Raw genomic sequence first — 72,089 nt, 5'->3', positions numbered from 1 at the left:
CTGTTGAAGAGAGGTGAGTTTGGGGGTAAAGGGTGAATTCCATTTTGGATATGTTTTATTTGAGAGAGCTATGGAATATTCATGTTCAAAATGTCTGATAAGCAGTTAATGATGCAAGGCTATTACTCAGAAGAGAGACTAGGTCTGGAAATATAGATTTGGGAATTGTCTGCTTTAATGATATTTAAACCCATGGGAGTAGATGAGCTTATTAAAAGAGATGGTGTAGAGAGACAGTAGAAGTAGTCCCAGTACAGAACACCCACAATTTAAAGGCAGACTATGGATGATGTCCCAGCAAAGACAACTGAGCAGTAATCACATATGTATGAGGAGAACAAAATCATGGGTTCCAATGGCAAGAAATACACGGAAGCTGGTGGTGAAATCTAGTGGCAGGTTTAACCTCAATGACTTCGGGGAAGCGCTGAGCATTTAAGATATCTGCCACTACCTACAGACACTTCTGCTAAACCACACACCAAGCAAATGCCTTTCCCATCATACACACAATTCTTACAGTGGGTCACTTACCCCTTAGACAACTTTTCTCAGAGCCTCTAGGACAGGAGTTTTTAACTTGGAGTACACGGATAGACTTCAGAGCGTCTATGAACTTGGACTGATGGGAAAAAAATCTTTGTTTTCATGAACCTCTAACTGATTTTTTAAAAAGTATTTTCCTTAAATATGAATGTAGGCAACAGATCATAGCCAAATAAGCAGTACCTATGTTGTCGTTATTGTTGTCCTTCATTCTTGAAGAGGACCATTAGGGAGGTGATGCCATGACATGCAAGTGAATTGGATTTAAATGAGGGAGGGCTGTGCAAAGTCATCAGCCTCACTTTCTCCTCCAGAGCCACCTATGACTTTGTCATCAATAGAAATCACACATATTTTCATATATGTGCAAATTATTATTGCACATATTTTGCTTATTGCAAATATCTTGAAACATCATTTACACTCATTAATACTTTGAAAGTGCTGTCATTATTAGAGCTATTGTTAGCTCACAACATGATTGCTGTCTTCCAGGCTACATATGCTCACAGGTCATGATGGGACAATTATCAGCTTACTGTGCCATCAAAGAATGAAGTTGCATTTTCTCATATTGGTCATCCAGATATCTATATTATTTTCTAGTGTTCCCCATCTACAATAGCTTGTCATTTGATACATGGAAGGAGGTGAGTCATTTTCATTGTTTATTATAGTTTTGCAAAAATGGGCAGTTGAGATGAGAATTCTTAAACCTCCATAAGCTCACAAGCCTTCCCCCACCCCTTTTTAAAACAGAGATAGCCAGTATAGATCAAGCAAGTTCCAACACATCTGACAGTTGAGATAACTATTTCATTTGAAGTAACTTCTCATTATTGCCAACAGATTTCTCAGTGATGTGGGTCCTACACAGTGTTCTAAGTTCTGTAAGTAAAGGGTTTCTTTATTTTATTTTATTTTTCTCTTTGTAGTCTCATTTTGTATATTTCTTGTTTTATGAAGTAAAGGTATGCATATATTAGAGGTTATATAAGTGATATTCCTGTATTATTATTCTATGAAAATATCATGTATTTAAAAAAATACCATCATGAGAAAACTGCAAATGAGATTAGAAATGAGAACTATTATTTTTAGGAGGCCACAGAAAGTCATGCAACAACACGTGAAACGATAGCTAAATTTCAGGAAGGACATGACTCATGAGTTACTTCTCTAATCCATATATCTAATCCGTATGTAGAGGGCTAATAGCCATTAAAAGTGTTATGACTTTGGATAAATTATAAAAACTGTCTAATTTTACTACTTGTCATATAAATTCCTTGAATACCTTAGACTTTAATTAGCATATAAATTACTTATTTCTGTGCAGAATTATCAAATAAAAAATAATACACAAACATTAGATTTCAAAATATTAATAAATCAAATATTTTATTTTAGGTTTATTCACTTAATATTTTTGACAGACACAATTTAAGTTGAAATGTTGAAGAAAGAAAAATGTTATGAATAATATATATTATGTGGTTTCACTTGCATTAAAGAACATATGACGTGAAAGCCACAGTGAGGTTTTTTTTTTTGTACGTGCAGAAAAATTCTTGCAAACAGGAGAATGAAGCCAGCAAAACTAAAAGCCATCATATATATGTCCATCCTGCAAATGAATCTAAAGATAAAGGTTATTTTCATATGAAGAAAATTCAATTTTTAAAAAGCTGAGAAAATTCCAATATTTGGATTTGGCATTTCACAAAGACCCCTTTTTGAAGTGTCTTATTATAATACTTTAAAATTGCTGTAGTTATTAGAGCCATTGTTAGATCCTTTGAGATTGGTGTCTCCCAGTCTACATGTGATCATAGGTTGTGGCAGACCAATTATCAGCTCACCAACTATCAGTTTATGGAATTACCAAACAAAAGAAGTCGCAAACTATCGGAGAAATTCTAGTAAAGCCATATGCATTGGAAATGATTAAGCCTGTTTGTGGACTGGATGAGAGGAAAAAACTGGAAGTGGTTCCATTGTCAAATGTTGTGATACATTCTAGAGTCTTTGTTATTTCTTTTGACATTTTGAAGCAGGTCATTGGGGAATTGGAAGCCTTTCTATGTTCCTCTTCAGTATGTAACTGGATTAAACTACAGACGTATCTCAATGTATGTAGCTCGTTGTTTTTGTTTGCTATGTGCCTTCTGGTGCCATCAAAGATAAATTCTTATTTAAGGAATCCCTCTTGGAAATTACAGAGGCCATCAACATTTTTAAAAGGGTTGATTTTTGTTTGTTTGCTTGTTTGTTTTTTGTGAAACAAAACTTTGACTGAAATGAAAAATATCATACTCTTTGCATTGATGGAGCTCCTCTCATGCTTGGTGATACATCTGGTTTTGCTCCTTTAATGAAAAAGGAAACTTCTCACATCATTGTCATTCAATGATTTTTACATGTGGACTGGCAACAAAGACACCCAATAACCCTGAAAGAAGTTTTGTCAAGAGTCATAAAAGTCATCAACTCTATCAGAAGCAGGTCTCTGAATCCTCACATTTTAAAAAGAAATGGGAGTTGAATATGAATTGCTTCTCTACCTCACAAGAGGACACATCTTAAAGCACTTGCTCAAACTAAGGGAAAAAGTTATACTTTTTTCTAAAAGAAAAAGAAACCTCACTCCTAGAACACTTAAAAGAAAAGGTTTTATTCATTGGTTGGCTTTCCTAGAAGATAATGTCCACCATCTAAGTGTCAAGGTCCTGAAGTCACCTTTATGGATACTACTGAAAAAAAATTACAAGGTTTCATGCCTAAACCGCTGATATGCAAGGAGATAGTAGAGGCCAACATACTTGCAAACTTTCCAGTGCTGGAGGAAGTACTTTACCAATACAGAATTGGAATGCACAATTCTTTGTCAATTTCTCTGAAAGGAGAAATCTGCGGATACCTCTAGACATTTCAGAACTATCAAAAGTTTTTTCTATCTTGATGGCATTAAATTTGAACTATGGATTCATAATCCTTTTCTTACTAATATAAACTATATTGAAGGTGTTGACCTAGCCAAAGATGAACTCATTCATTGTAGGACAAAAATATTACAATTGAAGTTTAACTCAAAAAGCCTTGTAGAATCCTTGTAAAGCAAGCTATGGAAGTTTTAATTCCATTTTTAATAACATATCTTTGCAAATTAGGATTCTTAACATTTTAACATATAAACAAAAAACTGAAATTGATCTGATATCCAACATGATATGTATGCTGACTTGTTAAAGACCATCCCAGTTTAATCTTCTTATTTAGTCTAAGCAAAAAAACAGCTTTCATCCTGAAATGTTTTTTTAAATTAACTTCAACCTGCCTATATTTAAATGTATTCTCTTGTTATTTAATACATTCATAAAGAAATCAAAGCTATCTCTAGTCATATGAGAAAATGCTCTTAATCACTATTTATTAGAGAAATGCAAATTAAAGCAACTCTGAGGTACCACCTCATACCTTTCAGATTGGCTAATATGACAGAAAAGAAAAATGATAAATGTTTGAGGGGATGTAGGAAAATAGAGACACTAATGCACTGTTGGTGGAGTTGTAAGATGATGTAACCATTCTGGAGAGCAATTTGGAACTATGCAAACAAGGGCTATAAAACTGTGTACACTCTTTGATCTAGCAATATCACTACTAGGTCTGTATCCCAAAGAGATTTTGTTTGAAGGGAAAAGAACCTCCTTGAACAAAAATATTTATAGCAGCTCTTTTTGTGGTGCAAAAGAATTGGAAATTAAGGGTATGCCCATCAATTGGGGAATGGTTGAACAAGTTGTGATATATGAATGTAATGGAATACCATTGTGCTATAAGAAATGCTGAGCAGGTAGATTTCAGAAAAACCTGGACATATGTAGACTGATACAAAGTGAAGTGAGCAGAACCAGGAGAATACTGTACGCAGTAACAACAACATTGTATAATGATCAACTATGAATGACTTAGGTATTCTCAACCATACAATGATCTAGGACAATTCCAAAAGACTCATGATGAAAAATGCCATCCACAACCAGAGAAAGAACTGATGGAGTCTAAATGCAAATCAAAGCATATTATTTTGCCTTTCTTTATTATTTTCATAGTTTTTTTCTTTTGGTCTGTTTCTTCTTTCACATTACTAATATAGAAATATGTTTTACATGATTGCCCATAAATAACCTATATCAAATTGTTTACTGTCTTAGAGAAGGGGACGCGAGGGAAGGAGGGAAAAAAGTCAGAATTCAAAATATTAAAAAAATGAATTTTAAATTTGTCTTTACATGTAATTGGGGAAAATACAGTACTATTTTATAGAGAAAGAAAAAATACATTCATAAAGAAGTATATATATATATGTTACTATATCACAGAATTTTACAAAATATTTTAATAACTATATTTCAATTTAATTGGTTTCCTTTGTGAACTTAAGTATTTTATGTATTTAAAAACATTATTCTGAGAAGGGATCCATAAGTTTCATCAGACTGACAAAAGGGTCCATGGCACAAAAAAAAAAAATGTTTAGAACTGATGCTATAGGGTTACTAGTGGGGGATTCTGAGACCTCTGAAACTAACATATATTAGGGAAGAGGGAAAGTCTTAGATGCCACTGTCAGGATAAGGGATATTGTTAGCTCTGTGGCAAAGATTGATCGCTGCCAATTTCTTTGGTGTTCTCTGTGTTTCAGATCTCAGAAAGCTTGGCAGCACAGCCCACACTCAAGACTCCTCTAGGGAGTATATAAAGCAGAAGGAACCACAGCTAGTGATGCATAGAAAAAGATAGCTAGGAATATATGAACTCTGCAGTCTTTCTCCTCTTCTGTAGTGAGGTCCTTCCTGGTCCTTCGCTCCATCTTCTAACACTATGATGTTCTATACAGGCGTTAGCATTGACTAGTCTCAAACACCAGCAGTGAATCCTGAATTTGTGTGCTCCTTCAGGCCATACCCCCTTCTGAACCCCAATACAGGGAAGAAATGGTTTCTTTCCTCAGGATTCAAACAGTCTAGTAGCTCTTCTGAAATACTCCTCCTAGAGAGTGATTACTACTAAATGTCTCCAAAAGTAGCCTGTGGGGCCAACCTTGTAAAATTAGAGCTTATGATCTCCCATTGGTGTGCTTCCCATTAATAATCAAATTTTCTAAGAAAACACAGTAAAAGCAATAGCTACAAAGCATTTTTCCTCTTCCCCTCATGAGCCCAGGGAACCCTCTCCCACAAATACATCAGGTGTATACAGGAAGGATGGATTCACATGTACAATCCAATGTGGCCCATACATGGGATACACATGAGGCAATGGAAATCTTCTTCTCTTATAGAGTCTTCAAACAACTCTCCCTGGGTCTACCATTTCTGCTGGATTTTTCTCAGTTGAGTTCACAGGGTGGGTTCATCTCCTCAGTTCAACTGTCTTTGCCACCACTCCTCAAAGCTGTTTCCTCCCTTGACTGATTGCCTCTCTGTATTCATTTTGGTTTGGAGTTTGTCCCTGCTCCCTTAATTGTGCCTTAAACTCTCTGAAACATATAAACTCTTTGCTGGACTCGTTGGAAGGAATATTTGTCTCTGGGATCATCAATCCTCCTCTGCCCGGTTTAGATAAGGGTATAGCTACAGCCATGTTTGTATACTCTTTTTCTGACACATTCCAAGTACAAGAAATGGCAAGTTCTTTCCTTTGAAAAAAAATTAGAAAATGATTTTTAAGAAAATAATTTCTTTTCTCTTATATTTTCTTTACTCTTAATTCAAACAAAACAGCAGCATAAAACCACACTAAGATATGTTTGTCTTTCTTTACTCATTTTGTCATTCTTAAAGATGGTGGGATTCTGGACCCTTGTCTCTTATCCCTCTATTGGAATACAAGCACTCCATCATAACATTTTCAAATTGATTTGCCTTTCTAGGCTGCTTTTGTCTCCTGTGATTGCATTTCAAATATTTAACCTCTTTCTGATCTTTTCATCAGCAATGCTTAAAAATCCTACTTTCTAGTAAAGGTTTATCCTTCTCCCTCTCCCAGGATTATATTCGCTTTTTTAGACTAAGTTATTCTTGGTTATGAGCCTTTTTTTTCCTTTGGTCTCCTGATAAAAGTTGGTTAATTTCAAGTTTCCTAGAAGAGGAGGGTTTTTTGTTTGTTTTGTTTTTTCTTATTTTCACTTTGCCCTCTGGCTCTAATAGTTCTGGGAAGTTTTCTTTTATGGTTTCTTGAAATATGGTTTTTTGTGGTTTCTTGAAACAGGTTCTTTGTTTGGCTATGACTTTAAAGGAATCCAGTACTTTTAAAATGATTTCTCTTCCAAAGGTTTTCCAGCTCTGATTTTTCTTTATGTCCCTCATGTTACAATTTTTCAGTCTTTTGACTTTGTTCTAGAATTTCTTGTCATCTCACTGAGTATTGAGTTCTGTTTGTGCCATTCTGTTTTTCAGGGAGTCTACCACTTATGTTCTTGCCTATCTTCTGTTCTCAGTTGTTTTTTTTTTCCTTCCAGTTTTTTTCCTCAAAAACTTTCATTTGCATTTCACAAAATAAAACCCTCTTTATATATTCTACCTACCCTTGGAATAGTTGGGGGTCAAGCTATTCTTCTTCCCCCCACTGAGGCTTTACTTGTACTCATTTCTGGCTTTACCTGTCAAGTTTCTCTTAATCTATAGTATTTATTTTATTAAGATTCCTTTAATTAACTCATGTTTTCTAGTCTTATATCCTGCATTTAGACTTTTGTGCCAGGGCCAGGTTCTATCCTATTTAGTATTCTTGGAAGGGTTAATTGGGCCCTGGTCTTGTCCCTTTCATAGTTTGGATGCCACTGTCACTGTCATAGTCACTTTCCTGCTATAATTCTAGATGATGTGACTTGTTCAAAGTCCCCCTCTTTCATAACCCTCATCTGGGACAGGGAGGTAGCCCAGAAGTGGGAATAGGCCTCGTCCCTCCTTTAATCCCTGGCATCTGTCTCTGTCTTCTTATGGCTCACGTCTTCTATTGACCTCAGGCCTACGGTCCTTTCCTTCTCCTTGAACAGTAACCAACCAGGAGTCAGCTTTTCACCCTGCTACAATGCCTGCATGCTTCTAGTCAACTTTTTGTGTAGTCCTGGACAGAGTGGAGGAGTTTACTGATGTTTTCTTTTGGTTTTCCTGATCATTGCTTTATCTTGCACCCATGACCTTGTATCAGAGATCATACTGGTTTCAGGCCTCCTAGAAAACCTGTTGGTATGGGTTGCCTGAGTAGGCCTACCACATCTCCATCTCCTTGATTCCCTGAGATAGTCACCAAATATTACAGATCATGTTGCCTTCAGGACTCCTAGGCAACTCCCCCAACTCAGATTGTTCAGGTTATTCTGCCCTGCCTCTGGGGCCTTGGGCAGTCACATAAGGAGGTAGCTTTATCTCCTATTATAACTCCAACAGGCTAGGGTTGAGATCCCTTTGGCTTAGATCCCTCCTACTATGTACCTGACCAGGGTACCTGCATCCTTCTAATTATCTTTTTTGCAGTCCTAGACTGGATAAAAGAGCTTATTAAGGTTCTCCTTTGATTTTCTTGATCATTTGGTCTTATAATATTTTTTCATTGTTGTTGGGGAATTTTTGGGGGACCTCATCTTGACTGTAACCTTTCTTGTCACCATCTTTATTGTAAGTCAGTCTGACCTTGTTAAAAAAAAACTTGATAAAATTTGCTATGCTTATAGAGTTTTAGAAGACATTTATTTCATCTTCTATGGTTTTTCTTATAGGCTTTTATGTTGGAGTGCACAGAATGATCCCCATCTACCTGATGTCTCTAATAGTCTAAAGGTTTGATAGTCATTAGGTCCCCTCTGCATCCTTCTGAATGGTAGATTGCTGTGATATAAATGGCAATGGATACCCAACTCTACCCTAGGAATGGGAACAGGGGATAGGTTCTACTGGTATCATTCAAATAAACAGTACTAGGCTAGAGTTTACTCTATGGCATCATTGGCAGCATAAGGTATGATATGGATCAGCACAAACACCCGTTAATCATAATGATGGCATAAAGAGGGAAGACCTAAGATTAAACACCATAAGCATCACCACTTTATTATGTCTCCCTCAAATATACCCTTTTCTACTTTGACTTTGACTCCCTACAACATCTATGAACTTTCATCTGAAGTAGAGATCAGTATCCATGTACCATCAAACTATCCAGTTCCCATAATCCAACAATTTTTCTAATCTCCTGAAGATGAAGAGGAGTGGTGTGTTCCTGGTTCCCAAGCAAACCTCTTAAAGCTAGAGGTTGGTTGGAACAGTTTCAAGGGAAAAGATTCCTTAAGTAGGGGTCCCTTGATTAGAATTGCATTAAAGCTATGATGCAAGAAAACCTGTTTCTTTTGCCACCTGGGAAACCTCTAGCATGTGCCCCTCTTCTGCGGTAGTATGGTACCCAACACAAGAATATCTCTGATGGGAGTGGGGGAAGGGAAAAGGAAGGGACAAAGCTTCTACTATGTGCCAGGCATTGTGCAAAGAGCTTTACAAATATTATCTCATTTGATCCTCTCAACAACCCTGCAAAGTAGGTGCTGTTATTATGATCCTTGTTTTGCAGCTGAGGAAACTGAGGTAGACTGATTTGCCCAGGGTCACACAGCTACTAAGTGTCTGAGACCAGATTTCAACTTGGTTTTTCCTGACTCCAGGCCCAGCACTCTATCCACTGCACCACCGAGCTGCCTCAAGATGGAACTTGGCTTGGCTAGTGCGGCCGAAGGAGCCTCAATGAGAATGCTGGACATTACTTGCCAAGATCCTCAAATAAATACAGGAGAAAACTGAAGAAGGAGTGATGCTGGACGCCACCTGCTGGGAGATGTAGAAGTAACTGTGACAGGACATTTGCACCTCTTGCTGGAAGCCTCGCAGAAGGAGTGATCTGCAGTGGAACTGGGACCCCCACCTGGGAATGGAGGTTTACTCTGGAGAGATTTGCCCACTGGAGGGTGTCTTCTGGGTAATCCATCTCTTGAGCATTACCAAAAGGCTTGGCCATGAGCTATAAGATGCTGAGGATGGCAGCTCTCTGTGGGCAGATGGTCTTCTTTTAAGCTCACACTAGAGCTCTAGACCCACGTTGTCCCCTACAAAGCACAATTTCTTCCCCTAAAGAAGCCGCGGTTGCATATATTAATCTCTTCCGTTATTCTTTGTGTACTGAAATGTTCAAGTTTGTTTGTTATTAAGTTCATAGTTGAAAAGAAAATTCAAATAAAAAAAATCTAGTGACATTGTTCTTGAGCAGTAGAGGGGAAAAAAAAAAACTTTTTTCTCTTTCAAATATTATTTTTTATTTTGAACTTAAAACAAACATGGACACTTCAGTACACCAAGAGTAGTAAGAAAGAGGACTAGTGTCTAAAAAGTGAATTTGTGTTAAGGAAAAAAAGCATACTTTGTAGCCCAAAGGGGGCTTAGGGCTCTGGGTGATGGAGATCATCATGACCACAAGTAAGGGCTCCCTAACATACCATATTTCAAATGACAATCTTTTGAAAATTTTGTATTATAAAAAGAAGCATAAGAAAATAGTTCTGGGGCAGCTAGGTGGCGCAGTGGATAGAACACCAGCCCTGAAGTCAGTAGGACATGAGTTCAAATCCAGCCTTAGACCAAACACTTGACATTAGCCGTGTGACCCTGGACAAGTCACTTAACCCCAATTGCCTAAAAAAAAAAGAAAGAAAAGAAAATAGTTCTACTAAATAAGTTCTACTAAAAAGGGGGGAGGGAAATAACCATAACTAAAAGGAAAATTAAAGTAATTGGGTTAAAATTAAACATATTTCTTTTTTTTTTTTTAGCTATCTCTACCTAAAATTCATCATCTCACACAGAAGAATCCTGAATGGTGTAGAGTAAGGGAGAGGTGAACCCAATTTGTTCTAACTCAGCCTTTAAAAGAAAGAGTGGCAAAGCTTTTTCCAACATGGCTTTTCTATAGATATCACAATAATATATAACTAATCTATTTTTTCCTGAATGTTTGTATACATGTATGTATGTATACACACACATCCACACACATCAGCTACAACTCTAACAAAAGACACTTCATTTTTAATGGTCTCTAGTAGGACATATGGCTGAGTATTTAGTCGTTTTGCATTTAATGATAGGGCCTTCAAAAAGCATAAGTGGACATATGTGGTTAAATTCAAATTTAGGAGAATATTTGAGCAACTACTTTGGGTGGAGCATTACCTCATTTAGTAAGATTTCCAAGCTCTGGAGTGCTTTCTTCTGGATACTTACTTCTGGCCAATAGCTGAGCCAACATTGTGCAATTTTAAAGGCTTCTTTGGGGGCCTGGAAAAGCTGACTCAAAAATATGCATTGAAAGTATGGGACTGGGAATTCAGATTGATGGAACTGACAACTATTATTAATTAACATATCTTTCCAATTCTCCTTCCCCCCTTCCCCCAATTATTAGCCTCCCCTCCTTTTTTTTTTTTTTTCTATAAATGACTTCCTATTTCCTTATCTATATACTTGCTGTATCTTCTCTGTGGTAGGACAAGGTTCTCCATTTTCCACCAATAGGAATTAGCTTTCCTTAAAAGGCAGCAAAACTTATCTCTGGGACTTAACTGGCTTCTATTTCCTTTGATGCACCTTCCTAGTTAGCTAAAAAAGTCTCACCATGTGGAGTTTGGGCATTTTAGACTTGGTAGGTGCCTGAGACCATGAGACTCACTGTACCCTGCCTTGCTGACCTGAAGACCAGATGGTTTTCTACAGTGTTTACCAAAGCTACCGTGGCCTTGTTTTATGTCCTTAAGGCAAAGTGAACTTTTTTGTTAATTGTTCAATGACTTATGAGTACTTCATCCCAAAAGAGATGTGGCCTTCAGAGCAAATACACACACACACACACACACACACACACACACAGAGTTTATTTTTATTTTCCAGGTCATTTCCCAACATTGATTGTTATTGAGAGAACTACAGTAGAGAAAGAGAATGGGTGCTATGACGGTGGTGGAAGTAGGCCACAGTCTTGCCGGTTGGGTAGAGGGTGGTCCCAAAGAGAGCTTTGAATGTGGCTACCCAAACACAGGATTGGTAAGAGAGCAACTGATGCCCAGCCCATGGAGGTGCTAGTAAAACTTTATAGGGAAATTCAGTATCAGGGCACAAAGGGCCCTTCAGCCTTACCCAAGCCTGAGACATACTCTATAAAGACCCTGAACCACTTGGATCATTCAGGGGAAGCCGTAGAGGGCAGCCCATGGAAGGAGGGGTATTATGAATTCAGAATCTATGCAGGCCCTTTCAGCAACCTCTATGAATATTACTGTGGGAAGGGCCAAATGGAAACTCTTAGAGTTATCTGAACCATCACTATCAGTTCCTGGGGTGGGAGTAGGGAAGGAAGGTAAAAGATATTTAGTCCAGAATAAGCTACTGACACATTTGCCTTCCCATATTTTAAGAAGGAAGCTTAGAAAATCTTTGGACTCTTCAGGTTTAGGAGAACCCATATTCCCAACCTGGTTATCTTGAAGGCCCCCCATTTACCAATCACCCATAAGTCTACTTCTTTCAAGTGGAGTCTAGAACAGGTTATGGCCCTGGGAGATATAAAGCAGGTTCTTCAGCAGTCTCTCCCTTGGGCCCTTATGACCCTAAAGGACTCAGGTTTCTGGAACTTTCTCTCCGTAAAGACCAGGCTGAATGGAACCTTTGGAGGGCACCAGGAGGTGGCCAAAAGAAGTGACTGTCAGGCTTCTGGAGTTCCGAGTTCCTCAAAGCAGTAACTCACTGTGCCCACTTTTAGAAAGCAGTTGGTTTACTATTACTGGGCTAAATGGAAATGGTACATTAAAAATTATGCTTACCTGTTTTCCTCCATTGTTAGTGTCCTAAGCAAACAGGTGGTAACTATGCCAGAGACTGAGACTTCAAGTCCAGACTCTAGAAGGCCTCCTCCTCCACTGGCCCAATGGACCCCCAACTCTCCTGACTCCAAAGGAACACCATTTTGTCTGATTTACCAATGGCTCCACCCCCTATAGGAAAGGCATGCACAACTAGACTTTAGTAGTCATTAATTTGTTAATAAGTAGTCCTAGGGCATGGGGATCCTGGCAAGTCTTTCCAATGGGTTGAGCTCCAGGCTGCATAGCTAGAATTTGAGAAAACCTTAAGGAATGAGGAAAAGAGTATCTTTATCTATACTAATTTCCAGACATTGGTAATGAGTATTACCAAGTGGTCAAAAACCTAGAGAGCACAGGACAAGACAATCAAAGGTTCTCCATCTGGAAGGTCAAGACCAATGGAGAACATTTTCTAATGCTTCCCATACCATATAGTTGTTTCTGGGGCATACCAACACCCTTAAGAAAAATCATACACTTCACAACCAGGTTGGAGCCATTACAAGTGTAGCAAAGGTTGGGGATGGGTCCACTGCCAATATGGACATTGGGGTGGTTAATGCCATCTTGTTTTGGATACATGACTATATAATCCCCCTAAGGGCAAGGCAATTATTCCCACCCAGCTCAGGAGAAATAACTCAAATCATTTCACATAACCCACTCCTCCACCCCATCTCAGCTATATAGAGGTGGTCACACCCTTGATGCTGTCATTACCCACAAATGTGGGGGCCATCTCCTGTGGTCCCGATCTATATCTTGCCACTGGACTCAGATGGCTCCAGAGGACAAAGTGAGGCTGGTGACTTTGCACAACCCTCCCTCACTTAAATCCAATTCACTTGCAAGTCATGGCATCATCTTCCTGATGTTATGGTCTTCTTTGAGAACCAAGGACAAACAACAACAACCCCAAAATGCAGCACTTTTATGTTTATGAACTCTGAAATGCCCTTATCTGTTCATTATATATTGTCATTTTATCTCTCCCTCTGCCTTGTAACCCCAAGTCCTGTTCTTTGGCCAAACAGGGATCTCTTTTCTCAGGCCATCAACTCTACAGTACCTCTACTCTCCTTTCTCCATCTTGACCCTTGGTTGAATGCTTTCAAATCTACACCATCCTTTTCTCTTGAGTCCCTTGCCCCCTTCTCATACCACTTATCTAGTTCTTCCAAGCTTCAGCCTTGCATCAATTCCACCACCCACTGCCTTCACTTCTGCATGTGTTGCTAAACAAAACTGGAGAAAAATCATGAAACCATACTGATTCCGTCTACTATAAATTTATATCACATAACTGGGCCTTCATTGCTGCAAGGCAATCCTTCTGCTTCTCCCCTATTAACTCACTTATCTCACATACCACAAGTCTTTCAAACTTTTTCATCCCTCCTTAGATTTCCCATGGCTTTCACACCCTGCTCTCTCGGCAGAGAGCCTTGCCTTATATTCTGCTGAAAAAAATAATGCCATTTTCCATGAGCTCTCTCTTCTCCCCTCCTCCTCATCACACATCCAGCTGACTATTGTCCCATATCTCTCCTGTCTTTTGTGGCTAAACTTGAGAAGGAAGTGCCATCACTTCCTTTCCTCTCACTCTGCTTAATTCTCTACAGCCTGGCTTCTGATCTCAACATTCAACCAAGATTACTCTCTCCAAAGTCATGAATGATTTCTTAACTGTCAAATCTAATTTTGTTGTTGTTTAGTCGTTTTTTTAGTCACATCCACTTCTTTGTGACCCCATTTGGGGTTTTCTTGAGAAAGATACTGGAGTAGTTTGCTATTTCCTTCTCCAGCTCATTTCATAGATGAGGAAACCGAGGCCAACAGGGTTAAGTGACTTGCCCAGGGTCACACAGCTAGTAAGTGTCTGAGGCCGGATTTGAACTCAGGAAGAGGAATCCTCCTGATTCAAGGCCCAGCACTCTATGCACTGAGCTACCTAGCTGCCTGTCAAATCTAATGGCCTTTTTTCAATCCTCATCCTTCTTGTCCTTTCTGCAACCTTTGACATTGCTGCTCACCCTCTTCTCCTTGATACTTTCTTCTCTCTGTGTTTTCATCCCACTACTCTCTACTAATTCTCCTAGCTATCCATCTGTTCCTTCTCAGTCTCCTCTGTTGGATCTCATCCAAGTCACACTTGCTAACCATGGGTGGCCTGCAGCGTTCTGTCATGGGCTCTCTTCTCTTCTCCCTCTACAGGACTTGGTGATCTTATGAGCTCTCTGTCCATGGATTCAATTATCATCTTTATATTGATGATTCAATTTTTATTCAATTATTTTAGCCCTAACCTCTGCGGATCTCCAGTCTCATATCTCCAATAGCCTATTAGACATCTTAAATTCATCACTCCCAAACTGATCTCATTATCTTTCTTCCTAATCCTTCTCCCCTTCCAAATTTCCCTAATACTATCAAGGTTACCACCATCCTCTCAGTCACTCAGGCTCACAACCTCAATTCCTCCCTATCCAATTTGCTTCCAAGGCCTGTTGATGATATCTTTGAAGTATCTCTCACATACACCTCCTTCTCTCCTATGACATTGATAACCTTAGTGCAGGCCCTCATCACCTCACACCTAGAACTACTGCAAGAGCCTGAGGGTTGGTCTGCCTGCCACAAGTCTCTCCCCACTCCAGTCTATCCTCCACCCAACTGTCAAAGTGATCTTCCTAAAACCCAGGTCTGACCACGTTGCCTCCCTACTCAATGCACTCCAGTAACTTCCTACTACCTCCAGATCAATAGGAAATCTTCTGTTTGGTGTTTAAAGTCCTTCATGACCTACCCCCCACCTACCTTTCCAGTCTTCTTACACCTTCTATCCACCCCCATACACTTTGTGACTCAGTGACACTGATCTCCTTGCTATTCTTCGAACAAGACAGTCCATCTTTTGACTCTAGTATTTTCTTTAGCTGTCCCCCATGCCTGGAATGCTCTCTCTTTTCATCGCTACTTTTTGGCTTCCTTCAAGCTCCAGCCAAAATCCCCCTTTCTGCTGGATGCCCCTCCTAACCCCTCTTAATTCTAGTTGATTATTTCCTATTGACCCCTCATATAGTTTGTTTGTACAAATCTGTTTGCATGTTGTCTCCTCTATTAGATTGTGAGCTCCTCGAGGGCAGGAACTGTCTTGCCTTCCTTTATATCCCCAGCACTTAGAACAGTGCCTGGCACATAGGAAGCACTTAATAAATGTTAATTGGTCATCCACAGGATAACCCCTAGAATCCAAAGCATCAGACACTCCTTAGGACCCCACCTGCTAGCCTGACTATGAGTTGTGGGAATGAACCTAGAGAGTATATACTACATTTAAAAGAGAAACTTTAGTCTCAGAGAGAAATCTGAAGTCATTAAATGAACACAAAGTTTTTTACCACTATTATGGAGAAGATTCCGTTTAAAGACCAAGTCAAAGAGGGATTCTTCATAGACATTGAGGTCCTCTAGGTATTTATTTTTTCAGATGATAATATGCTAATGGCATCAAACTCAAACATTGCAAAACTTCCTGTCTTAAGCTCCATCGCCCACTCAAAATAGTCTGACCTAACTATCCACCTAGGAAAAAACAAGATGAAGAATGCTTATTGTCCAGTCAATAATAAATAGGGGGATGAGCAACCTCTTTAACTAGTGATGTTGTGTACACACATACACGTGTACATACACATATGTATTTTCCTCTTCATATTTGCATGCGTATTGTGCACATACGTGTAAATGTATACAAGTATTATATATTTTTACAAAGACAGAGAGATATCTTGGACAGACACTGTAAACTGATGAGCTGGGTTCAGAATTGAGCTGGAGGAGAGCCTGGATTTCCTTTGAGAAATTGCAAAATTCTTTGAATGACCCTCAAAATTAGAGGTGATCATGGATCAAAATCCCTGATTGATGAGGGTTACGGAAAACAAAACAAGTTGACTGTCAGAAAGACTAAGAGTGAAAATGTGTTCTAGGAAATTTACTTTTTATTTATTTATGGAATGTTATTTTTCTTTTTTGATGCTCCCTTTTGTCATAGCAAAGGTCCTGCTTCTTTTGCAAATCTGACCTCAAAGATCCAATTCCAAATACATCCAATCCTGCTAATCCAAGAACTGTCACAGTGTGCTAGTTTTTTTGGACTGAAAAATATTTTGAAAGCTGTGTATGGGGGTAAAAAAAAGACATGTACTACAGGGAATGGGCTGCTGGCAGCAGTTCTATCTCCTGACATAGACAGGGCTGACTATGCTGGCCATGTGTTTGCTTTGTGATCCCCAGAGAAAGTGTTTTCAGTTATCTAAAAATTAGCCAGAAAAGAAAAAAAAAAGTCACAGAAGTTTTCCAGGTTATCTGCCAACAGGTTTTGGATAGGCTATGATAAGCTACGTGGTTCAGAGAAATTTTATTCTAACTTTAAGCATTTGTGTCCTATTGAAGGTTTTTTCCTTTATCCCCATCATTCAATTTGTGAATGATTTTCTCCTTTGCTTAATAGTAGTGTGCTTACTGAACTGAGCTGTGTGCAGCTTTATTTTTTTTCTTCATTACAAAATAGTTGGTTGAAATTATTACTAAACTTGTCTTTTGCTTCTTTCTTAAAAATTAATCATTTTTCTACTGGTCTGGGATTTCATGGTTCCAGAAACAGAAAATGGCTTTTTATTCCTCCTTTTTGACTATAGGCCATAAAATCCTTTGGGTTTTTTTTTTTAATTACTTTAATTTTTATTTTTTTGTTGACAACTTAACAATCAGCAAAATGCAAACATTTCATTATTTCAATATGTAAGAAAGAAAAAAGAATGCATGGATTGTATGAGAAACTGGGCTCTTCAGTTACATAGTTTGATATATATGTAATACACATACATGTGTATATGTATATACATCAAACATATATCTCATAATGTATAACTACATGTATTTACCAAGGTAGTAAAAAAAAAATAGCTCTATTTCTTTGTGTCCCATTCTGTACTTTTTGTTTTTTCTCTCTGCATTTCACAGCGTTTTATTGATGCTCTATCACAACCCACCTCCACAAACGGTTGCCCTTCCCGAGTAGAAGTGCTCCTTGTAATCAATATGTATAGTCAAGCAAAACAAATCAACATATTAGCCATGTCTGAGAATGCCTATCTTATTATCTGCTTCTAGTCCATGATTTCTTTGCCATGAGTTCTTTGTTGCTTTGATCAGAGTTTTGAGTTATTTTAATTGTTTTTTTCTTTGCATTATTTCTTTTTTACATTGTTGTCATCATGAAAACTGGTCTCTTGGTTCTGCTCATTTCATAGTACATTGATGTTCATATAACCTTTCCATGTTTCTGTAAATCTATGACATTCATAACTTCTTATGGCATAATAATATTCCATTATTTTCACATACTATCTTTTTTTTTCAGCCATTGTCCAATTAATTGAGACCTGTTTTGTTTTTAGGTTTTACAGCAACAACAAAATGTTTCTATAAATATTGTTGTACCTATAAATTCTTTCCCTCTGTCTATGACCTCTTTGGTGTACATGCTTAATAGTAGTTTCACTGGGTGAAAGGGTATATTCACTTTAGTGACTTTTTGGCTGTTATTCCAAATTGCTTTCCAGAATGGCCGCACCAATTCACAGCTCCACCAAATGAACATTAGATAGCCCACAACACTTCCAACAGTGGCTATTTTCTCCTTTTATCATTCTTGCCAATCTTATGGGTATGAGGAAGAACTTGAGTTGTTATAATTTGCATTTCTCTTACTATTAATTATTTGGAGCTTTTTTTTTTCCATATGGTAGTTGAAAATTTTCATTTCTTTATTTGAGAATACTCTAGTAATATCCTTTGACCACTTATCTACTGGGAAATGGTTCTGGTTTGTATATATTTGTATCAATTCTCATTTGCCTAATTTGTTCCATTGATGAACTTTTCTGTATTTTAATCAGTACCAAAAAGTTTTGACATATACTGCCTTGTAGTACACTTTGAGATCTGGTACTGCTAAAACTCTTCATTTCTAGATTTTTTATTATTTCCCTTGAGATTATTGATATTCTGTTGAATGAGTTTTATTATTATTTTGTCTAGTTCCACAAAGTTACCCAAGTAAACTACAAATATCATATGATGGAGATGGAAATAAATCTGTACTTAATTTATGTAGCATATTTTTATTATATTAAACTGACCCAAACATGAGGAATTAATCTCTCTTCAATTATTTAAGTTTTCCTTTATTTTTGTAAATAATATTTTTAATTCTATTGCTATTAGTTTTCAATGTGTCTTGATAATTGTATTTCCAGATATTTTGTACACTCTGTAATTATTTTTTAATAGAATTCTTTTTCTAATTCTTTCTGATGTATTTTATTTTTAGTATGCAAAAAGGCTAAAGATTTATGAGTGTTTATAAATATCTTGACTTCTTCAAGTAAATCATTGGTAAATAGAAACATTTTGGTTTCCTCTTGGATTATTTTTATTATTCCTTCAATTTATTTGTTCTTGTCTTATTGCTATACTTAGCATTTCTGGAAACATAATAAATAATGATGGACTGGTTTTATCTCTGATCTTATTGAAAGGGCCTCTAATGGTTCTCTAGTACAGATAATACTAATTCTTGGTTTTTAAAAGATTCTTTTTAGCATTTTAAGGAAAGAACCATTTATTCCTATGCTAACTTGTATTTATTATAAATTAATGCTGCATTTTAAAAGTCTGAATCTATTGAAATAACCATATGATTTTTATTGTTTTTGTTATACTGTCTTATTTATAGCTTTCCTAATATTGAAACAACTCTGAAATCCTGGCATAAATCCAACTCAGCAATAGTGAATAATCTTTTGAATATGATCCCATATCCTCTTTGCTAAAATTTTATTCATTTGTTGCATCAGTTTTTATTAGAAATTATAGTCTACAGATTTCTTTCTCTGTTTTATCTTTCCCTAGTTTAGTTATTAGAACCAAATTTGTTTTACAGAGTTTCATAAGAAATAATTTGTTTCATAACAGTTTGTTAGAATGTCTCTTTCCATATTTTTGCAAACAATTTTAAAATTTAAAAAATATGGCCTTAATTATTTTCTGAACTTTCTATGGAATTCACTTACTTTTTTAAAATCCATTTTGTTTTTTTAAGTTCATCTATTTCTTTTTTTAAGTTCATCTATTTCTTATTTTTTAAGTTCATCTATTTCTTTTATCAATTTTGTTGGCATATAATTCAATAAAATAGTTTATAATAATTCCTTTTATTTCGTTTTTATCTGGTTTGATTTCCTTTCCCTTTTTTCTGTGAGTTATTTGTTTCCTTTATTTTAAAATCAAATTAGATAATAGTCTATCTGTTTTATTAATCTTTTTCAAAAAATTCCACTGTTAGTTATATTTGTTAATTCAATGGTTTTTTGGCTTTTAATTTCATTGATCTCTTGAGTTTTAGAATTTCTATTTTTGTGGTTAGGTGAGGTTTTAATTTGTTGCTTTTCTAGTGTTGTGTGTGTGTGTGTTTTACTTTTGTTTGTTTTGTAGTTTCATGCCCAATTCATTAATTTCTTCTTTCCTTTTTTTTTTTTTTTAAGGCAATTGGGGTTAAGTGACTTGCCCAGGGTGACACAGCTAGTAAGTGTCGAGTGTTTGGTTTGAGGCCAGATTTGAACTCAGGTCCTCCTGACTTCAGGGCTAGTGCTCTATCCACTGTACCACTTAGCTGCTGGCTTCTTTCCTTTTTTGATGAAAGTGTTACAGATATGTTTTCTCTAATGGTTCCTTTGACTAAATTATACAAGATTAGATATGTTGTCCCATTTTATAATTTTCTTGAATAAAATTATTTTATTATTTGTTTTTTAACCCACACATTTTTTAGGATTATATTCCTTAATATATATTAAGTCCAAACATTTTCTTCAAATTATCTTTATTACTATTACGGTCACTAAAGAACATATTTAATAATCTGTGTTTCTGTATTTGGTATGAGTTTTTAATGCCATTACTCATGGTCAATTTTTGTAAAGGTGCGATACATAGATAAGAAATGTATATATTCTTCATCTTCCCATTAAGTAGGCCCCCGAGATATATCGTTTAACTTTTCTAAAATTCTTTTGATTCTTTTTGATTCTTTTCTTTCTCATTTATCTTCTTATTTGGATTTACCTAAGTCAGAAAGGCATTTATTAAAGACCAAAACAATGATTATTTTGTTGTCTATTCCTCCTTAAATTGGCCATTGATTTTTGTGTTTATGTACTTTCCCATTTTATGCATTTTTCTGCAGTTCGACTGTCAGGTCAGGTGAAGTAGTCACAGAAGACTTATAATGTAGGACACAGTGTTAAGTATTAAAACTGTAAAAGTATCTATGTCCTGATCAATTTTAAAATTGTGAACATGTCTCTAATTGAAGGAATAGCCATGATAAAACAACATGAATGAATTGGCCCTGAATGAATTTTAGCAGTTTGAGAATAAGAGAGATTCAAACCAGGAGCAGCCCATGGAAGACACCTCTAAAAGAAGGACAGAGTAAATTTTTCTCTCTTCCCTTTACCTTTAATGTAGCTTCGAAGGGAAGTTACTAGATGAGAATGAAACACTTCATCCAGCAGTGAACAGAGGCACGCACTGCATAGAGTCATGGACCCAAGAGACAATCATCCAAGGGAAGAAGCAATTTTGAAAGGCTAGCACTGGGGAGAAACAACTTCTGGGAGCCCAGCTGAGTGGTTTTCCAAAATGTACCCAAGGGAAGCTCTCTAAGGACTCTATGAAAGGAGAAACAATTTTCAGGTGTCAAGATTGAAATTAAGGTAAACTGAGAGACAAAGAGTATGATCAACTTATTAGTTAGGCTAGCAATAACTAATAAATTGAGTCTATGACTCCTTAATAACTAAAGACCTTGAATAAGGGCTGACAAATTTGTTTGTTTGTTTTGTAACAAATAGCAAGGTGAGGAGCAACATAGGTGTGTCTGATTAGCTATCATGGACATAGGTGAATTGAGATTAAATCATTTAGACCTCCCCTTCTGAAATCCCTTTAACCACAGCCAAGACAAAATGTGATTTCAGTAACAAGACAAAGGTTCTAAGGCAATGGGAGCTGCCACAATAGTTTAGATTGATGAGATTTGACCTTTTAGGTATAATCAAGTTTCTCTGGAAAGTAGGTGATGGATGGAGTTACAAAAGTGGAGGTAATTATAAGACAAAAACTTGACCTTTAGGGATGGGAGTGGTAGATAAAATTTATAAGAAGAAGGAACCCCCTGGGAAAGGGAATATTAAATCTAGTTTGAGTACTATGTTAGCAAAATAGAATTAAATCAATTTTCAATTTTACACAGGTCTTATATTACTAGAAGTTATGAGTTGCTTTTTCTGCATGCCCATCAAACACATATGCATCAGTACTACTGCAGTTCCAGTTTGAATACACATAGATAATATGTATGTTTGTGGGGGAATATACTCCGCATGGGGGAGGAGTGGATTTTTCATTAACTTCTATTCTTGCTATGCCATCTGAGTAAATGTCTTTGATAATTGAATCTATTGCCTGATTATTAATGAGAAGCATATTGATGGGGGCTCGTTACATAAGTTGTTAGAAATGCAGACCCAGGGGGGTGGAGCCAAGATGGTGGAGTAAAGGCAAGGACTCCTCTGAGCTCTCCCCCAAACCTCTCAAAATACCTTTTAAAAATGACTCTAAAATTCTAGAGCAGCAGAACCCACAAAAAGATGGAGTGAAACAGGCCAAGCTAAATTTCCAGCCCAAGACAACCTGGAAGTCGACAGGAAAGATCTGTTGTGCCAGGCTGAGAGAGGAGCACGGTCCAACGCAGGCCACACCAGCACAGATCGGGCCAAGCAAACCTGGAGCAGGCCTCAGGGGACTGAATCACTGGCAGCTGTGGAGATTTACAGACTTCCCAGCCCACAAATGCCAAAGACAACTTAGACAGTCAGACCTGTGTGAGAGAATCCACCCTAGTCCCAGCACAGCCCCAGTCACAGAAAACCAAGAGCAGGCCTTGGGAGTGACTAAATCAGAAGTGGCAGCAGCAGCGGCTGCTTCCGGAGCTCTCAGCCCACAGACAGTAAGAGGATCAAACGACTGATCAGAAGGAGATTACAGGGGTCTCTTTGCTAGCACTGAGGCAGAACTCTGTTGCTTTGCCCATACTTGGATCTGGGTCACAGTCCTGGGTGGCAGTCCTAGGGTGAGGAGGAGCACTAGCATAGCAGAGTTTGTGGCAGTAGTAGGGAGGAAATCCTCCTCAAAGTTCCAGGGCAGAATAGAGTGCTTGTGGTCAACTCCTAGATCAGAGCACAGGCCAGGAGAGGAATAAACACCTCACCTTAGATCATACCACCTTGGAAAAATTGAAAACTTACAGGTCCCTAGAAGTATTTCTGAGAATTGCTGCACAAAATTCCTGAAGCTTGGGACAGTTTGCCCTCCACACTGGAAGCAGAGTCCTACTTTAACAAAGAGTTAAAAAGTCTAGTAACAGGCTGGGAAAATGAGCAAACTAACAGGGAAAAAAACAAAACAAAACTCTGACTATAGAAACTTACTTTGGTGACAAGGAAAATCAAAACATACAAGCAGAAGAAGACAACAAAATCAAAGCTCCTACATCTAAAGCCTCCAAGAAAAATATGAATTGATCTCAGGCCATGGAAAAGCTCAAAAAGGATTTTGAAAATCAAGCAGAAGTAGAGAAAAAATTGGGAAGAAAAATGAGAGTGATGCAAGAAAATCATGAAAAATGAGTCAACAGTTTGATAAAGGAGACCCAAAAAAATACTGAAGAAAATAACACCTGAAAAAATAGACTAGATGAAATGGCAAAAGAGGGATAAAAAGCCAATAAGGAGAAGATCTTAAAAAGCAGAATCGGACAAATGGAAAAGGAGGTCCAAAAGCTCAATGAAGAAAATAATTCCTTAAAAATTAGAATGGAGCAAATGGAAGCTAATGACTCTATGAGAAATCAAGAAATTATAATACAAAACCAAAAGAACAAAAAAAAGGAGGACAATGTGAAATATCTCATTGGAAAAACAACTGACCTGGAAAATAGATCCAGGAGAGAGAATGTAAAATTATTGGATTACCTGGAAGCCATGATCAAAAAAAGAGCCTAGACATCATCTCTCAAGAAATTATCAAGCAAAACTGCCCTGATATTCTAGAACTAGAAGATAAAACAAAAATTGAAAAAATCCACTGATCACCTCCTGAAAGAGATCCCAAAAGGAAAACTCCCAGGAATATTGTAGCCAAATTCCAGAGTTCCCAGATCAAAGAGGAAATATTGCAAGTAGACAGAAAGAAACAATTCAAGTATTGTGGAACCACAATCAGGATAACACAAGACTTAGCAGCTTCTGCATTAAAAGATCTGAGGGCTTGAAATATGATATTACGGAGGTCAAAAAAGCTAGAATTAAAACCAAGAATCACCTACCCAACAAAACTGAGTATAATCAATGAGGAGAAAAAACAGATATTCGATGAGACAGAGGAATTTAATGCATTGAGAAAAGACCAGAATTGAATACAAAATCTGACTTTCAAATACAAGACTTGAGAAGCATGAAAAGGTAAACAGGAAAGAGAAATCATAAGGGACTTAAGTTAAACTGTTTACATTCCTACATGGAAAGATGATATTTGTAACTCACGAGACCTTTCTCATTACTAGGGTAGGTAGGAGTATATATAGACAGAGGGCCCAGGATAAGCTGAATATGAACATCCCCTTCATAGGGATGATATCTAAAGAATAAAATTAAGGGGTGAGAGAGGAATGTACTGGGAGAAAGAGAAAGGGAGAGGTAGAATGGAATAAGTTATCTTACATAAAAGAGGCAAGAAAAACAGTAAGAAAATGCTTTTACAATGGCAGGGAAGAGGGTGGAGGTGAGAGGGAATGAGTGAACCTTACTCTCATCAGAATTGGGTTTAAAGAGGGAATAACACACACACTCAGTGGGGTATAGAAATTTATCTTACCCTACAGGTACGTAACGGGGAAGGCGACAAGAGAAGGGAGGTGGAGTGAAAGAAGGGAGGGCAGATTGGGGGAAGGAATAATCAGAAGCAAACACTTTTTGAGGAGGGACAGGGTGAAAGGAGAGAATAAAATAAATGGGGGGTGGGATAGGATGGAGGGAAATATAGTTAGTCTTTTACAACATTATTATTATGGAAGTGTTTTGCATGACTACTCATGTGTAACCTATATCGAATTTCTTGCCTTCTCAATATGCGGGGTGGGGTGGGGAGGAAGGAAGGGAGAGAATTTAGAACTCAAAGTTTTAAAAACCAATGTTAAAAATTCTTTTTACATGTAACTGGGAAAAAATAAAATATCCCACAAAATGTCATACACCAAGGAAGACAAAAGATTTAAAAATATAATACACACACACACACACACACAAATAAATAAATAAATAAAATGCAGACCCACAGAGTTACTCCTAAAATCCAAAGTACCAGCCAACATTTTGGGAACCTAATCCCTCAGTGTGAGTACAAGTTTATAGAAAATGGATCAAAGTGGATGTTACACACACACACACACACACACACATACACATGCACACACACACTTACAAATGATACTTTATTATTGGCGGTACCTTTAAGAATAATGTTTCTTTATCTCATAAAATTATTGGATCATAGATTTAGAGCTAGAAAGGACTTTAATTTAATCATATTTATTTTTATTACTGCCTGGACTGAGCACATGAATCCCATTCCTGCTTTTTTGAATTCACCTGAAGCATAAAAATTCTGCTCCAGCTCCTCATTTTAACTGTGTAAATTTTAATGTTTCAAATGCATTTTCTTTGTAAATAACATATTATTAGATTCTTCTTACCAATTCATTCTACAACTCTTCCCTGTTTTATATGTGAATCATCCTTTTCAATTTATAGTTAATGATTGTTAGGTACATTTCTCTCTTCATCATATCCTATCAATAATGTTACTTCTCTTTGCCTCCTACCCCTCTTTTGAAAAAAAAAATAGAAAGAAAGGAAATGGGGTCAATGTTAGTAATTTGTAATTGGAATATCAGCTCTTACTATTTCACCCTTCCTCTCTTCACTCAGTGCAGACCTAGGTAACTGGGATTCACTTTTTTTTCCTATTCTCCTCATTGAATCTCACTTTATAATCCATCCTACATATTATGAAACTTGTTTCACTTGTGACTATTCTCTCCCCAATTTGACCCTTTCTCTTAAATCTCCCTCCTTTCCTCTGCCCATCCTTACTTAGTTTCCCTGTTAATTTTTAATGAATTTCTACATTAAATGGTACACCCTAGCATGCGTGTGTGTGTGTGTGTGTGTGTGTGTGTGTGTGTGTGTGTAACCTTCCTTCTCCTACTTTGGATAAAAAAAAGTGAGGCTCCTGAGATGACCGACCTCCTTGCTTGAAAACTGTTCTTTTGTCACACTTCATTTAAGGCAGAAGAGAAGCAATGTTAAAAGAACACATAAGTATAGATAAGACAAAGTAACTGACCTGAAAGAGGATTGGAAAGAGATGACTTAAAGATCATGTCTCCCAGAATAACATTAAAAATCTAGAAGCCCAAATTCTGTAGTACAAGAAATAATATAAGAAAGCTGACTAGAACATCTAAATCTATACAACAAAGGATTGATTGAAAGAATCCACAGATTACCAAGTGGAAAAAGAAACAACAACAAACAATCCTACACTTCAACCTAGAAGATTTAGAGTATTTAAATTTAATGATTCTTCCTTGGCAAAAAAAAAAAAAATTCAAGTGACCAGGAGAAAGACCTTTAACTATGAAAGAAAGACAACTCAAATAGTATTCTGGAGTTATACAAAATTGGAGAAGGCAATGTGATAATATATTCTAAAAAGCAATGGGATTCAAGCTTCAACCCAAAATGTCACATCCTATAAACCAGAACAAAATCATCAATAAAAAAAATTAGATGTTCAACAAAAAAGAGTTACTTAAGACATTTCAGCAAAAAAGAGCAGGGTTGGGTAGGTTATTTGACTTGCAAACGCTCTGAACCAAAGCATTAAAAACGTAAATTAGCATAATTAATACAAAGAAGACTAAGTAATGAAATGAATTATCTCATGTTTACAGGTTATTGTTTTATGGGGAGTAAAAGAGAAAGACTGATCGATGGGATTGAAATAAAAACCAGAGACCTTCAAAGAATAAAAAAAGGCCTAGAAGATTAAAGATTTCAGGTGAACTAAAGCTTGAGAGAAACAAAGGAGTAAGTGTTGATGTCCCTTCCTTCCTCCCCCAATCAATGTCTTTTGTGGGAGTAAATTGTGGAATGGAAGATTGCATGGTGGGAAGGTAAAAAAAAAAGGGGGTGGAGTAGAATGACTAATATTGCCCTACAAAGTCCAAGATTGAATTACGAAAGGATGTGATTTCTATTGTGTACCTGCAAGGGGGAGAGCTGTGCAGGAAGGGAGGCTGCTGGACTGGGAGGGGACTGTGTTTGGACCCAAAGTGGAGAAACGTTGTGCCAGCCAGTGAAGATCACTCTTATAGAGGAGAAGGCAGACAGAGACCTAGTGAAAGACTTAGTTTAAGAAAAGTTAGTACAATGGAAGCTTATCTTTTTTGAGACATTGCTGTAACTACCGGGGAAAATTTTGTACTGCAGGAGAAGGGACATATGAGTTCCTAGGGGGCACCTGAATGTGTGAAAAATGATTATTAATAACCAATATCTTGGATATTCAGAGCTTCCCCCAGCATTCTTCTTTCAGAGCCCTGACTTTAAGTTCAGTTTTTCTACAGAAGGACACTTCTAATAATGAGATTACATGGACTCTCCCTATCCTGGTCAAACCCCAACCCAAGCTTGCAAATAATTTAATCTAAAGTACCAGAAATCCCATTGTGTTCTGTTTAACTTTGGGTAGAGACAGATTCTTCTGTCTAGACAGCCCAAGGCTGAGAATGGTCTGGTATGATTGGGGGTGGGGAGGAATCGGTCTGATAGAAGAGGTATTTCCTCTGACAGGAGATAAATTGATGATGAAACATCAGCTCCTATTGGAAGGGTTTAAAAACAGTGCATCCCAACTCCAAAGGGAACCCAGTTCCAGACTGGCTCCTATGCATGCATGTCGCCAGCTTTGAGAGAAATAAAATGATGGACATAACCTAATCATTTGTCTTTCTTAGACCAAACTCTGAGGTTGACACATGAAAAGCAGAAGCAGTGGTGGGACACATAAATGTAAAAATGTGTTAAGTACCGAACAGATCCTTTGCAGAAAATAATGTAATAAAATAGTAATCAATACACAGAACACAAACTAAAAAGTTCTAAATGGAGATTTAATCAAGATACCTTGAACAATAAATGGGCTCACAAAATTCTGAAGATAAAAGAGGGGAGGAGAAGAGTCTAAAAAGACTGATGTGAATTCAGGGCACTCATCAACCACCTTAGATTTTTTTTTTTTGGTTAGGCAATGGGGTTAAGTGACTTGCCCAGAGTCACATAGCTAGTAAGTGTTATGTGTCTGAGGCCAGATTTGAACTCAGGTCCTCCTGAATCCAGGGCTGGTGCTCTATCCACTGTACCACCTAGCTGCCCCCAACCACCTTAGATTTTAAGAGACTTGTATAAAAGTTGGAAATAAGATCAAGAAATGTAAGAGAAATGAAAAAATATGCAGTGTCAGGAGTGTTTAAGTTAAGTCAAGAAGCATTTATTAACTACAAAGGACATATGAAAGAAGATGCTTTTTGCATCCAGAGAAAGAACTGATAAATAAAAGTATGTATAGAATGGTTTTACACACACACACACACACACACACACACACACACATATTTGGGTCTAATGGTAGCCATCTCTAGGGGTGGGGAGGAGGAAAAATACATTTTATAACTTTATTATATTTCTAAAAGGAATAGCAAGTTGTACATAATAGATTTACAGTTTCATGTATGATTATCTTTTTTTCTTTTCTGCTGTTATAGAAATGCTTGTTTTATTTCTTAAGTTCAGAACAAAATAAATAAAATTTTAAAAAAGAAACATTTGCCAAGTGTCTAATATGTCCCAGGCATTATGCTAAATGCTGGGGACACAAAATACTAACAAAACAAAACAAAACAAAAAACAGTCCTTGCTCTCAAGGAGCTCACGGTCTAATGGAGAAGGCAGCATGCAAATACTGATGTACCAGCAGGATAAATTGAAAATAATAGGAAAAGGATGGCATTAAGACTCAAGACTTGCAGATGGTGGGATGTTAGCTGAGACTTGAAGAAAGCCAGGGAAGCCAGGAGGCAGAGATGTGAGAGACTGCCAGTGAAGATGCCCAGTGTTGGGACATGAGAGTGTCTTGTGTGAGGAATATTGAGGCAGCCAATGTCACTGGATCACAGAGTAAGCTGAGGGAGAGGAAGGTGTAAGAAGACAGGAAGGTATTTATAAATTGAGGCTGTAAAGAAAAGTTAAGAAAAAAAAATGTTGTTGCTTTTTAGCTACATTGGGGGGAAAGGATGATAAAAAGGAAGACCAGTATTCAAGTGGATGGGATGGTGATCAACAGAAGACAGAAGGAAGGTTGTTCAATTGTTCATTTGTTTGTTTTCTTTGCCAAAAAGAATGATCATCCACATCCTGCCCCCAAAGTGTGGCTGTTTCTAAAGGCTCTGTCCTGGGCTCTTTTTTCTTTTTTCTCTCTGCATTCTATCTTGCTGATTTCATTATATCATCTATCTCTAAGCGGATGGCTCCCAAGGTCCGATCCTGTTTGCCAGTTGCCTGCTGGAGAGATTCACCTGGGGGTCCCATCAGCATCTCAAGCTCAATGTTTCTTACATTGAACTCATCTTCCTCCTTACATCTGTTCTTCCTCTAGACTTCTCTATTTTTTTTTTTAAGGTAATTGGGGTTAAGTGACTTGCTGGACTTCCCTATTTTTATGGAAGGTGGCAGGGTCATCCTTAAGTATTCATTCTTTCTCACTGCTCCCCAAACATATGAAATAAGTTGCCAAGTCTTGGTGATTCTATCTCTATAACATTTCTCATATCCATCCTCTCTTCTTAGGCACAGCTAGATGGCATAGTGGATTGAGCTCTGGGCCTGGAATCAGGATAGACGCGAGCTCAAATCTGGTCTTAGATACTTAATAGCTTATATGACCTTGCACAAATCACCTAATCCCTATCTGCCTCAGGTTCCTCACCTGTAAAATGAGGATTTTAATAGCACCTATCCCTTAGTGTTCTGGTGTGGATAAAATGAAATATTTATAAAACACTTTGCAAATCTTGAAGTACTACATAAATGATAGCTGCTCTCCATTCACACAACCAACTCCTTAGATTAGATCCAACTTCCCTCAGCTGAAGTAACTTGAAGCCTCCCCAGTGCCTCTCTTTGTTGAATATCCTTCTTCATTGGCTAAGTAAATCTCCTTTTGTTAAGTGTTGAATGACCTAGGGATGCCTCGTTTTGTTCTTATATCCAACCTAAAGTACCAGAAAACTGTCCTGAGTCAGCCTCAAACACCTTTCACACACTTTGTACTCCAGCTAAACTCATCCATTTTGTGTTCCCCAAACACTCTTCTGTGACTGTACTTCCATGTTTGGAAAACACTCCAGAGAGTACTTCCAATGTGTGAAGTCCAGAGCTGCAGTGACCTCCCAGGTTGGAGAGGTTTCTGGGGTATTGTAAAGAAAATCTAGGAGAGTCAGGATTGCAGTCTGGGGGATGTGATTGTTCAGATCACATGATCTTAGAAAGATTAGCGAGAACTTATCTATGTAGGATCCCAGTCCTATGCTTCGTTGCTCTCATTAGAGAGATGATAAACTACAGGTGCTGAATGAGGACTAGCTTGTTCAATGCAGCTAACATATGTGTTGGTTTTGCTTAATTACACTTCTGTATTGTAAGGGAAGGTACATAGGAGAGGGAGTTATTAGAAAGTGACAGAGATATATTTTGAAAGCTTTAATTAAAAAAAGGATAGTGGAGGAGAAAGGTACTCCAGAATTAAAGAAGGGTAGATGTCCTAATTGTCAGAAAAAGAGAAAAGAATGGGCATCTATAAACTGTAGGTCAATAAGCTTGCCTCTAATCCCCAGTGAATTCTAGAAGGTAGTGTTAAAGGGATGGTCAGGGAACATCTAAAGGAGGAGGCAATGATCAAAAAAACCAATTCAGTTTCATGAATAACTTTACCTTTTAAAAATTTTAAATTTTTTAAAATGAAATTAAAATTTAAAAATTAAAAAAATTATTTTTGATAGTGTTATTAGCCTGGCAAATCAGATACACTTTACCTAAATTTTAGGAAAGCATTTAATTCTTTGATACCATTCTTCTGGAACAGATGGATAGATAATAGCTGATGTTTGCATAATTTCATGGGTTGAATGGCTACACCCAATGTGTACTAATTAGCTCAGTTTCATCTTGTAAAGAGATCTCCATTACTAGGCTAGGAATCTCTCCTTGGGTTTGTGATGTTTAACACTTTTGTGAGTGACTTGGATAAAGGCACAGACAGCATGCTAATCAAATTTTCTGAGACACAAAGTTGGGAGGGATTGCTAACATGAAGGTTGGAAAAAAAAATACAGACCTTGTCAGGTCAGAGTATTGGGCCAAACTTAATAAAATGAGGTTCAACAAGACTTGGTGATTGATTCATCGTGGGGATGAGTGAGAGTGAAGAGGATTACTCAAGTAGGTTGTGAACCTTGGTAAAGGGCTATTCCTTCAACCAAAGCAGGGAAGTCTGGAGGAAGGGTGGCTTTATAGGCAAAGATAAGTTCTATTTCGGACATGTTGAGTTTCAGATACCTATGAGATGGAGATGTCCAGCAGGCACCTCTTATTTGAAAGATGAGTAAATCTCTTGAGTTAGAGAAGTAACTTTTTTAAGGTTATGTGTAAAACCCAAGTCTTCCAACTTTAAATCGAGTGTGCTTTCAATCATGTTATAAAGTATCTGATAAGGCATCCCACATACAACCCCAAGAGAACATAGAAGGCCTCAGAGTATGTGTTGTCAAGGACGTGGGTGACATTGCCTGTGATAAAGGTATTATTACCTAACCCTTCAGAGTTTTGTAGGCTTGTGTTGGGTAGATGCTACCTAGCCCAGCCAATAGGACTTTCCCAAGGACCAGGACACAACACAGGGATTGCAGAGAGCCCAGTCAAAGGTATTTAGAAACACTAGAACTCCAAGTTGCTATACCATAGCTTTCTTAATCATCTTTCAATAAATGCTTGTTTACTTGATTTGACTTCCCTCCTTCCAGCACAATCAACTCTGCACCTGGGTTTGTAGCTTAGGAACAGCTGCAGCCCAGAGGCTCTGACCTTTAAGTGTTGTTGTCTTTAGAGAGATGGGCTGGTGATCCTATTAATGCTTTTCATGATTCTTTCACTAAACCGTACGGCTTCCTATGTCATCCCCCACGTAGAATAATGCAAACATTTTATCTTGTCCCAACACATCCAGAAACTCTATTAGCCTCTTTCATCACTATGTTCACCAATTGATAGGAACTTCCTCAGTTCCTCTTCTCCTTTCCTAATAATTTCTCAGCATTATCATTCACTCTCTTCTCCTTCACTCTTCACCAAAGATAAAGAGGTATCACCACTATGGCCTAATGATTTCATTCTGTCCTGCCTCCTACAAGACTTAGCTCAAGCATTGTTCCTTCTTTCTCATGTGTTTATTAAATAAGGGTAATAATAATTAATAGGATTGTTGTGTGAACCAAATGAGAGAGGTTATATGTCAATCAACAAACATTTATTAAGCACTTACTATGTGCTAGGCACTGTGCTAAGTGCTGGGGATACAAAAAGAGGCAAAAACAGTCCTTGCCCTCAAGAAGCTGGAGAAAACATGCAATCAAATATACACAAAGCAAGCTTTATACAGGAAAAATAGGAAACAATTAACAGAGGGAAGGTATTGGAATTAAGAGGGGTTAGGAAAGGCTTCCAGGGAAAGGATGTATTTAAAGTGCTTTGCAAACCTTAAAGTGCTATACAAATGTGAGCTATTAAATTATTATCTTTAATCTCTTTTTCCACTACTAATTCTTTTTCTAATCAATCAATATTTACTAAATGCCTACTATGTGCCAGTGCCAGGCACTGTGCTAAGTGCTGGGGACATAAAAAGAGGCAAAAGACAGTCCTGGCCCTCAAGGAACTTATAATCTAATGGAGGAGACAACATGCAAATATATATATATGTGTGTGTGTGTGTGTGTGTGTGTGTGTATGTATATATATATATGTATGTATATATATATGGAGAAAGAGTTCTATATAGATACACACACACACATACAAGATAAATAATAAACAATTAACAGAGGGAAGGCAGTAGAATTAAAAGGGGTAAAGGAAAGCTTCCAGTAAAAAATGTGTAAAGGGTTTTGCAAATCTTAAAGTACTATACAAATGTGGGCTATCAAATTATTATTATCCCCTATCTCTTCCTCATTACTGATTCTTTTTCTGTTGCCTACAAATATGTTCAGATTTTCCATCTAAAAAAGGGCTTTCCTGGACCCTTCTATCCTCCTAATTATCACCCTCTTTTTTCACTCTCTTTAACTTCTCAACTTCTTGGAAAAGACACATCTGCTTCCTCACTCCCCACTCTTTTCTCCACCAATCCCCTGCCCCCACCACTCAGAAGCTTCTCTTTTAGTGGCCAGATCCTAAATGTTAATCCAATAATCCTCTTTGACCTCCTTGAAGCTTTTGGCACTTCCGCTTCCCTTGTCACCCTACTACTATGGATATCTTCTCCCTGGGCTTCAGACAATATCGTTCTCCAGGCTGGCTCCCTATCTTCTTCCCAAACCCTTATGGTGGGAGTCCTTGGCCTTCTTGCTCTTTCTTCTTTACTTTCTTCCTTAGAAATCCCATTCACTTCTACAGCTTCACCTATTTATGCAGATGACTCCCATATTTTGGCAGCAAGGTGGCAGAGAGGACCAAGTGCTGGACTTGGAGTATGGAGGACCTGAATTAAAATATGAATTTGAACACTTACATATTGGCTGTGTCACACTTGGCAAGCCACTCTGCCTCCATTTTCTCATTGGTAGAATGGATATAATAATAACACTTACTTCCCAGGGTTGTTATGAGAATAAAATAAGATATTTGTAAAGCGCTTTGCTGGATCACTGCCTTATCATGGTGAATGAAACTATGAAACTCAACAAAACTATGAGCTATGCTGTGTAGGGTTACCCAAGGTGGACAGGCCATAGTTGAGAGTTCTGACAAAAGGGATCCACTGTAGATCAATTAATCAATTAATTTCCAGTGAATCCACTGGAAAAGAAAATGGCAAGCCACTCCAGCATCTTTGCCAAAAAAAAAAAAAAAGCCCTGTGGACAGTATTAAAATGATAAAAGATATGACACTGGAAAATGAGCCCCTCAGGTCGGAAGATACCCAACACATTACTGGGAAAGAATACAGGACAACTACAAGTAGCTCCAGTACTAATAAGGTGACTGAGCGAAAGCTGAAAGGAAGATCAGCTGCAAATGTGTCTGGTGATGAAAGGAAAGTCTGATGCAATAAAGAGCAATATTGCATAGGAAACTGGAATGTAAGATCTATGAACACAGGCAAGCTGCATGTGGTCAAACTGGAGATGGAAAGATTAAACATCAACATTTTGAGTGTTGATGAATTTAAATGTATGGGAATATGGGTGAATTTAATTTAGGGATCCTTACATATACTACTGTGGGTAAGAATCCCTTACAAAAAATAGAGTAGCCCTTGTAATAAAAGGGTGAAAAAAAGCAGTACTGAGATATAATCTCAAAAATGGCAGAATATCTGTTTGAATCCAAAGTAAACTGTTCAACATCACAATGATACAAGCCTATGTTCCAACCACGGATGCCAAAGAGGCCAAAATTGATCAGTTTTATGAAGACCGACAACATCTTCCAGAAATAACACCAAAAAATGTCACATTCATCATAGGGAACTGGAATGCTAAAGTAGAAAATACAAAGATAATTGGAATAACAGACAAGTTTGGCCTTGGAATACAAAATGAAGCTGAGAAGACATTAATAGGGTTTTTGTCAAGATAATCTGCTGGTCATAGCAAACACTCTTCTGCAACAACCCAACAGGTGACTCTACATATGGACATCACCAGATGGTCAATATCAAAATCAGATTGATTATATACTTTGCAGCCAAAGGTGGAGAAGTTGTATACAGTCAATTAAAACAAAGACTGGAGCTGACTGTGGCTCAGATCATGAGCTTCTTATTGCAAAATTCAGACTTAAATTGAAGAAAGTAAGGGAAACCTTCAGACTATATAGGTATGACCTAAATAGCATCCCTTATGAATATGAAGTGAAAGTGATGAATAGACTTAAGGGATTAGATCGGGTATATAGAGTGTCTAAAGAGCTATGGACAGAGGTTTGCAACATTGTACAAGACGCAACAACAACAACAACAACAAAAATTCCAAAGAAAAAGAAGAGCAAGAAAGCAAAATGGCTGCTGTCCAATGAGGCTTTACAACTGGCTGAGGAAAGAAGGAAAACGAAAGGGAATGGAGAAAGGAACAGACATACCCACTTGAATGCAGAATTCCAGACACTAACAAAGAGATGTAAGGTTTTCTTAAATGAGCAATACAAAGAAATAGAAGAAAACAAGAGGATGGGAGAAAGAAGGGATCTTTTCAAGATAATCAGAGATGTCAAGGGAAAGTTTCATGCCAAAATGGGCATGATAAAAGACAAATATGGTAGGGACTTAACAGAAGTAGAAGAGATTAAGAAGAGGTGGTAAGAATATACAGAAGAACTATACAAGAAAGATCTTAACATAACTGATAACAAGGATGGTGTGGTTCCTGATCTAGAGACACATCCTGGAGAAGGAAGTTAAATGGGCCTTGGGAAGCACTGCTAACAATAAGGCTAGTGGAAGTGACAGAATTCCAGCTGAGCTATTTAAAATCCTAAAAATTGTTATACTCAATTAAAGTATTCTACTCAATATGCCGGCAAATTTGGATAACTCATCAATGACCACTGGATGGGAAAAGAGTAGTTTACTCCCTAATCCTAAAGAGGGCCAATGCCAAAGAATGTTCAAATTACCAAACAATTGCACTCATTTCACGTACCAGCAAGGTTATGCTTAAGATTCTGCAAACTTCAGCAAAACCCAGTAATATGTGAACTGAGAATTACCAGAAGAGCAGGCTGGTTTTTGAAAAGGCAGAGGAACTAGAATGCCAACATTTGCTACATTATGGAGAAAGCAAGGGAGTTCTGGAAAAACATCTACTTCTGCTTCACTGACCACACTAAAGCCTTAGGCTGTGTGATAACAACAAAATGCGGCAAGTCCACAAAGTGATAGGAGTACCAGATCATCTTACTTGTCTCCTGAGGAACCTGGATGCAGGTCAAGAAGCAACAGTTAGAACTGAACATAGAACAACTGATTGGAAAAGGAGTATGAAAAGGCTGTATATTGTCTTATTTTTAAAAACTTATTTGCAGAGTACATCATGTGAGATGCCAGGCTGGATGAATCAAAAGTCAGAATTGAGGTTACTGGAAGAAATATCAACAATCTCTGATGACTGAAAGTGAAGAATTAAGAAGTCTCTTGTTGAGAGTATAAAAACTGGCTTGAAGCTTAATAGCAAAAAACAAAAACAAAAACAAAACAAAACTAAGATCATGGCAACTGGTCCCATCCCTTCCTGGCAAACAGAAGGAGAAGAAATGGAAGCAGTGTCAGATTTCACATTCTTGGGTTCCAAAATCATTGTAGACAGTGATTACAGCCATGAAATTAAAAGACACTTGCTCCTTGAAAGGAAAGCTGTGGCCAATCTGGACAGCATACTAAAAAGCAGAGACATCACCATGCCAACAAAGGTCTACATAGTCAAAGCTATGGTTTTTCCAGCAGCAATGTATGACTGTGAGATTTGGACTATAAGGAAAGCTGAGTACCATAGAATTGATGCTTTCAAATATGGTGCTGGAGAAGACTTTTGGGAGCCCCTTGGACAGCAAGGAGATCAAATCAGTCAGTACAGTACTTGAAGAAATTAATTCAGACTATTCATTGTAAGGTCAAATAATGAAGCTGAAGCTTAAATACTCTGGCTACATAATGAAAAGACAGGACTCATTGGAAAAAGACCCTAATGTTGGGAAAGTTTGAAGGCAAAAGGAAAAGGGGATGGCCAAGGATGAGATGGATAGACAGTGTCAATGAACATGGCCAAACTTTGAGAGATAGCGGAGGAGAAAAGGGCCTGGCATACTATGGTCCATGGGGTCATGAAGAGTTGGACATGACTAAGCAACAACAAGTGCAATATATAGGCCAGATTTTATTATTTTTATTTCATTTACCAGCCTTCTTTCTGAGCTCCAGATTTGTACTTCCAACTGTTGACAGGACATCTTCACTTGGAGTGAATGGATTTGGAGTCAGAAGACCCAGGTTCATATCTCACCTTTGCCATTTATTACTTGTGTGACCCTAATGGGTAAATCACTTACTCTCTCTGGAACTCTATTTCCATATTTGTAAATGATTTAGATGACAGTAACTGCTATGGTTCAGCTCCAAATCTTTGATCTTTCTGGGGGTCTGGGAAAAAGAGACTAGGAAAGAAAGTGGGAAAGTTTCCAAAGGGCAATTTTATCTTTGTAAGTTTTGCCTATGGAAGGGGGAAGAAATTATTTTCTTTTTCCTCTTGTGTACCCAGACTCTTGATCCTAGCCAGAATTCAGGCTATTAGAAATAAATAATAATAGCATGCATTTTGGATGGCATTCTAAAATTTAAGAATCACTTTTGTCTATGGGAATTGAATCTAAAGGTTAGACAACAGGCACAAACAGTGCAACTAGTTCAAGCCCCAGGGAGATGACCTGTACAGAACAGGTCTGGTTTTTGGGTCAAACAATCAGGAGGAATCCTGAAGAGTATATTAAGTCTACCTTTCTTACTCTTTGTTGCCTTCTTGTATTTGACAGAGGGGTGGAAAGGCTGCTTCCATCTGGGGTTACTAAGTGTGGTTTTTTTTGGCAGGAGAACAGGAAAATTGTACACCCTAGATACTTGTGCAGCACTGCCTCTGAGATACTCCTCCAATTTACACAAAGGTATCCTCTGTTGGCTACAGCTAATATCACAAGCCCCCACCAGTGTGTTTCTCATTAATGATTAGCCGAAAGACACAATTAGCTCTTAGCAGAAGACATTTACTATGATGGTATGGTAGCTACAAAAGCTTCCCCCATATAAATCTAGGGTTGGTTGCCCCACAAATACACACAATATTCATGGGAATGGAGTGAATTCAAATTTAAGAGTATGATGATAGTGATGTACATTTCTAGGATATACATGTGGAAAAGGCAACCTAACTCTTGGTACTATATGGTCTAAAAATCCTTTGGGCCTAAAAATTCCTCTCTTTGTAGAATCCTCACACATTTCCCCTTAGGTGTAGCATTCTCTGCTGGGTGGGTTCCTCAGCTATTTCTACTTTTTTTCAGCTCTTATCTTTATTCTGAACAGGCCTGTTCTTTGAAGCTGCTTCTTCCTTCTCTCTGTATCCATCCCAGTCTGGACTGCATCATTTTCTCAAGTATGGCTAAAAATGATCCTGTCTTAAACTCCTTCTGTTAGATTTTATGGTCAATGGTGGGGGACAGAAGAAGATTAGAGGGGTCTCTTCCATATACAGCTCTGAGCCTGTAAGCCTCAAAGTCCAGGCTTTAGCTATTTAAAGCTCTTTGGGGTTTGTTCATACCTTATAAAGTGTGGTTCCAGTTGCAATTTTGTAATTAACTTACCACCTGTTACCATACTAAATAAACCTTGTGACTACATTATGGGAGAGAAGGAGAGGAATCATTTTCTTCCTCCCTTATACTTATACTGCTGTTTAAGTATTATAGCCTTTCTCATTAAAATGACTCTGTGTTACTTGCTTGCTTACCTAGATTCCCCAATGTTTCCCTAAGCCAGATTTGATCCTCTCCTCAATCAAGTAAGAAGGAAAGGAATGGAAACAAACATTTATTGAGTGACTACCATGTGCCAAGCTTTATAGATGTTACCAAATTTGATCTTCACAACAACCCTGGGAGGTAAATGCTATTATTATCCCCATTTTACAATTGAAGAAACTGAGGCAAACAGGTTAAGTGACTTGCTCATGGTCACACAGCTGGCAAGTGTCAAAGACTGAATTTGAACTAATGCCTTTCTGACTCCAGGTCAACAAACTCTTATTTCATTGGCTTTTCACAATATGGATGCGGTGGTCAAACTCTTATTTTACAGATGAGTAAATCACTTGAGTTAGAGAAGTGACTTATTTAAGATTACATGTAGAACCAAAGTCTTCCAACTATAAATCTAGCATGCTTTCAATTATGCCATTGTGAGATATGAAAAGTTGGAGAGATTAATTATGCTAGTGGATAATTAATAAAAGGGGTCAGTGGCACTCTCAAATGCCAAAGACCCTTCATGGAACCCACTAAATGCTTATATGCCTTAGGAAGAGTGGATATTCCTGAGGGTGGCAATCAATTCTGATTGGTTAACAACTAATGAGAAGAATGGATATTATAATGAGAGGTGGTCTTATTCTAATGAGGGACTGGGGGCTCTGATCACTCCTGCTTCCAGATCACCCCCAGCCTGGGGCAATCTAGACAAAGGATCTACCAGGGCTTTCCCACTTGGGTGGGGTCTGAATAAGATTGAGGAGAAATAATCCAATCTCATTATCATCAATGTCCTTCAGATGTTGGCTTGACCTAGAAGACAGAATAAGGAAATAGGAAGGGGAAAAAACTCTGATCTCTCCAATAATTGGTTATTTAATAATTTCTTTCATCATATAGTATCTGAACTTTACCTATACTGCTGAGGGCATCACCATCTTCTCAGTCATCCAAGCTTACAACTTAGGTGTCATCATTCTTGCCCACTATATCCAATACCTAACATCCTTCCCCATATCTAATCTAGTTACCAAAACCTGTTGATTTTTGCCTTTGTAACATCTATGACACTGCAACCACCTTGGTACAAGCTCACTTCCTTGCCTGCTGATTGGTTTGGCTACCATGAGTCTCTCCTTAATACATTCCATCCTCCCCTGAGTTGTATAGGTCTGACCATATTACCTCCCCTCACTTCACTCAATAAATTCTAGGAGCTCCCTATCACCTCCAGGATCAATTAAAATCCTCTGGCCTTCAATGCCCTTCACAACCACACCCCAGAATATCTCCTTGAAAAAGATAGGCTGCAGTTAACATATAATTCTAATTCTTCATCATGAAACATATTTTTATATTTTTATGAAACATTTTTATTATTTTGACAATTTCTCTTTAGTCAGAGTCACCATACCCAACTTAAACAAAGGCCAGACAGAACTAAGTTAAGATTAAATATTCTTTCCTTTTCTTACTGATGAGGATGGGATCTCGACCCCAAAAAGGAAAAACCTTGGACCTTCCCACATGGCCAAATCTCTGGTGTTCACCTGAGGCTATAATCCCATCAACTGGCCTTTCATTGTGGCTACATCCAATCTCCCAATTCTCTGTTACCTTTAACCTAGCCTAGCTCTCCATTGTCTTGCCTCCCTAGGGCCCCTGGCCACTTCCCACCCTTAATCCTAGCTAGGCTCCATTTTCCCTAGGCCCCTGCAGTCCAGGTCCCTGGCATTCTATTACCTCACAGTCCCTGCAGACTATTTGGCCACTCCTAGATCTCTCCCACAGTCTTTCTGTATATAAGGTCCATCTTGTCTCCATTAAGGTGCTCAGCTTCTTATTTAGCCACTGCTCAGATTCTTATAATCTAGCCATAGCTCAGATTCCTTAAGAGTCTGTCCGATATGGTGGATGTTCTAATCAACCTTGTCTTTGGCTGAAAGAAGGCTTGGGTTGAATTCTTTTGGGCAGGATCTGCGTGTTCTGATTTTGGGGTTTCAGCACCCCTAAACTCAACATGACCTCCCCACTCTGACCCCCCACCCCCACCCCAACCCTCCACATCTGGGCCAGATGTCAAAGCCTTCTCTTACAGATACCACAAATGCGGATACAAGTGCAGTAAGTAAAATAATTACATTTACTGACAAATGATAAACCTTTTAACTTCAAACATATTTTAATGTGGCAATATGTCCTCATTTTGCTGCGATCTCTTGTTTACATGATTTGACACTGAATTTCTGAAATTTCTGACACATTTGTTATTCTTCACACTGAAACATCCTTTTGTCACATTGGATATTAAGCACACACCTATGACAAACGTGAACATTACATTTTTTCCAAAGTCTAGCATTGATTATATAACACATAGGTTTTCAATGGTGTTTAAATCAGGTGAGCTCCTAAACCTTTGAAGCTTGCTTATTTCTTATCTCTTCTTAAGTTTCTTAACTTTTTATGAGATGTGTGGCATGATACAAGGTTTTATTGCCATAGTCCATCTTCATTTGAGAAGCTCCTTCCTCTCAATTTAGCAAATGTAAATATTTATCCTCTAGTGGGAATATGACTTCTAGGTTCACTGGAAGTGAAAAATCCTAAAAATATGTTTTGGGGTAGATGTTTACAGTCTGATCTGAAGATACACAGATCTTATAGGTTTACCTGTATATACGGGCTTTGTTGTTGTTGTTTTTTTGGGGGGTTAGCACTTTCTGATTAGATGTGTTTAAAAGGAAGGGCTGGATTCCAGTTAGTCATGATTTGCTTGTGTCCCCCCTAGAAGCATGTGGGTTCATTGAGATTTGACACCTCCATACACTCTTCCAAATCCTCCCTTCCCCAAACATGCATTCACAGATTGGGTTCCCCGGGAAACTTCTACCTCAAATTCTAAGGGTAAAGTAGCCGGTACTTACTCCCATAACATGGTTCGTGAGCCCCCATCAGTAGGCCATTAACAATCAGAGAAAAGACTCAATTAGCTCTTATAAAAGCATTATTTACTCAAATAGCAGTATAAGAACCCTTAGAGCAAAATACTTACCCTTCCCTCCTCCTCAATCTAGGGCATATGTTCTCACAAATACAGGATCCATGAGGGAGAGTGGTTGTAAACTTAAAAGAACTGTCAATGAGAACACATATGAAGGGAACACATATGGCCAAAACAACTCAACTCTGAAATTGATTTCTTCTCTCTCCAGAATAGCAGGGAATCTCTTGGTAGATTCCTCAGCAAGTTCATTACAGACCTTGGCCTCCACTGGATGAGTTGTTTGACTGCTAGGTTGGTCAGCTTGCTCTGCACAGCACAGAATCTCTTGGATTCCAATCTGTTGGATTCCCTGAACTTGATTCTTGATGGGTAACTGTTAACCCCCACTACTTCCAACTTAAGTCAGTTACAACACTCAACTGAAGATACTTGTGCTCTTTCAGAAATGGATAGCCTCTATTGGAAGAAGTTTCTTCTTTTCTACTCCCTTGACAACTCTTCTTGTTTAGGGTTGGGCCCCTTCAGTGCTGAAAGACCTCACCCCAATTTAGAGTGACCATCAGTAGTACATTTCCCAAATCTTCATCTCAGAAAGCCAGGTCATGAATGGCCTTTTGCAATAATTACCAAATAGCTCTAGGGATCAGGGTAGTCTTAAAGTTCTAATGGTCTTCTGTTTCTCTTTAAAAATGAGTAGGTAGAGAAAATCCTTGCCTACAAGAAGTGGAATAATTCACTCATATCTGAAAGGGCCTTGCCTCTCATAATGTAGATTTAAATTTGCTGGTCTAAAAGGGACATGACCCTTACAGAAAACTGACATATAGTAAACTGATTAGTTAACATAAAATTGCAAAATTTCCAAGCTGAAAAAGGTTAATCTAGTTCAGCATATCATGGCATAGTGGAGGGAACTGGTCTTGGAGTCACAAAGACCTGGATTTCACTCAGTTACTAAGCTATGTACGAAAGTCATAACCTTTCTAGGTTGATTTCATCATTTTAAAAAGAAATTTTTATTTTTAGAGGGTTGTTGTGAGGATCATATGAAAAACATATTTAGAAATACTTTGTATACTTTAGTCCGCAATAAAAATGTCAACTACTATTGTAATATTACCAAATGTATAGGAAGGGTAGCTTGTTCAAGTCCAGATAGCAAAAATTGCCCAGATAGGTTCAAATCACTTTGTATGGTGATCTTTTCTCCTGGAACCTGGATTTGTAATCTATACTCTCCTTTATTTTATATAATCCCATGGGGCATTTAAGTAAGAGATTTAACATATTCAATCTCTTTTTGAAAATTTCTAAGGACAGCAAGCTCTCCTTTAAGGCACAGCCCATTTTCATTTTTACATGGCTTTATGTACTAGCTCCTGCTAGCCTATTTTATAGCCACACATAGCCAGGATTTTTACTACAAATCTATGCAAATTCATCAAAGGAACACTGAACAAAGTGAGAAAAAAATTAGTTTCATTTATTCCTGAGAATTTTAAGAACACAATAGGTCTGAATTCCCTGTCCATTTTACATATAAGCTCACCCCATACAGCCTCCCTCTTCCCAGACATACAACCTTGAATTCACTTTTCTGCCCCAAGACTGACATGGTACTCTGCTTTTCGATTTAAAATGAAGCCCATCTCCAAACAATCTTAGATTTGCTTTTTTCAGGAAGGTAGGTGAGATTTCAGTAGCGCAAATGTCTTGGCATTGATAGTTCAGAATTTGAAAAGCAAAGTTCAGCAAAGCAGAGACAGAATATTGATTTGAGGTAAAATTAATCTGGAACAGCAAACCGAGATTTAGCTATCTTTTACCTTTAGTAAATACTGTTTTGCTTAAATGTATAGTTGAATTGCTATTATAATAGAACTTTAAAACATTTTTCAAGGTGAATCTTTCCTTGAACTTGTCTGGTTGGCTTGGTGATCAGATCAACACCATTCCTCATTTCTCACTAGTTTGCAGGTTGAGGAGATAGGGTACTCCTAAGAACACTCTTAAAAACAATATGGCTCATTCCCCATGCCCTACTTTGCTTCTCTCATAAACAATCAGCTGGCTCAAAGAAACAGCTTCACCAAATGACATAACAGCTATCTATAACATTCCTTTTGTAAACTTCGGACTTATTTTCCCCTCAAATAAACATGGTATCTTGTGGGTACAGTGGGCACAAACTTGGGAGCATAACCATAGTGAAGTACACGTGTGACCAAGGTAACTATATGACTCCAAACATTACAGGCCCTGAATATTCTTTCTTTTAGTGTGGAATCCTGGGTCTTTGTTGAGTTAGTTGGTCAACTGAGCTCCCAGGTCCAGCTTCTCATCAACGTTCTCATTCTTTTGCCTGTTCTAGATTTCTCTTGAATCCAGAGGTCAATTCTAAAATTATGTCTACTACAGTGCTCCAGAAATTTCTGGCCTGGCTCTTTCAAAGGCTTCTAGGGGTGTGGCTAATTATTTCTCAGCCAATGGCCACCCTCCCTTTCAAATTCAGACAAGAAACTTGTTTGCACCTCACAGAGGGATCACCCAGGTGGGGCCTCATTTTTTTCCAGTTTAGTTTAACAACTTGTTATTATTCCCCTAGTTTAGATGACTACATTAATAGAGCTGGGGGTTGGGAAACAAATTCCACTCCCATTTCCTCTCCTTAATATACATAATCCCATGGGACATCTGAGTGAGGGAGTCAACCTCATTCTTCCATCTTTTCAATGTTCTCTGCTGCAATTTGTTTCACTGATTAACCTGTCAGTTTCTTTCTACCTGCTTTATTACGACTCCCACTCCACTTACCCTTTTCCCTACTGTTCTCCGCCTCTTAAATCAAAAGAACTAGAAGTAATACCTCTATTTTGTTAGGAAGATCTATGTAGGCTTTCAGAGAAGGCATAAATAAATATCCTACAAGGAGAGGGAAGCTTTGAGGATGGTGGGGGGAGGGGTGGTGGTGAGAGGAACACTGAAGTCTTTGTAGGTGGAGTAGAAATACGCTGATCTTTCCAGTGATCAATTTAGGGTATTGGGTTGTGCTTTCACAGGGCTCCTTTTTGTGGGGAAATACAGTCAATATCTGAAGAGCTTGGGGCGGGCAGGAGAGGAACAAAGAAAAAAAGGTGATAAAATGAACCTGCCTCCAAGTGACACTTTGGCTTAGTTTTCAAAATCTTCTACCTACCCATAAAGTGCTTTATACGTTTGTTTTTAAACATTGTTTTCTTGAGGCACTTTTCCCCCAGCATTGAATTTTGACGAGTGTGAGAAAGAAAAATTGAAGGGGGTGGGGGTGGATAGATCATTATGTTAATTATCTCTAATTTATCTTTGCTTTGTATATATATTTGCGTGTTGTCTCCCTAGTTAGATTTTGAACTCCTTGAGGGCAGGGGCTGTATTTTGCCTCTTTTTGTATCCCCAGCGTAACCGATATGTATTGAATTGAACTGAAATGTCCCGAACATCTGGTGACTTCCTTTCAGAAGTGACTCCAGGGCCACTAGAACGATAGCAGGAATTGGGGAGGGGGAAGGGGACCCACGCACCGCGGAGAATCGTCAGCGCCGCAGCCTCACATGCTCGGGTCACCAAGACTACAATTCCCATAAGCCTCTGGGGCCGAGGACGGATGTTGCACCCAGCCGGGCTCTCTCAGACCTTCACAGTTTACGCTTGCGCACAAAGCCTTATGCCGGGGGCGGGGCAGGGGTCAGGGAGAAGAAAGAAGGGCTGGATAAGGAGGAAGACAACCATAGAGTTCGGACTTCTCTCGCTCCCGGGGTAGAGCGGCCCCTAGAGTGGTGGGGTGAGCGGCTCGCAGAAGGGGGCTTGTAGGGGCGGGGGGTGGGGGTCTTTTTGACAACAGGCCGCCGGCGGGATCATGGCGACCAGGAACCCCCGTCCCACAGGTGAGCGGCCCCAAGGGGCCCCCAAGACGGCAATCGAAACAGAAACTGCAACTATGCCCCGCCCAGACTCACCCCCCAACCCCCATCCCTTCCTTCGGACCTAGGACGGGGCTTGTCACCTCCGCCCCCCGAGGCCCAACGTCCCCAGCCACCTCCAGACCCGACCCCTTCCCCACTACCCAGACCCCTTACCTCCCCCCCGCCCCCAATGCCTCCTGCCTGGACCCCGAGTCCATGGACCCTTTGCCCCTTCCCCAGACACTCAGCTTCACAACCTTTCTGTTCCCACCCCCTCTTTCTGCCCTGGAATCCCCCCTCCCCCTCCCCAGAGCCTCCTGCGGCCCCTCCCCCAGCCTTTATTTATCCTCTTCCCTATTGGTGCAAATCCTCCTTCCCTGCCTACACAGCTGCACCCCCTCCTGCCATCTTCCCCGCAGACGTAGCCCTGGCATCCCCTCAAACCCCCAACCTGTATATTCTGTCTCCTCCCTTATCCTTTTTGGGGTGCCCTCCTGGTCACACAGCTCCCCTCCCCCACGTCCTCGTATCTCATTCCCTCTGGCCCCTCCTCCTATTTCTTCCTTGAACCCCATTTCCTCCACTAGGACACAGCCCAGTGTTCCCCGCTTAAGACACATAGGCCTATCCAGCTCTATACAAGGTGTCCCAAAAGTCTTAATGCAGTTTTAACCGCTCTGAGACCGTATTTGTTGTTTACCAACCCCTTCCCCCTTCCCTCCAAAAAAGCAAACATCTCGTCTCTCCCTCAGTTTAAGTTCCCTTATAAACAATATTGATATCCCTCGACTGTTCATATGTATTTCAGTCCCTCACAGCAGTATTTATCTTATTTTTCTCTGGTTCTGGGCAATCTGGATTCCTTTAATTGTTTGAAATAGAAAACTTCATTTTGCCAAAAAAGGGTATCTTCTGCCCTTTTACCATTCATTTTATGTCTGTCACTCTTTTACTGTAGGCCTACCATCAACTAACAAATGCCTTATATAGGCACTACTTCCATAGACATACTGAAAAAGGATGATGACTTCTGCCATTTAATTTTCCCCATCCAATTTAACTTCCCCCAGTTTCACCTGGTATTTCAGTAAGTCTTTGTGATGGGTAAATGAAATACTGCTATCACCTTTTTAGGGTAGGAACTTGGTTTTATACACACGAAGATGTGTATCTTCATATACAGGTATAGACATATATATACATACACATACATATCTCTGGGTATCTGGAATTAGATGTAAAAAACAAAAATTTAAGACTTCTCAGAAAAACCATTCTATTAGAAATAGTGATAATTAAAAAAAAACTATGGAAGGAACCTTTCTTGCTTTTGATTGAATTTAATGCCTTTGTTTTCCTTTTTCTCTCTGAAAGAACATGACAGTGACGATGACTCTTATGAAGTGCTGGATTTAACAGAGTATGCAAGAAGACACCACTGGTGGAACCGTGTGTTTGGCCACAGCTCTGGACCTATTGTAGAGAAATATTCTGTAGCTACTCAGATTGTAATGGGTGGAGTCACTGGATGGTGAGAATATAACATTTTTTAATCTTGTAGGATGTCATTGACTCGTTAAAACTTATTTATATTTAACTAAGAGATTGCTTAGCAGAACGCCCTTAGAAACTTGGATTTTAAGCCCTGCTTTTAAAACATAATGGCTGTATGACCAGGGATAAGACCCTTAACGTCTCAGTGCCTCTAGGCAAATGGTTTGGGGCTGTAAGTGCAGAATATTTTCTGATCTTGATTTTTAGGAGTTTGCTCACATTTGAAATCACAAGTTAGGACCAAAAAAAATAGAGCTGCCTTTTCAATAAAGTAAGGTGTATTGCAAATGAAAATAAACAGACACATTAGCCATACTCATAATTGTAATGTTTTAATCTGCAACCAATGTTATGAGTCTTTTGATTTATAGTAGTTTAATTTGGGCTTTTACGTGAATAATGGAGGTAATCAGGGGATTTCTTCACTAGTACTGCTAAACTTACTGTGTTCTACTAATTATGTCTTGGAAAAATTATAATCAATCTCATACTCTCGGATACCTGTCTTAACTTTTCACCCATGTTAAGATAAATACCTTGGCCTTCCTTTCTACCCTCAAGTTTGAGATAGAGGTAACTGATGTTTCCTTCTCTTCCTCCCAATCAAGGGACTTTTGAGGTGGGACCACCCAGCCAAATGGTATTGTATCTCTATCCTTTGGCTTGCAAATTCTCATCTCCCTTTCTAATTCTGACTGCTTATTGAAATCCCTCCTACCTTCTGTTAACACTCCCCATCCACCTTAGCCCTTCTGGTTCTACCCTGTCTTTCATTTGGGCCCTGGGGAACCGCCATTTTCATTAACAAAACTTCCTTTCATAGATCTTTTCCTGGCACAGTCTTTCCATCTTCTTGCAGTCAAGGACACCTGGTTTTCCCCAGAAGATACTGTATCCCTGGCCACCCAAACTATATGTACCTTTTATTCTGGCTTGTTATTTTAGACCAGGAGAAGTTTCTTCTGTTATGCTAGATCTTCCCTCTGCTGCTATCACTCAGCAACTGTTCCTCCTTTTATGTTCAGTGCTCTTTCAAGTTCATAAAATCCAAATAAATCACCCTTTCTAAATCCTGTTGGCATTTATTTACTAGTGCAAACTTCATTAACTGGTTCACAGTCTTTCTTTTACAAACCCTGACTTTATACTTGAGAACTTGAGTTGGTATCCTCTCAACCACCCCCTCTGGCTTCCCATTTCATCAACCTTCTCAGCTCCTGTCATCATATATGTACCTTTATTCCACCTCAGCCACATACAGATGGACATACCCATTCCTGATCCAGAACTCTGAAATGTTTCATTCAGTCACTTCCCATACTTTCATCTCTTTCCTCACTTCTCCTAAGCCTGCCCTTTGTCCTTACTGTGACCTCTTCTCCATAGTCCCCTGCTTTCCCAGGCTACCTTCTCTTCAATGGCCTAACATTCCTCTATTTCTGGCCTTGACCCTTTCAATAACCAGTCTGTAACTCTCAAATGCCTTGCCCTCTTGTGTTGCCACTTAAACCTTGCCAAACCTCACCCTTGCATTACCTCTCACCATCATCTTTCTCTCCACTCCTACTCACCTGCTAATGCACACTTGGAGGAAGTCATGTAAGTTTGCTGACCAAGTCCATTACAAACATGGGTTAACTAGTCTCAGCTGGGTCCTCACTGCTATGTGACTGTATTTTTATTCTTCCCTAATTGACTCTACTGCACTCCTCCCAGTGGTTGTTGCAAAACTCTTTTTCTCTTCTTTAACCTCATAGATCATTGCTTTCCTATGCTCTGATGACCCTAAAGAACTTTAATTTAAAAAAAAGGTATTCTGCCATGAGTTCCCTTCTTTTCCTTTTTTCAAACTCCCAACTCCCATGACATCATCCCCCAATTTTTTCTCCTTTATCTCAGATGAAGAGGCTTGTCTCTTCTCTTCAAGGCTAACCCCTCAAGGCTAACACCTGCCTTATCAAGGCTCTCCTCTCCAACCTTTTTCTTGCTTCCTACAAACTTGCTTGTGTCTGCCTAGTTTAAAAACTTTTCATGTGACCATGTCATTCCCCTTAGCCTATTATCCTATATCTTTCCTCTCTTTTACAGCCCTACTCCTAGAAAAAAGCTGTTCTATACTTCTTGGCTCTGTTTTCTCCTACCTACTTTTTCACCCCTCTCCATCTGTCTTCCACCCTTACCACTGAACTAAAATTCTTCTTGAAAGTTACTAATAATCTCTTTTATTTATTTATTTATTGAGGAGAATGAGAAAGTTTAATTTATTTTTTTTAATTTTGATTTATCAACAATCACTTCCATAAGCTTTTGAGTTTTAAATTTTCCCCCCCTTCCTCCCCACAACAAGTGCGCAATCTGATATAGGCTATACATATACATTCCTATTAAACATATTTTCACATTAGTGATGTTCTAAGTAAGAATAGAACCAATAGGAGGAACCACCAGAAAAAGAAACAAAACACAACAGAAGAAAAAAAATAGCAAATAGTATGCTTTGATCTGCATTCAAACTCCGTAGTTCTTTCTTTGGATGTGGATAGCATTTTCTATCATGAGGCCTTTGGAGATGTCTTAGATCCTTGTATTGCTGACAAGGGTTAAGTCTATCAATATTAGTCATCGCACAATGTGGCTGTTACTGTGTATGATGCTCTCCTGGTTCTGCTCATTTCACTCTGCATCAGAGCATACAAGTCTTTCCAGGTTTTTCTGAAGTCTGCCTGTTCATCATCTCTTAGAGCACAATACTATTCCATTACATTCATATATCGCATTCACAGTTATGATAACTGTTTATGCTTTTCTTTCTCCTTTCTCCTTTTCTTTCCTCATTAGTGCTTTGCTTTTGACTACCTTTACCCTTACTGCTTCTTCCCTCCCTTCTATCCCTACTCCCTTTTCTTTCCCCTTTTCCCTCCTATTGCCTATAGGGCAAGTTAGATTTCTATACCTAATTGATTATGTTATTCCCTTCTTGAGCCAAATCTGATGAGAGTAAGGTTCAGACAGTGCTCATCTCCCTCCCTTCTTTCCCTCTGCTGGAATAGGTTTTTGTGCCTTTTCCTGTAATGTAATTTACCCTTGTCTGTCTCCTCCTTTTCTCTCAGTACATTTTCTTAGATCAGATTAATCCACTTACTTGGATCCCTTTAACCCACTTGATTAGATTTCTTTTATCATTAATTTATACCCACCCCCTTTATGTATATTCCTTTAACTAGGTGTAATAACAATACAGTTCTCAAGAGTTACAAGTCGTCCCTTGCAGGGATGTAAACAGTTTGCCCTTATTGATAACATGTTGTTTCTTTCTCTCCTGTTTACCTTTTTATGTCTCTCTTGAGTCTTGTATTTGAAGATCAAATTTTCTGTTGAGCTCTGGTCTTTTTTATCAGGAAGGTTTGGAAGTCCCCTATTTCATTGAATATCCATTCGTTGAATTCCCCTGAAGGGTCATGCTCATTTTCGCTGGGTAGTTGATCCTTGTAATCCAAGCTCCTTTGCCTTACGGAATATCACATTCCAAATAATCTCTTTTAAAATAGATTTTTATTGGTATCTTTTGTTTTTAGGTTGCCTAGATTTCCCCCTGTATTCTTTTCCCTCCTTCCCAAAGAGCCATCCATTATGACAAAATTTTTTTAAAAGGAAGAGAAAAAGAAATGAAACAAACTGATCAATATATCAAGAAATTGACATATGTAGTATTCCAAATCATTATTTTAATATAGCATAGTAATGTTCCACTAATGTTCTCTTAATTGCTAAACATGATGGCCTACTGTCATTCCTCATCTTCTCTGACCTTTCTGTGGCATTTGACAATGTTAACTATCTCCTTCTTCGTAACCCCTCTTATCGCAGGGTTTTTGCTACACTGCTCTTCACTAATTCTTTTCTACTTGCCTAACCATTCTTTCTTAGTCTCCATTGTTATTGATTGATGTCTGGCTGCCTAACTGTGGGTATTCCTGTGGTGTCTGTACTGGGTCCTCTTCTTTTCTCTTTCATCTCTGCACAGATGATTCCCAGATCTAGATCCAACCTTTTTCCTCTTTCTTGAGCTTCAGGCCCTCATTACCAACTTTTGGATCTCCAGTGGGGTGGCCCACAGGCATCTGGGACTCAGTATGTCCAAAATGAAGTTATCCCCTTCAAATTGATCTACCCTCCAAATTTTTCCATTTTAGTTTACTCCAAACCTTCCCTCTAATCCCTGTTTGTCACCTCAGAGTTACCCTCGACCCCTCATTCTTCCTCTATCTCCATATCCAGTTCTGGTTCCATATCTCTCACATTTATGTCTTTCTGTCTCTTTACATGGTCATAACACCACTTCAGGGCTTTATCCTCTCTCACCTGGCTTCCAGGCTGTCGTCTCTCTAATCTGTCTTCCAAATAAATCCCCAAATCATTTTCCTGAGGTCCAGGTCTGACAATGTTACTGTCCTGCTCAGGAACCTTCTCTCCTGTTGCCTCTTAGATAAAAAGAAAATGCTTCCAACTGGCATTTAAAGCTCTTCCCACAATGACTTTAGCCTTCCTTTCCAGCCTTTTTCACATTACTTCCTTTCACACACTCTACTTTAAAGCCAGTCTCATCTACTTGTTCTCTGAATTTGGCCCTCCGTCTGTACTTTTGTGCTTTTGACAAGCCATATCCCATCTTGCCTCTTATAATTCTTAGTTTCTGCCAGTCTTTCTTGATCAAATTAGCTTTCAGTGTTCTCTCCTCATATTATTTATGTGCTTATCTGTTTATATGTTATATAAACATTCTACATTCAGTAGAATGTAAACTCTTTCTTGTGACCGTTCGCCTTTCACTGTTCCATTCCCAGCGCTGAGCTCAGTATTAACAATTGCCAGTCTTTATGAATTGGGGGCAGAGGGAGAGGGGAGAAAAGCAGAGATAATAATAACAACAATAATAGTTAGCATTTATATAGCACTTTAAAGTTTGCAAAGTGCTTTGCAAATATCTCATTTTATTCTCACAACAAACCTGGGAGGTAGGTACAATTATCTCCATATTACAAATGAGAAAACTAAGGCAGACAGAGATTAAATGACTTATCAGCTATGAAATGTCTGAGGTCAGATTTTCTTTTTTAAGCTCCTTGGGGCAGGGACTTTTCTTCCCCCAAATTTGTCATTTCATCTCTAGAAAACCCCCATTTGGGGTTACCTTGGTAAAGATATTAGAGTGGTTTTCCATTTCCTTCTCCAGCTCATTTTACAGTTAAGGAAATTGAGGCAAACAGGGTTGTTACTTGTCCAGGGTAAAACAGGTAGTAAGTTTCTGAGGCCTGTTTTGAACTCAGTTCTTCCTGACTCTAGGACCGGTGCTTGTTGGATTGGATTGCATCTTTTTTGACAATGAAGTCTTAAAATATATAGGAATATCTATTAACAAATGATGAATGCCTTAAATATAATTGAATTATTTTGTACAGATAGCTGATTTAGACGTGTGAAGTTATAAAATGGCTTTAAATACAAATGTATAAATTAGGCTTCCCCACAAGATCTTGACATTTTTACTTCTGTGCTACCCATCTTGAATTTTGTGTTTACATTGGGCAACATTTTATTTATCTGTCATGTCTTTTAGCAAAAATATATCTTTCTGTTCAAGGTTTGTAGCTTTCCTTTACTATCATTTTAAACTTTGGTGGACCTATAAAGAAAAACAGGACATCCTTGCTCAAAACACTTTGATCATTTGATAGAGGAGGACGTTATCATTCCTTTTTGCACGTGCCAAATTCTGTTACTGGACTACATGCAGGAGTAGAGCATAATTAAGAACACAGTTCTTTTCATAGACTTGTGGTGAGAATAAGAAAAGCACCAGTTTTAAACTGTCCTCATCCTGTTGGGTGGGAGACCTTTTAACTTAGGGCCTTAGCCTAGGTTTTCGGAGTAGTTTGTCATGCTTTTGTTAGTTCTGTGTGGATCCTCCTTTATTTTAGTATATTTTTGTTAACGTGAATCTGAGTCAGTGTGTAGGTGGATAGGAATGGTTAAGAAAAAATCAGGAGTGTTATATGACAGTAAAAGAAATTTACTTTAAAATTGTTGGGGAATGAGCTGAAGGTTTTGTGCCCACATGAACTTTATAGCAAGATTGTTATTTCTACACTTTTTGAAATAATCCCAGGTCATTTAAACACATGGACAGGGAAAAACTTGGTTGACATATTTCTTCTAGAGCCAGATTCCAAGAGGTTCTACTAGTTAACCCTATTAGTATCAGGAAAAATAAATAAAGGGTTTTATAGTGAGAGAAATGATTTTTTTTTATAGATCATACATATATATGTGCGTGTGTGCGCGTGCGTGCGTGTGTGTTTTGAAGAAGTGTAGGATTTTTGTTTTTTGTTAAAGAATTTAAAAATTGATAGCATGATGTTATACTAATTATAGAGAATTGTATTTGAGAATAATATAATAGCAAACATTTTTATCATGTTTTAAGTTTTGCAAAGTGTTGTATACATATGATCTTATTTGAGGGTAGGTGTTGTTATCCCCATTTTACAGATGAGATTATTGAGGCAGACTGAGACTAAGTGACTGTTTAGAGTCACTCGGGAAGTATCTGAGGCCGGCTGTAAACCCAGGTCTTGCTAACTTCAGGTCCACTAAGCCACTCTGTTGTAGTAGGTATGAAAAGATACATAGTAAGCACATATTTAACCAGTTGTCAGTTCAGATCTTAAGGTTATAATGGATTTTTTCCCCCTTATTCTTAGGTATAAAAATTAAACAAATTAGAGGTAAACTAACCTATAGTTAAATCTAGTTGTCACAACTTTAGTTTTGAAGTTGCTTAAGGCTCAGCAGAGGATTTTTGAAAGGTTAGTGAAGGTGATTCTCATACAAACCAAATTAATTTTCTTAGAAAATAACGAATTCACAAAATCTTATAAAAATGAATGTTCTGAAAACTATCTTTACATGTAATTAGAAAACATACTAATTACAAAAAAGAAAAGAATTAAAACCAGCTTCAGCATGGTAAGATAGGAACATAAGGTTGGCAACAATCACTAGAAAGTAATAAAGAAGGACATTTTTGCTTAAAAAAAAAAGAAATAACGTTCACCCAATGTAAAAATTTAATTAAATTTTTTTACCTAAAATATTTTAACTAAAATGTAGGTTCCCTTGGTATGTAAAAATAACAACACATAAAACACCTTATTTTCTTTACAAAAACCCTGTGAGAGAGGTAGTGCTAGTGTTTTTCCCATACTACAGATGAGGAAACTGGCTAACTAGTTATTAATGATTTGGTGTCTCTAAAGCAGGATATCTCCAGTGGAGTGCTCCAAGGATTTTTGCTTGATTCTGCTTGTTGACATTTTTTTCAGTGACTTGGATAAAGGCCATAGATGATATGCTTCTCACGTTTGCATATGACACCAGGCTGGTTAATATACTGGGTGACAGAAAGAATATTGACAGGCTATTATTGGACTGACTCTAGTAAGATTGAAGTTCACTAGGGATAAATGTAAAGTCTTAAACTTGCTTACAAAAAATAGAATGAGGGAGGCCTGGTTAGATAGCAGTTCTGAAAAAAAAGATTGGGGGTTTTTGGTGGACTTCCAGTTCCATATGAGTGAGCAGCAGTTTGTGGCAATCCAAAAAGCTAATAAAATTTTAAACTGCATTAAGTAGGGCATTGCTTTTAGGAGTAGGGTGCTGATAGTGCCTCTGTACTCTGACCTCATCAGACCTCAGCTTGTCTTCAGTTGTGGACAGGATGGTTTAAGAAGAACATTGACTGTCTGGAAAGTGTCCAGAGGAGGACATTAGGGTCGGTAAAGTGTCTTGAAATCATGTAATATAAGGATCATTTGAAGGAGCTAGGGATGATTGGCCTGTGGAAGAGAAAACAGTCTTTTTGTGGGGAGGGAAGGGGTGGGATGTGATAGCTGCCTTAAGGTGTTTGAATAACTGTCATTTGGATGAGGGACTTGATTTGTTCTGTTTGGCCCCAGAAGATAGAGCCACAAGCTGTAAGTGTAAGTTACAAAAAAGACAAATTGAAGCTTGAGGTCAGGAAAAACTTTCTAATAATTAGAGCTATACAAAATGGGGTGGGCTGTCTTAAGAAGTGGTAGGTTCATCCCCTGTGGAAATCTTCAAATAGAGGCCATTTGTCAGGTATATTATAGTGGAGATTGCTTTTCTTTTATGGGTTGGACTAGGGACTACCAAGGCCCCTTCCAACTCTCAGGCTCTTTGATGATGGTTCAGAGAATTCATTCCCCTCTATTTGAGACTTAAGGGGACTTTACAGAAGAATTAGGCTAGTCCGATAGGCTTTATTTGGGGGTATTTAAGGAAAAGCTTTGTGACTTAATGCTGAGAAGTAAGGAGGGGACGAAGGGCAACAAATGAAGTGATATGGTATCCACCCTCCAACTGGGTTGGCAGGTAGAATGAGGAAAGTTGAAAGAGTTTTAGCTAGAGATGTCAGTGCCTTTGGGAGCAAGGTAATCTTCACAGGGCACTTTTAAAGGAGAGCGTCCGTGATACAAGAGGCTGTCCCTTAGGCAATCATTACAGCAAGCTCTTGTTACTGTAGCTCCTAGTTTGGATGGGTTGAACTCCTGGTCACTCCCATGCAGCAGGGTGGGTCGGAGATCCTGAAAAGGGCCAAGTATTTTATAGGGAGGAATGGGGTCTTATTCTCCTCTGATGATATAGACAGCTAATTAGTGAGGTTTAATGGGAAGTCAGAGTTCCTAGCATGGATTGTAGCATGTATAGACAGTTTCTGAAAAGGATGCCAGAGAAGAGAAGTAGGTTGTGTCTAGAGCAGAAGCAACGTGTCCTGAGAAAGGTTAGGCCCAGAAAATGAAAAAGTTTTCTGAAATACCACAGGAGATAAACTCTATAGCCCCACAACAAATAAGTAGAAGAGCTGTGATTTGAAACCATCTGCCCTTGACTCCAAATCACATACTTTTTCTCACTATGCCGCATTTATTTTTATAATCATTTTCATGCAATTTAGAATATTAAAGTACTTGTTACATAAAACCTTTCAAATCATAAAGCTGATTTGTTTTCATGTTTATAGTTTCACTGTACATTAAATCAACTTTTTTATAGTTTTAGTGTACCTTAACTTTTTAATGTCTCAAAACATTACTAGCACGTGAGATTAGCATGTAGTTGGAAGGGGTGACAAAACTTTTTTCTAAACATGAAACTAAACTGATAGAAATACAAAATACTTCGTTCATTTTGTTTTTCTGTTAGACTACTGTCCAAAAAATTGATACCTTGCTATAAATATCCTAAAATTTAAGGAGCATGTATAACTGAGGTATGAATTTTTTTCATTAAAAATACTTACTGATCATCTCTTGTGTACCTAGAAGTATATATGGGATGCTATTGAGGATACTAAAGAAATATAAGATATGGTTTCTGACATTAAGAAACTTACTGTGTTACTGGAGACACAAGCAATCAACAAGCATTTATTGAGTGCTGAAATATGTGCCATGAACTGTGCTGGACTCTGGGGGATTCAAAGACAAAAGAGAAAATAGCTCCTTCCCTCAAGAAGCTTATAGTCTAATGGGAGGATAAAGAGGAAATAACATGGCTTTGTGTGAAGGCATATACCAAATAGATGCAAGGTGATTGAAGTCCTTGTACCTGGGGGAGTTAAGATTGGCTTTCTGCAGAAGATGGTGCTTGAGCTGAAGAAAATCAGGGATTTTGAGTGATGGAGGTAAGCTAGTGCAAAATCGATGAATGAATGAATGAATATTTACTGGCTGACTTAGTAAATGTATATTCATTTAATTTTGTTTTACTTACAGTAAATATATTTATTAAGGGCAGGAATATACAATAATATGAAAAGTTAATGTTGTGACAGTTTTCAAGTACCAAACAGAAGTCTGTATTTGATCCTGAAGATAAGAAGTTGCTGCTGGAGCATATTGAGTAGAGACATGACATGGTCAGATTTATGCTTTAGGAAGATCAGTTTGGTAGTTATGCGGGATGGTTTGCAGAGGAAAGAGACCTGAAGCAGGGATACCTCTTAGTAAGCCTTTATAGTAGTCCAGAGGAAAGGTGTTGTGGGCCTAAGCAGTGGTGGTGGTTCTGTGAGTAGACAAAAGGGGAATGGATACAAGAAATGTTGTGGAAGTTATAATGACAGGGTTTGACAACTGATTAAATAAGTAGTTGAGGATGGCACCAGGGTTGCAAACTGGAAGGATGATGGTGATCTCAGTAAAATAGAATGTTTAGAAGAAAGTTGGGCTTGGAAAGGTGAGGTCAGTTTTGGACATATTGAGTTTGACCTATTGAGTTGTTCAATAGGCAGTTGGCCATGTGGGACTTGAGTTAGAAATAGTGATCTGGAGGCATTCACGTAGAGACGACAAACCCATGTGAATAGATGTGGTCATCATTTTTAGATAGATTATAGAAAGAAAAGAAAGGAAAGACTAGAAGACTTCTTTGGAGTATACCTACAGTTAGGGAGCATGTTGTGGATGATAATCCACCAAAGGAAACTGAAAAAAAGTAGTCCTACAGGTAGAAAGAGGACCAAGAGATAACATAGAGATGAAGGAATATATCTTAGTGTCAGATGGTGCAGAGAGGTCAAGAAGGATGCGTGGTTTGGGAAAGGCCTGTCAATTAGGAGATCATTTGGAGTGAGCAGTTTCAGTTGAATGATGAAGTCATCAACCCATTATAGAAGGTTTAGGAGAGATTGAGAAGAGAAGAAAGTAAAGGCAATGAGTGTACACTTTTTTTTTTTTCAAATTTAGTTGATAAAGCGATATGAGATAACAGCTTGCAGGGATAGGTATGATCTAGTGAGGAATTGTAAGAATGAGTGAGATTTGAGTGAGTTTATAAATCGCAGGGAAGGATAAATTGAGAAAGATTGAACATTAGAGGGAAGAGGTGATAGTAGAGGCAGTCTTATGTAGATACACAAGATTACTTGTAGAATGGCTGGTACTGACATGGAGAAGGTTCACTTCTCCATTAAAGACCTGAATAAAGGAAGAGAGAATGGGAAAGTAATATCAAGGTATTGTAAGAGGGTTGATAATAGAAGTTTTTAGCAGAGAAGAGGAGCTTTACAATATCTGCTATGGAGAGTGAGATAGAGAATAGGATGGAATAAAAGGATTGATCCATGCTGTAATGAGAGCCCAGTTGGCATTAGATAAATTTGACCCAATCAACATGATTGCATCATTTTCTCCAGATCTACTGAACAAGTGGCATGTGAGTAGAATTGAAAAAAGTAGATGGTGGGATTAATCCAGTCAAATTATGATGATAAAGCAAGGGATTCAAGAGTGTAGAGTTAAATTAGCTAGTTAAAGGATTGAGACTAAGAAGGGAGGAAGATGAAGTAGGAGCAGGGGAAGGCACTGAGGAGTGGAGAGATTAGAGGTCGTAATGAGAGAAAAGAATATATTTAAGAAAAATAATGGAAAGATTTTATAATCGTAGGTTATGATAGATAGGATTTGTGTGTGAAGGCATTGGTCATGCTGCCTGATCTTGTTTAAGTGCTATGATGTCCTACAGAGATTAAGTTCAGTAGTATTGCAGAAAAGCCAGAGATCTCTGCGGGCTTAAGTAAATTTGGAGATTTTCTTGGAGGAGGTAGCGCTTGGCTGACCTGGCCCTTCTTTAAGGATCTTTAGATGGGGAGATAAGAAAGATAGAAAGCAACCTAAGGAAGGGGTCACAATAGTATGAACAGAGTTAGGTGTAAAAGTGACATGTCCCATAAACAATGAGAAGAGCCCAGTCTGCCTTTTGCCTAATAGAGATCTAAGATTGGATTACGGATAGGATGGATTGCCATGTACAGTATCTTGTTTCCCAGGATAAGGAGTTAGGATTTTTATTGTGTACTTAGGGACAATCCATTTAGGCACCCAGTAATACAGAAAGGAAAGCTATCTTTCTGTAGTCAAATAAAATGAACATTTTCCCCAGGAAAGCTAGAGAACTATTTTAGAATTTTACTAATCTTTCCCTTCCCTCTACTTTTTTTTTTTTAATTTAAGGTGTGCGGGATTTTTATTCCAGAAAGTTGGAAAACTTGCAGCAACTGCAGTGGGCGGTGGCTTTCTTCTCCTGCAGGTAAGTGATTACAAAATTTTGTTGTTAGTTTTATGTAGCCATTCCTCAAGTCCAGCAGGTGGGAGAATTTAAGCATTTAGTGGAATGAAAAATGAGGTTTATTCATTTCCTTTTCAAAACAGTTATAAAGATCTTTTAGAAGATATCTATCAATACACTGACAGCCATATCTGTTTCATATATTTGCATACAAACCATTCACTGAAGATCAAGTACAAGTCAACAAGCATTTATTAAGCATCAGCTATGTCCCAAGCACTATGCTCAGTGCTGGTGATACAAAAAAAGGCAAAAAAAAAATCCCTCCTTTTAAGGAGGTCATAGTATAATGGAGGAGATAAGATATACACAACTGTGTGTGAACAAGACCTGCACAAGAGAAGTTGGAGATAATCTCAGAGGGAAGGTTGTTGTTCATCCTTTGTTCTCAGAAGATGACCAATGACATCGGGAGGGTGATATCTTGACTTGCAAGTGAACTGGATTTAAGTGAGGCACAGCTGTGCAAAGTCATCAGCTTCACTCTTCCAGAGTCATTAGGTTTCAGTGGCAAGACCTAAGTCAAGACATCTGGCAATGGCCCCAGATGCAGTGGGAGATGTTGCCTTTTTAAGCTAAAGACTTGACTTTCCCAGGTCTCAGTTTGTCTGAGGCAACACCCATTCAGTGATTAAAGGTTTGGTAAGAATTGAGACAGAAGATGGCCTAGTTTGCCTTCACAAAAGAATCAGTCTGGGAGAGGAAGACCCTCAAGAGTTTCTCCCAAGGGAAGGCACTAAGATCAAGGAAGACTATGAAAGTGATATGAGGCAAAGATGGCTCGAATGCGGCAATGAATATCCACACAAAGGAATTATGCCGACCCCTAAGTTTAGCCTTATTTGACTTAAGTTTTTAATAATCCTTGTTTTCACTTCACTTCTTTACATTACCATATGTCCGACCAGTTAGCCACACACTATCAATGAATTCCTTGTCTCTTTGTCCTGTCACTGATAATCCTTTGTAACCTGGGGTTGCCCTGGTCACCCACTTTTTTGGCTCTTACACATGTTTAGATTCATTCAGATATATGTATAATATACATTTAGATCTGGAAGAAACCTTAAAGATCATCTAGTCCACCTAGTGTTACTAAATGAAGCAGAGAAATATGGAACCTTTTCATAATTACAGTGTTCAAAGGTAGTAAGGAGTTTCTTACCTTAAATTGGAGTATCCAGGTCCCTTTTTCTCTCAATATAAAACCCTTTAGCCCCTTCATTTTGACAGGTCCTCTAGCATCAGTTGATTGCCTAAGTTCAGCTGGTTTCCTGGGATTCATCAGTTTCCATATACAACTTCACTTCTCCAGATCAAGTCAACATGATGGCCCAATATAGTAGTGAAGGGGAGGTCACACATATCCTTCATACCCTTTTTGAATGAGTATGTACATGTAATCTGTATATTATTCAGCCCTGTTTAACTTAAGATAGATGTGACTCTGGTTTCTTACTGAAATCTCTGGACCTTACTAATATATTCATACATGCCGGTTCATAAGACCTTGGTGCTTAGTACATAGTAAGTTCTTAATAAATACTTTTTCATTCATTCATCCTAGTACGGAAGTATTCAGAGCATTGAGGCACTAGCTGCTTCAAGATAATTAAGGGTCTGAAAGCTAAAGATTTTTCAGATCACTTGAGCCATAGACTATGTTAATGAAAAATAGCTTCTAATCTACATTGCTTTTTAGCTATTCATTCAAAAATTACATGGCAGATGTTTACCAGTTATTTATTATGACTAAATATGCAGTTTCCTTACCTCACTAGAAGCCAGACCAGTTTTTTTTTCCCATCTTGATACTTGATCTAATTTGGAAAAATTTTATATACATTGTAGTTACTAGCATGAATTGGGGCACATATACAATATGATATGTTATGCAAATTGATCATGGTCAGACCTGAACCAGTAATTGGCTTATCCTTCTTTGTATTTTCTATATTGGGTGTGATTTGAAGCCGAGTTAGCTACTGTTAAGATATTTTGAAACTAGATCATGTCTTTCTCTGTTAGGACATATATACCTAGGATTTGACCAGACCATCCCTTAAGGGTAGGTTTAGTGAAATGTTATCCTATCATACTCATTTTGCTGTTAGACTACTATGTTAAGATATCATGATTAAATGAGAATTAATATTTTAGTTAGTGACTTTACTATATTCCCAATAATGTAGGTCTTTGTTAACATCATTTTCCATATCTGAATTGGAATAGCTATCAAATGGGAGAACTAGCTGCATAAATGGCTACATATATATTTTATATGTAAAATATATGTACATACAAATGAAATATATAAAAATTATGACTACAAAGTAATGTGCTGTGTGACTTGGAGAACCAGTCTTTATAGTTATATGTTGACTGTGTTTCTTTGTGTATCTGAAACAATATAATGGATAACTTTCTTGTTTTACACATATACACATACACAGGAGGTAATGAAAAATGAAAATGTGATAATTCAGGAGAAAGGTCTAGGTTCAGATTCTTCCTCAGACACAAGTGATGTGGTCATGGGCAAGTTACTCAATCTCTCTAAGCTTCAGTTTCTTAATTTGTTTAAAAAAATGAAGATTATACCTATAGTATCTACCTTACAGAGTTATTGTGAGGCTTAAATGTTAGTGTATTTCATTTGTATCTTAAAGTACTTTGTAAATTCTAGTATATAAATGTCAGCTACTGTTAGTATAATTATAGCTCCTTATACATTTCTAGCAAATGATAAATATTTTGTGAGCTGCTAAATTTTCAATTTAAAGTATTTTTAACAATTATACTTTAGTGAAGTTGGCAGGAAGAAAACTGGCATAGGAAACATTTTGATTCCCTGTAAGTAAGAATTATAGCCATATACATACACCAAAGAGATATGCCCCCCTCATAGGCTCTGCATGATCAGAAACTGGTAAGTAAATGCGGTAGGAAATAGATATCTTGCAAAACCTGACTTGAGTTAAGTAGCAGATCTTTTGAGTTCATGGATTGGACAAGTTCCTAAACACTGAACTTTATCAACTTCGTGCTGGCTATCTAAACGTTTCTGCCAAAAAAAGATTTGACCTTCTACTTGATCTACACAGTATATATTTCTTACATTGGTTTTAGAGATGTAGTAAAAGAATGTAAAGAAGAATTGTAGATAAATACATTGTTCAGAGGGTGACATTGATAGAAGAATGTCCAGGATTCAGAATCATCCTTTGTGTATGACATCAGATATTTTCATTATCTGAAAAGCCCAAAGATTGATTTACATCGAATGTACTCTAAGAAGAGGTTCTTAATAGATGATGTGGCTTGGTTATTTACTGCTTGTTTGATTCTTATCCTTGATTTTGTTGTTTGAGTATTCTAAAGTGTTCCTGTTTATAAGCAAATATTTTCTAGTGCCAAATATAATGGTACTTCAGTTCTACCATGTTACATTCTTTCTTTTTTTGTGTGTAATAAGCATTTATTTATAATTGTACTTAAAGGATTTATGCAATGAAAAACCAGGTAGAGCATAATTTTGCCACATTTTTACATTCTACCTTCAGAAGTAAGTTAGTTTAAAATGGACTTTTATGGCAGTAAGGAAAGATTAACTCTTTGTTTTTTCCCTTAGGATAAGTAATTGTATATTCAAGTGTCTGTATTTTCACAATGTTTAGCTCTCTTCTCCAAAGGAAGTAACTTAGGAATTACTTTAGAATGTTTATATTATATATAGCAAAGGCTTCCTATACATGAACACCATAAGTAGCCCTATTTAATAACCTAATGTAATAATTTCAGCAACAGTGGAACTTTAATGAATGGCTTAGCAGATTGACTGGTCTAATACCGTTTTATCATTTTGTTAAATTTTCCTAGATTGCCAGTCACAGTGGCTATGTGCAAGTTGACTGGAAGAGAGTTGAAAAAGATGTAAACAAAGCAAAAAGACAGATTAAAAAAAGAGCAAATAAAGCTGCACCTGAAATCAATACCATCATTGAAGAGGTAAGATAAAATATTCTTGTATATGAGGGAGTTTTTTAAGTAAAATACAAATACAAGAAAGTATAATAGGACTTGCCCTCAAGGAGCTTACATTTTATTAGATGGAGACAGAAAATGTAGAAGAATAGTGGTCAGGGAGACATTTTGGTAAGGGGGATGTTAAGGATGTCAATTTGATCTAGTCAATCAGTCAACATCCTTTCCAGAAGCAATGGTACTAAAAATTTTGTCACTGTGTCCCCAGCTCAGTATCTTATCTTACTTAGTTGGAGTCAACACAAAATGAGCCTGAAAGATTTAAATTCATTTTACTAATATTCATAAGTGTATTTGAGCACTTAATAGTTGCCTATTTAAAGCTTTTTCATCATACATGTTTCTTCTTTATTCCCAATAGAATGGAAGTGTGCACAATGTGGGAATTTATTTAATAGTTAATATTGGAGTAGGACTTTAGTGGGCTGAATCAGCTAATTTGAAGAGTTTCATCACCAGGTTTGTGTCATGGTGCTGAATTTTAGAGGCACAGTAAATATTAAAGACCATGCTCTAAATTATTTGAAGGGTTGTTATCTGTATCAGTGAAGACAATACCCATGCTGATTAAACCACAGATCTTTGAAGTTAGAGTTGATGGTTAACAAATGGCCTCTTAGCACAATCTTACTCACTATATTCAAGGTACTGTCCATAGTTACCATGGTGCCCGTGGTTCCTCGAAGTAAACTAAAGGTCCTGCATTTTTTAAGTGAAAACATAAAGGTCTTGTACTTTTGTAGATACCTATGTCTCTCATTTCTCTAATATCAAAGTTCAGTGAGAGCTCATTTTCATTGAAATTGAATGAGGCTAAGAAATGTCAAGTAATTTTATGTTTTAATAGTATGCAATTAATAAAAGGATTTTTTTTTTTTTAGTCAACAGAATTTATCAAACAGAACATAGTGGTATCCAGCGGATTTGTGGGAGGCTTCTTGCTAGGCCTTGCATCTTAAGGACGTGAATGTTGCTGTTTTGATGGATTAATTAACAACAAAAACATTGGTGACAGTGTGCTCTCTTGCAAAGTAGTACCAGTCATCAGATTCTTCTGGGCAAGAAGACTAACTAGTTGGACAACTCTGAAACTTATACTTTTAGGCTTTTGCCTTCTGAAGCTTGGCAAACTAGGATTTGCTAAAATAAATAAATAAATAAACTGTGCAGTATGTATCACATTTCTGAACAAAACCTGGCTAACTTTCATCATGACTTTTTAATCCTGTGCCTGTTCAGAAATTAGCATTTTTAATGTAATTGTTGGTATGGATATGTAATTGTCTTGGGAAAAGGACCTTTTGTTTGACATTTTCCCCACTGAATTGCTATTCTTTCTTTATTCAAAAAAGCATTCTCCATTGTGCTGTAGAGTAAATAGTGCCAATAATTAAATAGTAAGTGTTATAGTTTGAATATCAACAGATAAGAAATCTGTTTGCAATAAATTGTAGAACTGTAATGTACTTTTATGGAAGGATTAGAAATATTTATTAGAGATATTAAAAACAAATTAAACAGACTCTTCTGTTGCTGTTTAGTGCTATTTTTTAAAGATTATTTTATTTTCCTACAAACATAGTTTATTGGACTGGGCTACTGATTTCATAGTGTAGGGAGTTCCCCAGTGAAGAAGCTACCTCCACTAACTAGCATAGGTTGGCTGCAGCTTCAGCTGTCGATGCCCCGAGGCAGTTCTCTAAGGGACTTGCCCAGGGTCAGACAGCCAGGAGGGCTTGACACCTCTCTGTACATTTTGCTGTGCTGCCTATTTGCTTAAACAATCGCTATGCTAACATTCTTGGATGTTCTATTCTAGCACATTTTTCCATTGTGTCTTAAATGCCTTTTTTTTCTCCATTAAATTTTTAAGTCATGTCCTTAAAACTCATCTTACTGTATGTATTCTTTATATTTGGAATACGTTTTCATTATCTGTTGGCTTTAATATTTTAGGAAGAAGGAAATTTGTGTTCTGGAGAGGGTCACAGGAATTCAGAAATGGAAGGAGGCTTTGATATCATCCAGGCCCCCACCCCACTTATTTTACAGATGTAGCAGATGACAAAACTAAGAAACAAGAGAGAGGATTTGATTTGCTCAAAGCCACACAGGTAGCAAGTAGTAAAGCTCCATAGTCAAGGTTAGGTCATCTGACTTCAAATACATTGCTCTTTGTTGTGCCAGTGATTTATTTTTAGTCTTGAATATGATCATAGATCTGAGATTTTAAAGTTTGAAGGAACTTTAGACGTCTTCTAGTCCAAATCATTCATTTTACAGATGAGGAAACTGAGGCTCAGGGAGATTAAGTGACCCTAAGGTCACATAGGGGCAGCTAGTTGTCATAGTGTATTGAGCATTGGGCCTGGAATCAGGAAGACCTGAGTTCAAATCTGGCCTCAGACGTTTACTAGTTGTGTGACCTTGGGCAAGTCACTTAACCCTCTTTGCCTCAGTTTCCTCATCTTTAAAATGAGCTGGAGAAGGAAATGGCAAACTACTTTGCCAAGAAAACCCCAAATGGGGCCAAGAAGAGATTGTAATGACTCGATAACAACAAAAAGGGTCACATAGGTAGTAGGCAACAAAAGCAAGATTTGAACAACTAGGTCCTCTGACTCCAAATCAAATGCTCAATAGTCTCATTCTTAGAAACTCGAAATTTTTAATTAGCCAAAACATGCTGTTTCTAATACATAGAAAACTGAGTCAAATTTATAAGAATATTTGTCATTTCCCAATTGATAAATGGTCAAAGGATATGAACAGGCAGTTTTCAGATGAAGAAATCAAAGCTATTTATAGCCATATTTTTAAATGCTCTAAATCACTATTGTTTAGAGAGATGCAAATTAAAACAACTCTGAGGTACCACCTCACACCTATCAGATTGGCTGATATGAAAGAAAAAGACAATGATAATTATTGGAGGGGACGTGGGAAAATTGGGACATCAATGCCCTGTGGATGGAGTTGTGAACTGAGCCAACCATTATGGAGAACAATTTGGAACTATGCTCTCAGGGCTACAAAAACTGTGCATACATACCCTTTGACTTAGCAATACCACTTCTAGGTCTGTATCCCAAAGAGATCCAAAAAATGGGAAAGGACCTACTTGTACAAAATATTTATAACAGCTCTTTTTAAGTGGTGGCAAAGAATTGGAAACTGAGGTGACGCCCATCAATTGGGGAATGGCTGAACAAGTTTTGGTGTATGATTTTAATGGAATATTATTGTACTGTAAGAAATGATGAGCAGGATGCTGTCAGAAAATCCTGGAAAGACTTTCAGGAACTGATGCAAAGTGAAATAAACAGAATGAAGAGAACATTGTACACAGTGATAACAATATTCAACAATGATCAACTGTGAATTATTTAACTATTCTCAGTCCCCTGTTTCAAAAGGAAGTAAGCAATTTTTAGCATATAATAAGAATAGTGCTATTTGAAGAGCATCTGGAGTCTATATAATTGTGAGGTTGTTTGTAGCTTAAGCTGAATAACTTAGTTGATCTAATTTGAAATGTAAAAACATGAATAAAATTGCAAAAATTTCTGACTTTTAGTATCAAATTGAACCTTGAGACATCCCACTATTTTCTCGGGGAATGAGTACAGTTATGTATACTTAATTGAAAAGGAAAATTGCTTGTGATCTTTCCCTGTTCTTAAAAAGTATGTGCAGTTATGTCTGTGTAAGGCAGGCCTGCACAACCTGCGGCCCTCAGGCATACCAAAGGATTTTGGTGGCCCATGAAAAATGTAGAGGATATTTTCCTCTACATTTTTCATGGGCCACCTGAAATCTTTTAGACAGCTGCAGGTTGTGCAGGCCCGGTATAGGGTCTAAATTTAAAAGAGGGAATTTAAAGCAGTGTAGTGTGTGTTCAGAGTGCATAGACCTAATATATTCAGGCTCATTTCCATTTCAATTTTCAGGTGCTTCACACAGTGTGTTTTCTAGTTGTTACTGTTTTTGCATTTTGTATAGCATAAAAAAATGGAACATTATTTCTGTGATCGGTTATAATCTGGTAGCTGTAATCATGAGAATTATGTTCGTGTTGTTCCTCAAGTTTTTTCCTTTACATCAGTGATAGCCTCAGGTATGAGGCTAAATAAACTCCATACTTTATTAATCTGAAATGATTACACTTGTAAACACTTTTCTTTGGGTGCTTTTTTCTGTTGCTATTCCTTAACGAGTTTTTGTTTCTTGAGAATAAGAAAATTATAGATAAGTAGACGTGGATCCAAGATGTCAAAATATGATCAGAACCACAGAGGGAACTTTTGCCATTCTTGTGTTGAGCTCTTAAATATCAGTACAGAATTCTCATTTGACATTATGATACAACTCAGATTTGCATTTTTAGAAGAAAGAAAATCCATAAAGGCTATCTAAATCTTCATTCAATAACTGTTTATTGAACACCTAACATTAAATGTGTAGACAATATGGGAGATAACAAGTACAATAAATGGTTCCTGTTTTGTGTAGGCAATATGGGAAATAAAAAAGAAGTAGAATAAATGGTTCTTGTTTTGAAAGCTTAGTGGTAAAACAACACATAAACCTGAAATATTAAATAATAATATAAGAATGTGAGACAGATGTAAGTGTGAGGGATTGTCTGGTGTTGGCTACTGCCAAGTGCGGGTTGTGGCAAGATGGGGTAGGAACAAGATATTTGAAAGTAACTGGAGCTCACGCTCCCGAGGCAGGGGCTATGCTAGGCAGAGTTGTGGTGAACTGGGATGGGAACTGGATACAGAGAAGTAACCGGAGCTCACGCTCCTGAGGCAGTGGGCAGTGCTATGTGGAGCTGTGATAAGCTGGGGAAGGAACAGGATACAAGGAAGTAGCCGGAGCACATGCTCCTGAGGCAGGGGGCTGTGCCACGTGGGAGTGGGACGGCAGAGAACGAGTTCCTTTGTCTAGTCCTCTTCCCTAGGTGCAACGTTAACCCCAGACGTCTCCTTCCTGACTTCCTGGGTCATGTACTTTCCCTTTGTGTAGCACTGACCCCAGATGCCTCCTCCCGGTATCTGGGCCTGACTTCCTGGGTCACGTACTCTCCCTTTGTCTATGCACTAATCCCAGACGTCTCCTTCCTATATCCGGCCCTAGCCTCCTGCGTCACTTCCTCTCCCTTGGTGCGCTAAACCCAGACATCCCCTTCTGGTATCTGATCCTACAATCAATGACTAGTAGGCGGGCTGAGGAGGAGGAGGAGGGGCTAAGTAGGTACTTAAGGAACAGTAGAGATCGGAGCTCTCTTTTGCTCCTGCTCTCTTGCTCTGGCCTTCCTGCTTGGCCTTGCTGTGATGGCCTCTGAATAAAGCTCCAGTGTTGGCACCTCCTGATCGGCTCATCTCTGTGTGTTTATCTGGGTGGGCACCGAAGACTGGTAAGTATGACTCTGGCAGCCTGCTCCTTATAGGAGGAGAGTGCACCGCGCGGCCGGCACATGTAAGGTGCCAAATGAGTGAAATGGGTAAATGCTTAAAAAGTCCACATATATGAATTAAAAATTTTTTCAAGAAGTTTATAATTTCTTTGCTTTTACCTTCACATTGTTAAACATCTAAGTAGGAGGAAGTATCTACGTAATTGATTTGTTTAGTTTTCATCAGTTTTGGGTCATAGACTATATGATAGTGAAGACAAAGGATGAGGCAATATGTTAATATTTTGGAAGGTATATACTGTTAGCTTTAGTGATACTTAGAGGAAGGCTCCTTAGTCTCTGTGGAAGACAAGTCAATGCTAAGGATGGAAAAGATTTGTTTAGCAAGTGAAGGAAAGACTTGGGGCATAGTTAGCCAAAAGTCTGTCTCATTTTTGAAAACTTCAAATCCTTAACTTGTCTATCATTGTTTAGGACACTCCTTTCACTCAAATATTGACTAATTGGGACAATGTTTATGTATAATATAAACAATATTTGCATGTAAAACAGGCTTGATTTTTTTTTTACGCAATTGGGGTTAAGTGACTTGCCCAGGGTCACACAGCTACTAAGTGTCAAGTGTTTGGTCTGAGGCTGTATTTGAACTCAGGTCCTTCTGACTTCAGGGCCAGTACTCTATCCACTGCACCACCTAGCTGCCCCTAAGCAAACTTTATTTTTAAGAGGGAAAAAAAGCATTGGGTGGAGACCAAGAAAAACCTAAAAATTTTTATGAGATTTTCCTAAGATCATAGATTGTGAGTTGAAAGGAACCTCACGGACTATCTAGGTCAACCCTTTCATTTTTACACATGAGGAAACGGACATGGAGAAGTTGAGTGATTTTTCTCGGTCATGTAAATAGTAATCATAGAAAAAGATTTGAACTAAGTTCTCAGACTCTAGAGCCAATACTCTTTTCACTCTGTTTTAAAAATGCTTACAATATACATTTCAGAACCTTAGAGGATGAATATACTACTGATCATGTCCAAGGAAACATCTTTCTTGAGAGCTAACTTAAAGCAAGAAAATGGAAAGCCTACAGTTGGACAAAATTCCATTGATACCATCTGAAAACAAGATTAGGCTAATTTACTTCCAAAGATGCTTTCTGCTTGCTTGGTTAAAAATTCTTCCCTCTTAAATGTAGCTGCAATATTTTGTGGTCCTTTGGTCTGTTAATGGTTTTAGGCCTCATATAGGCAACATGATCACTGTAGTCTTTGGGGGAAATGCTGCAGTACTGGAAAGTATGACAGAGGTTATTCCTGTTGATCAGTGGAAGTTTCCTTTGTCTAGAAATGTTGGAGAATGGAGTCTATGGATACAATGGTGATGTTGGTATTTACTTGGACCTAACCTAGAGAAAGAAGATCCTTTCTAGTTACTAGATCTAGTGACTTAAGTATTATGTGCAAGATAACTTTTAGCAGTTCCTGAAATTCTCTTGTGAATTTTTTCCTGCAAAGAATTTGAAACATCAAAGCTATTTTCTTCTTCAAAAACTGTAAATCAGAAAAGGAGCTAGAGAAAATCTTATATTAGAACAGTAGCCCTTTGGTGCAAACAATTCTCTTGAATCCATTTCTTTTTGCTTCTTTTAGATATTTGGCCCTTTGAGTTCATCTGTTCCATCATGGTCAAAGCTGTCACTGACTTATAAAATATTTAAACCACAAAGGAATTCTAAAGTGTACCCAGCAAGTAATAAGCTTTGGTTTGCTTTTGATTCAGCAAATGAACAATTACTGAGTGCCTCATGTCCTCAAATACTGCTTCAAGAAAGAGGTTGAAGAATTAGTATGGCAGGAGGGAAAATCCTCCGTCAGCAGTCCTATATTTGAGGTCTAGCCCTGACGCTATGACCCTAGGCAAAGAAGCCATTTTGCCCCTTTTGCCTCAGTTTCTCACCTTTAAATAGGAATACTTGAACCTCATGAGGAAGGTAGTTTGTAAACCTTCAAGTGCTACACAAATAAATGTGATTTTTGGGAAAGTGAAGGTTTGGAAGTAATTGGATATTTAAAAGTATATTACAGATACTTATTCTTAAAATCTTACTAATATTGTAAGTAGTGAGGATGAGGCAAGTGTAACTCCATCAGTAGATGGAGAAGCAGGAGTTAGAAATGTTTTCTTTGCCCATGAGTCAGTTTTAAATCAAACCAAGATCTGCGGAATATTGTGTCATAATGACATTTTGTGATCTGTCACCTTCCTAGAAAAGGGAGAAAACCTTGGTATATACACAGAATATTTGGAAGACACTTCTTACTATCGAAACTCAACTTGAGAACCAGTGGATAGAGAGGTGCACCTGCAGTGAGGAGGACCTAAATCTACAGTTACTTGGTAGATGAAAATTGGAGATTTTTTAATACTAAAGCCATTGGGGAGGGAATTGGAGGTGGAGAGGGGAAGGCGGTGTGATCAACACAAGGAATTTATAAGACATCCTTTCCAGGAAATATACTTGTATCTTAAAGATTGTGGAAAGCTTTCAGCTTGTGATTATTAAAACAAAAACACTCAAGCTGCTTTTCATTTTAAGATTGAGAAAACAGCAGAAGAAATTTTGATAGCAAAGAAGCCATAAGAATAAAACAGGGGCATTGATATGCTTGGATTAGGATCTCTTAGATAATAGATTTTTCTTCACTGGAAAAGGCTTAACACCAAGCAGTAAGTATCATTTTTAGATTTCTGGCTACCATAGTTAGGTCACAGTTACTGATGTTTTATTTGTAGTTTTTACTCATGTGGTATCTTGAAAATATATTTTAAATGAGAAAAGCTTTGGAAGTACAGTTAAATCTTGATGTCAATTGCTTAAGTGCAATTTTATCTGGCAGCCAGGTGATGCAGTGGATAGGGCATTGGACGTGGAGCCAGAAGACTAGTTCAAACCTTCTCAGACATTAGGTGTATGACCCCTGGGCAAGTCACTTCACTTTTCTGATCCTCAGTTTTTTCAACTGCAAAATGGGAATAATAACAGTACCTGATTTACAAGTTTGTTGTGAGGATCAAATGTGATATCCTTTAAAGCACTTTGCAAACCTTAATGCTAAACTACATGCATTCTAGCTGTTACTATTATTTTTCCAAATCTTGGAGTCACAGATAGAAATTAGAGAGAAGCAAAAGACATGGCATTAAGAACTGGAAGCTCACAGAAAATCTGAAAAATCACTAGTTGGTT

At 37.9% G+C, this 72,089-nt stretch overlaps 1 protein-coding gene across 2 annotated transcripts; it reads left to right on the top strand.

The window, feature by feature from the left end:
- The first annotated feature begins 45,500 nt into the window (after positions 1 to 45,500).
- On the top strand, positions 45,501 to 64,582 carry FUNDC1 (FUN14 domain containing 1). Of its 2 annotated transcripts, none has more exons than XM_027875524.1 (5): positions 45,501 to 45,597; positions 46,990 to 47,146; positions 59,262 to 59,337; positions 63,256 to 63,384; positions 64,302 to 64,582. In XM_027875524.1, the coding sequence occupies exons 1-5, from the start codon at positions 45,570 to 45,572 to the stop codon at positions 64,377 to 64,379; spliced, it is 468 nt and encodes a 155-aa protein (XP_027731325.1). In that variant the 5' UTR covers positions 45,501 to 45,569; the 3' UTR covers positions 64,380 to 64,582. The 2 variants fall into 2 exon arrangements, with proteins under 2 accessions (XP_027731325.1, XP_027731324.1); XM_027875523.1 differs by lacking the exon at positions 45,501 to 45,597 and adding an exon at positions 45,777 to 46,258.
- Positions 64,583 to 72,089: the final 7,507 nt, after the last annotated feature.

The sequence above is a fragment of the Vombatus ursinus genome, unplaced genomic scaffold (assembly GCF_900497805.2).
Source record: "Vombatus ursinus unplaced genomic scaffold, bare-nosed wombat genome assembly UNPS02014809.1, whole genome shotgun sequence".
Taxonomy (NCBI): domain Eukaryota; kingdom Metazoa; phylum Chordata; class Mammalia; order Diprotodontia; family Vombatidae; genus Vombatus; species Vombatus ursinus.
This window is presented reverse-complemented; position numbering and strand designations above follow the sequence as displayed.

What these genes read in the sequence shown, in the direction of transcription:
- FUNDC1 (XM_027875523.1), top strand. Translation starts at nt 45,832, where the DNA reads ATGGACCCTTTGCCCCTTCCCCAGACACTCAGCTTCACAACCTTTCTG. An exon ending in GTGGCTTTCTTCTCCTGCAG is followed by an intron (nt 59,338 to 63,255) that starts GTAAGTGATTAC and finishes AAATTTTCCTAG; the next exon opens with ATTGCCAGTCACAGTGGCTA. An exon ending in TCAATACCATCATTGAAGAG is followed by an intron (nt 63,385 to 64,301) that starts GTAAGATAAAAT and finishes TTTTTTTTTTAG; the next exon opens with TCAACAGAATTTATCAAACA.